The sequence below is a fragment of the Oryctolagus cuniculus genome, chromosome 11 (assembly GCF_051225735.1).
Source record: "Oryctolagus cuniculus isolate XC-2025 breed Fujian yellow rabbit chromosome 11, ASM5122573v1, whole genome shotgun sequence".
In the NCBI taxonomy this organism is placed as follows: domain Eukaryota; kingdom Metazoa; phylum Chordata; class Mammalia; order Lagomorpha; family Leporidae; genus Oryctolagus; species Oryctolagus cuniculus.
In genome coordinates this window covers 55,855,025-55,921,226 of record NC_142877.1, presented here as the reverse complement: position 1 = coordinate 55,921,226, position 66,202 = coordinate 55,855,025, and the positions used below count along the sequence as shown (strand labels likewise).

At 57.3% G+C, this 66,202-nt stretch overlaps 4 protein-coding genes across 4 annotated transcripts; all 4 read left to right on the top strand.

Moving 5' to 3' along the window:
- Window positions 1–5,177: 5,177 nt before the first annotated feature.
- Window positions 5,178–12,659, top strand: KRT79 (keratin 79). Its single transcript, XM_051845523.3, has 9 exons — window positions 5,178–5,695; window positions 6,893–7,113; window positions 8,422–8,482; window positions 8,603–8,698; window positions 10,105–10,269; window positions 10,472–10,597; window positions 11,213–11,433; window positions 11,866–11,900; window positions 12,072–12,659. Exons 1-9 carry the CDS (start codon window positions 5,225–5,227, stop codon window positions 12,275–12,277), a joined length of 1,602 nt encoding a protein of 533 aa, XP_051701483.3. The 5' UTR covers window positions 5,178–5,224; the 3' UTR covers window positions 12,278–12,659.
- A 6,330-nt stretch (window positions 12,660–18,989) lies between these two features.
- Window positions 18,990–25,293, top strand: KRT4 (keratin 4). Its single transcript, XM_008256495.5, has 9 exons — window positions 18,990–19,561; window positions 21,431–21,645; window positions 22,511–22,571; window positions 22,819–22,914; window positions 23,417–23,581; window positions 23,776–23,901; window positions 24,167–24,387; window positions 24,541–24,575; window positions 24,689–25,293. The coding sequence occupies exons 1-9, from the start codon at window positions 19,067–19,069 to the stop codon at window positions 24,865–24,867; spliced, it is 1,593 nt and encodes a 530-aa protein (XP_008254717.1). The 5' UTR covers window positions 18,990–19,066; the 3' UTR covers window positions 24,868–25,293.
- Window positions 25,294–31,163: 5,870 nt separating this feature from the next.
- KRT3 (keratin, type II cytoskeletal 3) lies at window positions 31,164–37,190 on the top strand. Its single transcript, XM_002711005.5, has 9 exons — window positions 31,164–31,843; window positions 32,762–32,982; window positions 33,787–33,847; window positions 34,181–34,276; window positions 34,548–34,712; window positions 35,125–35,250; window positions 35,549–35,769; window positions 36,044–36,078; window positions 36,485–37,190. The coding sequence occupies exons 1-9, from the start codon at window positions 31,244–31,246 to the stop codon at window positions 36,847–36,849; spliced, it is 1,890 nt and encodes a 629-aa protein (XP_002711051.3). The 5' UTR covers window positions 31,164–31,243; the 3' UTR covers window positions 36,850–37,190.
- Window positions 37,191–48,652: 11,462 nt separating this feature from the next.
- On the top strand, window positions 48,653–57,889 carry LOC100348136 (keratin, type II cytoskeletal 3-like). The gene is made up of 9 exons (XM_008256697.4): window positions 48,653–49,282; window positions 50,754–50,974; window positions 52,117–52,177; window positions 52,498–52,593; window positions 53,301–53,465; window positions 53,576–53,701; window positions 54,260–54,480; window positions 56,423–56,457; window positions 56,866–57,889. The coding sequence occupies exons 1-9, from the start codon at window positions 48,734–48,736 to the stop codon at window positions 57,402–57,404; spliced, it is 2,013 nt and encodes a 670-aa protein (XP_008254919.4). The 5' UTR covers window positions 48,653–48,733; the 3' UTR covers window positions 57,405–57,889.
- Window positions 57,890–66,202: the final 8,313 nt, after the last annotated feature.

The following is a 66,202-nucleotide window of genomic DNA, read 5'->3' as shown; positions in this document are numbered from 1 at the left end:
CTACGTGGGTGCAGGGGTCCAAGGACTTGGGGCATCTTCTACTGCTTTCCCAGGCCATAGCAGAGAGCTGCATCAGAAGTGGAACAGCCAAGACTTGAACCGGTGCCCATATGGGATGCTGGCACTGAAGGTGGTGGCTTTACCCACTATGCCACAGCGCCGGCCTTTCCTTGGTTCTTGCTTGGGTCCCAGCTCATCATGAACCCGAGACCTCTGGAAAAGTGCTTCTCCCACACCCAGACCGGGATCTGCCCCTCAGCTTGGGCTGGGGACGCTGATGGGGACTGGGGGCTCTGATGGGGACCCGGGGCTGAAACTATGCCCTCACCCTCCTGTTTCACAGCTCCCAGTCCTGGGCCTGTCTGAACGTGGTGAGGAAGACTTCCTCGGAAGCCAGGAATGTGGGAGTGGGAGCTGGTGCCAGGAGAGACGGGAGGGCTGCCTTCCCCTGATGCTGTGGGGTCTCTGCAGGGGCTCCTTCCCCTGTGCCCTTGCCAGGCTCAGGGGGACCCGGCCCAGCGTCCATCCCTGTTGCCTGGGCTGCAGGAGACCACTCTGCTGCTCTCCTTGCTTCTAGGGAGGGGGGGCTGGTAAAGGCAGGGGGGAGGGTAACCCTTTGCTCATCTCCACCTGTCTGCATTTCAAAATCACCCAGGAAGCAGCCTGTGCAGGGAGACATGGGAGGGTGAGACTGGGCAGGGAGCTGTCCAGCCACCTGAGGTGTGTGGCTTGGACCAGGTGACAGCCTCTCCCAGGCTTCAGTCTCCGGTCTGTGGACAAGGACCCATGACAACACCTGCCTCCCAGGGCCGGGTGGGACTGTGCCTCTAGGACTGCAGAAAGAAGCCAGCAGTTTAATTAAACTGGCTTCAAAAGTGTGGGATTTCCAGTTTTGTTGTTGTTTTTCCTAGAGGATAGTCTTTTTCAGGGGCTTTAGGACTTGGCTCCTTCTGTGGGCTTCCGTGGGGGCTGGGGGGAGGGGCAGCCTCGCAGGTTGCAATTGGGCTGGGGCTGGGTTCCCAACCACTCTGCTGTGAATGCACAGCTCATTGGAGAGCTTGGGAAACTCAGAGCCAATGGGGACATGAGCCTCAGAAAGGTCCCTGACATGTTCTGAATGATGGACTTTTTTTTTTTTTTTTTGACAGGCAGAGTGGACAGTGAGAGAGACAGAGACAGAGAGAAAGGTCTTCCTTTGCCGTTGGTTCACCCTCCAATGGCCGCCGCGGCTGGCGCGCTGTGGCTGGCGCGCCGCGCTGATCTGATGGCAGGAGCCAGGTACTTATCCTGGTCTCCCATGGGGTGCAGGGCCCAAGGACTTGGGCCATCCTCCACTGCACTCCCTGGCCACAGCAGAGAGCTGGCTTGGAAGAGGAGCAACCGGGACAGAATCCGGCGCCCCGACCGGGACTAGAACCCGGGGTGCCGGCACCGCAAGGCGGAGGATTAGCTTAGTGAGCCGCGGCGCTGGCATGAATGATGGACTTTTAAACAAGTCTGAGAGGCACACCCGCGCACACACACATACACACACACGCGCGTGCGCCGGGACTCTGATGGGGGCTCAATCTGGATCTGCCACGTGTCATGTGAGGGCCAAGACCCAGGTACTTGAGCCACGTCTGCTGCTTCCCAGGGCAACATTATCAGGAAGCTGGATTGAGAAATCAGAGCTGGGACGCAAACCCAGACACTCTGATTGGAGAAGTGGGTGTCTTAGCTGCTAGGCTGTGTCAGGTCCCTGGATGCTGGACTTCTCAATGGCTTTGACCTTGAGCACATATCCGGAGCAGTTTGTGCAAGACTGCCTGTAGTCATACCCGATGGTTCCCTCTTTTCTCTGTCACCTTGGCAGTGAGAATAGAACAGGGCTGGGTTGACTTTAATGAAAGGGTTTTTATGAGGGGTTGCGGGGTGCAGGTGGTGGGGATGGGGGTGGTTGGCATGGGCCAAGGGGTTGAATAAAGGCCAGAGACTAGAAGCTAAGCAAAGCCCTTACCATGTCCAGAGCTAGGGCTGATGCCTGACTCATATATTTTTTTAATATTTATTTATTTATTTGAAAGGCAGAGTTTCAGAAAGGCAGAGGGAGAGAGGGAGAGAGGGAGAGAGGGAGAGAGGGAGAGAGGGAGAGAGAGAGAGAGGGAGAGAGGGAGAGAGAGAGAGAGAGAGAGAGAGAGAGAGAGAGAAAGGTCTTCCATCCCCTGATTCACTCCCCAATTGGCCACAATAGCTGGAGCTGCACTAATCCGAAGCCAGGAGCCAGGAGCTTCCTCTGGGTCTCCCACAGGGGTGCAGGGGCCCAAGGACTTGGGCCATCTTCTGCTTTCCCAGGCCACAGCAGAGAGAGCTGGATTAGAAGTGGAGCAGCTGGGACTCGAACCTGTGCCCATATGGAATGCTGGCACTGCAGGCGGCGGCTTTACCTGCTGTGCCACAGCACCAACCCCTCATAAATATTTTTTTAAATCTTCTTAAAAGGGCCATGACAGGTTAAGCTGCTGCCTGTGGTACCAGCATCCCATATGAGCAATAGATCACTTCGGACCCAGCTTCCTCTAACATGCCTGGGAAAGCAGCAGAAGATGAACCAAGTGCTTGGGCCCCTGCCACCCACGTGGGAGACCTGGAAGAAGCTCCTGGCTCCTGGCTTCAGCTTGGTTACAACCCTTCCTATTTGTGGCCATTTGGGGAGTGAACCAGTGGGTGGAAGATCTCTCTCTTTCTATCTCTGTAACTTTCAAATAAATAGATAAATCTTTTAAAATTTTTTTTAGAAAAAGCATTAGCTGGGGCTGGTGCTGTGGCATAGCAGGTAAAGCCTCTGCCTGCAGTGCCCTCATTCCACATGGGTGCCAGTTCTAGTCCTGGCTGCTTCACTTCCAATCCAGCTCTCTGCTATGGCCTGGGAAAGCAGTAGAGGATGGCCCGAGTCCTTGGGCCCCTGCACCCACGTGGGAGACCTGGGCGAAGCTCCTGGCTCCTGGCTTCGGATGGGTGCAGCTCTGGCCGTTGTGGCCAATTGGGGAGTGAACCAGCAGATGGAAGACCTCTCTCTCTCTCTCTCTCTCTCTCTCTCTCTCTCTGCCTCTCTGTAACTCTGATTTTCAAATAAATAATTTTTAAAAAAGAAAAACTGTTGGCTATCCTTTAAAAATATTAAATTTTCATTTAATTTGGAAGGCAGTGGCGGTGGGGTTGGGGGGAGACAAACACCTCCCGCCCACCGATTCACTCTGCAAATGCCCGCAAGAGCCCGAGCCAGGACTAGGCCAGGCTGATGCTGGGAGCCAGAATCGCAGCCTAAGGCTCGCATGTGAGTGGCAAGGACCCTACTACCTGAGCCGTCTCTGCTGCCTTCCAGGGTGTGCAGTAACCAGAAGCTGGGATTAGAAGTGTAGCTGGGACTGGGACTTAGACACTCCAATACGAGATGTGGGCGTCCCAGGCGGGGTCTCCACCACTTCCCCAGATGCCCGCCCCCGGGCTGCCCTGTGCACCTGCCACCAGCTTCTCGCGCCAAGGCTGGCAGGAGAGTGCCCTTGACAAATACGCGAATGAGCAGCGTGCGTGCGTGGTGTCAGCCTCCTGGCTGTGTTTGCAGCTGGTCCCGCCCGATCCCACCTCCCCTGCCTGCAGTGACTCATGGCTGATCTCACTCCCCTGCTCACGACTGTGTCCCCTCCCACGTGCCCTGGAGAGATAAGGGACACTGAGAAAGTGATCCCAGCCTGGGGCAAGATGGCAAAGTTTGGGGACGCTTGGCGGCTCAGTCCAAGGCCCCCCTAAGGTGGGCTCAGAGAGGTTGAGGGCTGCCTGAGGACAGCCCGGTGGGGATCCAGCCCCCAGCCTCATGTCCTGACCCTGACCAAGGAGGAAGCCTTTCTCCTGGGCCACAAGGGACCAGGAGAGCTCCCGGGGGAGCTGGGTCCACCTTTCCCAGGCAGTGCAGGGCCACGGTCAGCCTCCTGCAGCCCAGGGAAAAGACCTGTGGCTGCCTCTGGGCCTGCAGGGGCTGTGGAGAGGGCACAGTGGTCACAGGGTCAGGTCCTCTGCTCGGGGTCCTTGGGACGCCTCAGCTCCATCCCTTGGGTGTCCCCCGGCCCCTTTCTGGCTGGGTTGCGAAGAGGGAAGCAATGTGTGTGTATGGGGTCTCTCAAAGCGCCTTGTCCGTCCTGCTGTCACTTAACTGTCAAAGTCCCCATGTCTGCTCCGGCTCCTGTGGGCTCCCAGCAGTCCGAGGTGGGTAAGGAGAGGGCGTCTCTGCGAAGGGACTCAAGGTGCTCCCAGCCCCCTTGGAACCGAGTGTTTGGCATTCTGTGGGCGGCCGAGCCGGGACTGAGGGGGTGTGCCAGGAGGGGTTCTCGGGGCTGTTCCTCAGCCCGCACATCTTGGACCTATTCCTGACTCCAGCCAGGATGGGGGTCCTCTCCACCCACCTTCAGCTTCCTCCAAGGTAGCTGCACCTAGCGGGGACGGCTGTATCATGGCTGAGAGTCCAGGGTCTCAGGTGACAGCAGAAACCCCCTGCTGCCTCCTTCAGCCCCCAGGGTGGGCCCCGCCATCTTCAAGTGCCCAGGGCCGCTGTGTCTGTCCTTGCAGCCCCTCCCGCAGGGTATGACCAAGGACCAGGCTGCCTCCACCCCTGGCCTTCACCTGTGTCCCCCAGCCTGGCTGTCAGGAGGGGGTGAGGCCGTGAGCTGCAAGGCTGGCCCGGCAGCAGGCCTGGGCACCCTCTCCAGCAGCCCGTTGCCCAACACTGCCGCCCTTACACCTGCACAGCCCCGGGCCTGGGGCCTTGGCTTACAGCAGGGGCCTGGGATAACCCCAACAGAACAGACACCCATTGACTGCGACCATCGGGGTGGGTGGGATGAGACCGAGCCGGCCTCCCTGGGTGAGGGCGGCCGTGGGAGCCGGTGTCATCCTGTTCCAAGTGAGCGGAGCCCGAGGGGGCAGAAGGTGGCATCCTGCCCCCGCCAGTCTCTGCTGTGAGCACAGGTGATGGGGGAGAGGCCCCTCCCTCCTGCTGGGGGTGAAGGGACGCCCCCCGCCCCCCCCCGCCCACGGGGCCCCTCCCTCTCATGCTGGGGCAATGGGGGCAGGAGCTGTGTGGAACCCAGGAGCCAGCCCCGTTCGAGGAGGATAAAAAGCCCATTCGTGGCAGGCAGCGGATCAGTGCACTGCCTCCCAGCTCTCAGCCTGCTCTGTGCCCCTCCCAGCCATGCGGTCCTCGGTGTCTCGGCACGCGTACTCCACCAAGGGGGGCTTCAGCTCCACCTCCGCCAGCGGAGGGGCCGGGGCCCGTACCCACACCAGCTTCAGCTCGGTGACTCTGTCCCGGAGCAGTGGCGGGGGTGCCCGCTGTAGCCCCAGCAAGGGTGGCTTTGGCAGCCGGAGCCTCCATGACCTGGGTGGCAGCAGAAGCCTCTGGGTCAGCGCAGCCCGGGGAACCTCCTCGGGCCGGGCTCTGGGAAGCCTTGGCCTTGGCAGCGGGATCTACGCTGGCCTGGGGGCTGGCAGGCAGATGTTCGGGCCTGCCTGTCCCCCTGGTGGGATCCAGGAGGTCACCGTGAACCAGAGCCTGCTGACCCCTCTGCACGTGGAGATTGACCCTGAGATCCAGAGAGTGCGCACGCAGGAGAAGGAGCAGATCAAGACCCTCAACAACAAGTTCGCCTCCTTCATCGACAAGGTGGGGCCTGTGGGGAGGGAGGGAGGAGGGGCCAGCCCTGGGGAGGAAGCCGGGCCCCCAGGGGAGGGTGCGCTGGGCAGTGGCCGTTCCTGGGGTACACGGGGCGGGGCACTTTGGAGCTCTGCTGGCCTGAGCTGGGACACTGCTGGGGGGGTGGGGACGGCCGCCGTCTCCAGGTCGTCTCCAGTCCCTGCCGTGAGACCTGTTGGCCAAGCCCCACCTTGGCCTGTTGGAGTCCCTGCTGTGGCCGTCAGTGACACAATTACACAGCAGCCTTGGCTCACAACTCAAAAGTGGTCCGTCCTCCTTGTTCCTGTTGGTGAGGTGGCCTTTGCAGCCTTTTGTCTTTTTCCAGTTCAAGCCAAGAAGCTCGGCATGGGGTGGACAGCAGGGAGGGTGGTCACCAGCTCAGCAGGTCGCCACGACCTGGGGATGTGGAGTTCGACCTGTTGCAGATCGGCAGTGTTCTGAGTCCATCTCCGGCCTCCAGGACGTCTGGGGTGGTCCGGTACTGCCCTCTGGCCTGCCTCGTAGTCCACCTCAGCCCCCAGAGGGGGCAGCAGGGTCACCAGGGGCAAGATGCAGTGGGCAGCCACACCTTGGTTCGTCCAACGAGCACTCGCGCCCGCTTTCTCAAGAGACACCCACGGTGCTTCCACAAGGAGTCAGGATAAGTGTTAATGTGCCATTTAGAGATGGAGGCCAGGTGATTTGTCTAGGTTCTTGGAGGCAGAGGTGGGACTGGCACTCAGGTTCCTGGGTCCCAGTGGATCCTGGTCCCAGAGGCGTTGCCCATCTCGTCTCTTTACGGTGGGCGCACCTGCTGTGTGGCGCTCCCTGGTTGTGTGCCTGGCGCCCTGGGTGAAGTGGAGGTGGGACCGGGGAGACTGGGTGGTGTGGTGAAACGAGCCGTTCCCCCGCCTCCTCACTCTCTCCCCTGGTGACCTGTGCCTCTTCTGTGGGATGGGCCCAGAGGCCAAATGGGCAAAGCGTTAGCAAGGAAACTTTGAGGTTTATCAGCTCTTTTGGGTCCTTTCCATCAGAGGGAGTGATGTGCCCAGCTCAGCGAGGTGTTGGCACAGCTGCACCGCCCCCAAGATGCCCTGGCTGGGGACAGGTGGTGACCATGGGCTCGCGTCCCCGGCCCTTCCCATGGCTGGCCCGTGATGCCAGCCTGCCCGTCTCACTCTGGCTCAGGTGCGCTTCTTGGAGCAGCAGAATAAGGTACTGGAGACCAAGTGGGCGCTGCTGCAGGAGCAGGGCCACGGCTCGGGTGTCAGCAGGAACAGCCTGGAGCCCGTCTTTGAGGCCTACGTGGGCAACCTGCGGAGGCAGCTGGACACCCTCCAGGGGGAGCGCGGGAGGCTGGACTCGGAGCTGAGGAACGTGCAGGACCACGTCGAGGACTTCAAGAACAAGTGAGAGCGCCTGGGTGGGCTGGGGCACGTGGGGGAGGGGCAGGGGCGGCATGGGACACCTCCCCAGGGAGGGCCGCCCCTCTGGGGGGAAGCAGAAGGCAGACGCAGAGCTGGTCCTCGGGGGGGGGGGGAGGGGGAGGCTTGGGGGTGGGCCTGCTGCGACCTGGAGCGTTGGCAGGTGCATTGCTGTTTGCAGTTGAAGCAAGTTGTTCTCAGGTGGGGAGGGCAGCGAGTGCAATGAGGCCCTGTGAGAATAATCCCTGTCCACTCCCCGCCAAGCTCCCCTCCTCTCCTCCCTCCCTCCTTCCTTCCCCTCCTCCCTTCCTGATGTCCAGAAAATCCCAGCCTCTAGGCCACTTCATTCACACCTCCCTGGACTAAGTCAAGTAGCGCCTCTCTGGACCTGACTTCATACAATGCCACAATCATGCCCAAAACATTCAAACCGAAATCCCTCAATATCACCAAATACCCAGCTCGATTCCTGACGGCATGCAGGCTGTTTGATTTGAGCTCCAAGCCAGGATTGGTGGATGTGCACATTTATTACTTGCAGGCGCAATTTTTTTTTTTTTTTTTTTGGTAACTTTCCCACGATTCGGTCGCCGGCAATTGCAAAACCTGAACGTCTCAGCCAGAGCGCGCAGGGAGGAGGTGGTTGTTGCGGCCCCGTCCTGTTGTTGAAAGTGCAGGCAAAGGTTGGCTATTATTGACACATCGACACCTGTCCCTAAGGGCTCTGCTCCAAAGAGGTGGCTGCTCTTGATTGCCGTGGTGTTGCACAAATTCTGTGCCCCCTCCTGAACATTCCTTAGCTCTGTGTCAGGTCACCCCAGCTCTTCTCTGCGGAGAGAGGATGTTGTTGTTGATTTTCTAAAGATGTGTTTATTTATTTGAAAGGCAGAGTTACATTACAGAAGGAGAGAGAGAGAGAGAGAGAGAGAGAGCGAGCTTCCATCTGCTAGTTCACTCCCCAAATGGCCACAAGAACCCTCTTCCGGGTCTCCCACATGGATGCAGGGGCCCAAGCACTTGGGCCATTTTCCGCTGCCTTCCCAGCTGGATCGGAGTGGAGCAGCCGGGACTAGAACCGGCGCCTGTATGGGATGCTGGCACCACAGACGGCAGCCAAACCTGCTATGCCGCAGCACTGGCCCTAAGGATGTTTAAATTAAGGCAGTCCCCCCCAGGTCTCTTCAGCGGCACAGCTCCCCACCGGGAGATGCTTAGGGCTTCCTTAAGCTGAGTGGGTCCAAGTGCTAAAGGCAGCACTCGGCCGAGTGTGGCCTGACCTTCCCTGCGTGACAGGTATGAGGAGGAAATCAACAGACGCACGGCTGCAGAGAACGAGTTCGTGGTGCTCAAGAAGGTAAGGAGGGGACAGACAGGGGTGGAGGTGGTCCTGGGGCTGCCAGGGTGCGGGCGGGCTCAGAGGGAGGTGAGACCCTTGGGGGCTGAGCCACCACCTTGCCGGCTCCCTCTCATACAGGATGTGGATGCCGCTTACGTGGGGCGAACAGATCTGCAGGGCAGAGCCAGCACCCTGACCCAGGAGATGGACTTCCTGCGGCATGTCTACGACATGGTGAGATGGCAGATGGGTGGGGACAATCTGCATATATTTACATATAGCATCACATTGCCTAATCATTGGACAATGGGCGGGGCTGATCTGCATACGTTTACATAGAGCACTGGGCTCTCCTCACCATGGCCAATGGGCAGGACAATCTGCATATATTAACATATAGCACTGAATTGCCTCATCATTGGCTGATGGGCAGGGCTAATCTGTATACATTTACATAAAGTACTGGGATCACAGTCACCTGATTGGTAGGAGATGGGCCTTTGGCTGCACTATTTGTACTACCTTCCATGTATTAACATTTAAAAAATTATTTGTTATTTATTTGATGGGCAGATTTCCCATCCAGTGCCTCCTGGCCTAGCAGGGCCTCCTGGAGGCAAGACAGAACAGTGGTTCTGTCTTTCCAACACCATAGTCAGGGGCCCATTTCACGGTCTGGTTTGGCCAATGCAAGTCTCCAGGAAATCAGAGTGTGAATCTCCGTGGGAATCTCTCAGGGCAGGGACGTGGGCTCCGTGGCCTCCAGTGGCCTGGGGCGTGTGTGGGACCCAGCCGATCCTCCTCTCTGACCCCATTGCTGCCTGCCTGGCTGGGACCCCGTAGGGGGCCCCCAGGTGTCTGAGCAGACATGGCTCTTCCTGCCCCACTTTGCCTGGCCCCTGGCACTGGCCTGTCCTCCATCTCACCCCATCCCGGGGCTGTCTGGGATGCCGTTTTCAACCCAGTTTTAACAAGTGGGTTGATTGTCCTCAGGGCTCGAGGAAGGTGTCCCCCAGGGCCCCAGCACACGGGAGGGGACGGAGGTGGCACTAGGGTTAGTGACAACCTCAGTGCACATCCGTCGGGGACTCACTTCCTGTCTCAAAGCCACAAACATGGCAGAGACTGGGAATCCCCCACCCTCAAAGAGGCCCTCTGCACTCACAAGTCCACCTGTGCTGGTGTGGCCGTCAGTTTTGGCTGTGGGGTTTCTGTCTGTCTCTGCTCTAGTCTGTGCCATGTCAGGTTCCAGGAGCCCAGTTGAACGCCGGGCTCCCTACTTCCTGGGGGAAGTTCTCCAGTTCAGCTCCACCCCTGGACCTGGAGCCCTCGAACCTGCCGCTTGTCTTCTCCAAGCGCCTGCCCTCACCTGGCCGGGGTCAGGACCGCCGAGGATGGGACAGCGGGTGGCTGACTGGCTGCCCCTGGGGATGCACTGCCCTGGCCTGGTGCTGACCTTTTCCAAAAGCAGCCTGTGGGCCAGTCTACAAACAAGAGCCCATTTGACAGCTGGGAAGCCTGAGGCCTCCCCTTGCAATTGTGGCTTCCTTCCAGGGTGCAGCCCGGCCCTCCCCCCGCCCCGACCCCGCCCAGGGGACCTTGTTGGGGGGCACTGGTGGCAGCCAGTGGTATGTTTGCAGGAGCTGAGCCAAGTGCAGACTCATGTGTCTGAGACCAACGTGGTGCTGTCCATGGACAACAACCGCTCCCTGGACCTGGACAGCATCATCGCCGAGGTCAAGGCCCAGTATGAGCTGATCGCCCAGAGGAGCCGCGCTGAGGCTGAGGCCTGGTACCAGACCAAGGTGGGTGGAGCGATGCTGGTGCAGGTGGACAGGCTGGAGTTGCACACAGATCTCCCCCAACCCACCCACGGAGGGAGGTCTGGGTCCCTGGGAACTTGAAGCCCCGGGGGACCAGACAGACTCTGGGGCCTCCCGGCTGGGAGGGAGACATGGGGCACACTGGGGCCGGGTCACAGCTCACGGCACCTTCTCTGGGCTGCAGTACGAGGAGCTGCAGGTGACGGCTGGGAAACACGGTGACAGCCTGCGGGACACCAAGAACGAGATTACGGAGCTCACGCGCGTTGTCCAGAGGCTACAGAGTGAGGCGGACGCAGCCAAGAAGCAGGTGTCCCCTATAATCCCCCAACTCCACCCCGGGGGGCCTGGGTGTGGGCGGGGCTGGAGGGCCTCCTCTTGGTCATCCGAGGTGCGACACCTGCTCTTCTTGTGATGGGCCAGATGCGCTCAAATGCTGGACCACATGCTCCTCTCATAGGGAAACAGTGAGGCCCAGAGAGGGCAAGGGACTAGACTGAGGTCACACAGCATGTAGGTGGTGGCACAGGTGGGACGAGCTCCTCCTGGATCTAAGAGGTTCAGGGCAGGAGGCTGAAGACCCAAGGGCCCCAGGCTATACACGCTGACCTCCTCCAGGCTGTGGTTCAAAAGTGTGGCTTTTTCTCCAGCTCCACACAAAGCATCTGGCTAACGGTGAGCTTGGGTGGTTTGCCGTAGCTCTTTCAAACACTAGGCTGAGCAGGAGGGACTGGGGTTAGACTTCAGTAAGGACTTTCCCACCCAAGGAGCCTGCTTGTGTAGTAGCAGCAGCCTCTCTTCTCTCAGATGAAAATTCCCCCACCCAGTTGGTTGGGGTGGGGCGTGGGGACAGAGAAGCTGGAGGGCAGAGCGGTGGGAGGGGGGACTGTGGGGGCTGCTCCCAACACCTCCCCCTCCCCCGCAGTGCCAGCAGCTGCAGGCGGCCATCGCCGAGGCCGAGCAGCGCGGGGAGGTGGCCCTCAAGGACGCCCAGAAGAAGCTTGGGGATCTGGACGTGGCCCTGCACCAGGCCAAGGAGGACCTGGCCCGGCTCCTGCGTGACTATCAGGCCCTTCTGAGCGTGAAGCTGGCGCTGGACGTGGAGATCGCCACCTACCGCAAGCTGCTGGAGAGCGAGGAGAGCAGGTGCGGTCCCCTGGGACAGCCCCGAGCAATCCTGGCGCCTGCAGCGGGGTGGGGAGGGGGCTGGGCTCCTCGCTCAGCCCCAGGGGGCATTCCCCTGTTGCTTTCACCCTGGTGGGTACAGCCATGGGTGACCCTTATGGCGGCTGGCAGCCCAGGTCCCCCCCCCCCCCCCCACCAGGGAGCTTTGAAAAAGAAAAGCCCTGGTCAGAAACGGGGTGACCGTTATCCAGGGGGACCCGGGATACTGCTCGCGGGCTCAGGGAGGCAGCGGGGATTGGCTCCACCTGCTCTCACTGCCTTGAGGACCTGGGGGAGGGGCTGGGAGTCGGGCCCAGCCACGTGCGCTCAGTCTATGGGTCGGGGGCGGAGGGCGGGAGAGGGTTTCGTCTGGGCTCCCGGGAGCCCCCTGACCCCGCTGCCCGCTTCCCCCAGGATGTCCGGAGAATGCCCCAGCGCGGTCAGCATCTGTGAGTACTGGATGCCCGGTCCCGCCCCGCCCCGCCTTGCCCCGCCCCTGGCCTGCCCGGCCCAACTCCCCAGTTTTCCTTACAACCCCTCCCGGGCCTGAACCACGCCCCCGTCCCCGGAGCCAGTCCAGAGGGTCCCCCACCGGCCTGATCCAGCCTCTTGCCTTGCAGCGGTGACCGGCAGCTCGACCACCACGTGCGGCGGCGGCAGCAGCGGCGGCGGCTTCTCCCTGGGTGGGGGCGGGGGCGCCAGCAAGGGCGGGGCCAGCACGAGCCTGGGCTACGGCACCGTCAAGGGAGGGGCCGTCTCTGGGGGCTCCTCCATCCTGCGCAAGACCACCACGGTGAAGACGAAGACGGGCAGCTGGAGGTACTAGCCCAGCGCAGGCTGCGACCCAGCTCCTCCCATCTCGGCTGCACCGCCACCTCCACCCCACTTCCCCTGACCTCTTAGGAGCAGGAGCAGCGCCCCCCCGGGGGTGGGTGGGGGCGACGAATCGGCCCAGGCTTGCTGCTGGGGTCCGCGATAGGATGGGACATCTCCAGCACCAGCTGGATCTGTGGGGGTTGTCTCTCTAGGGGCTGAATTTCCCAGGCCATGGCGCAGCCCCCAGCTCCTGTGTCTGCTTTGAGGTCAGGGTGGGTGGGGGAGGAGGGCGTGGTCCCCAAAGAACCCCCCCCCCCCACCGCCCCATCTGCCCACACCCCTGTGCCCTCTCTTTGCCTGCCAGCCGCCTAATAAAGAGCGTGGACACTGGGCTGGCTGTGGCTCCCTTCTATCCGGCCCGGGCAAGTGAACTTGTGTCGTCTGATGAACGCAGGATGAGGGAGACAATGACAGCTGCACACTCATGGTGTCCCAGGCACCGTGCCATGCAGGAGTGCACAGAGGGAGGCCAGGGTGCATTGCTCTAGGCAGGGCCGGCCGCTGTGGGGCTGTGTGCAGCTGCCTGTTGCCCAGCCCAGCCTTGGGGCCTCATCGGCTCAGTGGAGACATCTTGGGCTCAGAACCAGGCTGGCCTGGGTTTCAATCCCATTTTGGCCCCTTGCTGGCTGTGTGACCTTGGGAAAGTTGCTTAACTTCCCTGAGCACCAGGTTCCTCCTTTGCAAATGCAGGGTTGTGAGAAGAACGTGTGTGTAAAGCATCGGGCTCGTGGGGGCTCTCACAAGGAGTGGCTCGCTTTGCTTCCCTTCCCGCTGCCTCATGGGTTCCCAGCTCATCATGTTCACGTTGGCTATTGATACAAACCCACACGTGGCTGGATTTTGTGGTTGAAAACACATTACTATAATTTTAAATTATCTTATTTGAGAGGCAGAATTACAGAGTTAGAGGCACAGAGAGGTCTTCCATCCGCTGGTTCACTCCCCAAATGGCCACAATGGCCGGAGCTGCGCCGATCCAAAGCCAGGAGCCAGGAGCTTCTTCTGGGTCTCCCACGCAGGTGCAGGGGCCCAAGGACTTGGGCCATCTTCTACTGCTTTCCCAGGCCATAGCAGAGAGGTAGATGGGAAGTGGAGCAGCCGGGAATTGAACCGGCTCCCATATGGGATGCCGGCGCTGCAGGTGGCAGCTTTACCTGCTACACCACAGCACTGGCCCCACAACACATTGTTTTGCCGGTGACCTTTGCAGCAGCTGCAGAGTGTAGTCGAGGGCAGCGATAGCCCATTTCACAGGCAAGGCCATTGAGGCTCAAAGAAACTGGTTAACTCCGTGCGCAGATTTGCATAGCTGAGGAGGCCGGGATGGTAGGGTTCCGAGCCCCCAGCCTTTCTCCGTGGAAGCTCCCTGCACCCTCTCCTGCACCCACCACTCCAAACCTCCCTGTGACGCCCAGAATCACCTCCTTTGCTATCCGCCCCACGGTTCTCTGAACCTGGAGCCCACTGCTCTACCCACGCCCGTGCATCCGCAGCCCGGCCGCCAGCTCCGTCCGCCCAGTGCGGGCTGCCCGTACCTCTCCTGAGGACTCCTGGCCCGGCTGGAACCCAGCCTGCTGCCTCTCCGCCTTGTCACTCAATCCTGGAGCAACCCAGAAAAGCCCAGGGAAGCTCCTCCCAGGGCTCCGGGAAGCCAGCAGAGCCAAACCCTGAACCACAGCTTAGAGAAACAAAGGCCTAGCCCTCAGCAAAACCCGCTCCGCCCTGCCTGGGTGGCCGCCGTGGCCCTGGGGAGGTTTGTCACTGTGCCAGAGCGAGACTGCTCCTCCCGGGAGTGAGCGCGCCCCTCCCCACTCTCACCCCCCAGCCCTGCACGGCTCAGGAATGACAGTTTCCTGAGGGCCCACTGGGCCGGCACTGCTCTCGTGCATTCAATCTTTTCAGCAGCGGATGATCGGGGGCTTTCACCACCCTCATTTTGCAGATGGGGACAATGACGCACAGAGTGGTTAAGGAACCGGCTGAAGGTCACACAGCTAGCGACAGGAGAGCTGGATGTGGAACCCAAGTCATCTCACACCCACAGGACTGTGTTGTTTATGTAGAAAAGAAATGGCAGTGGGGCGGCGCAGGGGCATAGTGGGTAAAGCTGCCTCCTGTCACACCAGTGTCTCACAGGGGCGCCGGTTGAGTCCTGGCTGCTCCTCTTCCGATCCAGCTCTCTGCTATGGCCTGGGAAAACAGTGGAGGATGACCCAAGTCCTTGGGCCCCTGCGCCTGTGTGGGAGGCCCAGAAGAAGCTCCTGGCTCCTGGCTTTGGATTGGTGCAGCTCCGGCTGATGCAGGCATTTGGGGGAATGAACCAGTGGATAGAAGATCATATTCTCTCTGCCTTATGAATGAATGAATGAATTTAAAAAAGTGTCCCTTATCAGAGCGCCTGGGTTTGATGCTGTTCCACTCCTGACTCCAGCTTCCAACTGACATGAACCCTGGGAGCCAGCAGGGATGGCTCAAGTGCTTGGGTTCACGACACTCCCCTGGGAGCCCTGGGTGGCGTCCCGGCTCCCAGCCGCAGGCCTGGTGGCGGGCACTTAGAGAGTGAACCAACAGATGGGAGGTCTTGGTGTGTGCTCTCTCTGAAATAAATACATTAAAAAAGAAAGAAAGAAAGAAAGAAAGAAAGAAAGAAAGAAAGAAAGAAAGAAAGAAAGAAAGAAAGAAAGAAAGAAACAGAGGGACGGGAGCTAGAAGGGACGTTGGAGCTTTGCCACTGACCAGCACGCTGAGTTCTAATTACCATGAAGCAAACTCGGAGCTCACAGCCCTGGGGCAGCAGCAACCTGTGATGTTGAAGGCTGGGAATGGGCTGGGGGGGGCGGGGGGGGAGAACCTGCAGCCCAAGGGCCCCCCGGGGGCTGTGTCCAAGGGTGCACGGGTCCAGCGGGGAGGCCAGCAGGTGTGAAGGAGCGTGGTCCCCTCCTCTTCACCACTTGGGGAATCTCTGCTCCACTTTCCGCGTGGGGCGGTGCACCTGCTTTTGTTCGCTGTGGGGACGCGTGGCCCCCGTTTGCCTGTGCCCAGTGGCCCAGGGGAGCAGGAGGGGCTCTGGGAGACAGGAGCCCCGGGCATGGATCTCCCTCCACCCCCAAGCCCAGGTTCTCGGGAGCCCTCCCTGGCCCTTTCCTGAACCTGCTTGGCCCCGGGCTCCCCGAGAGTGACTCAGGCCCACTGGGGCGGTCAGGGTTGGGTGACCGAAGGCCATGGGGCTAGGGAGGGCAGGAGCGCTTTCCCACACCGCACGCTGGATTTCTGACAGTGACAGAAGTCCTCAGGATGCTAATCCCGGGGCTGAACTGAGGCTTGCCTCCCTCACCCAGAAAGCCCCGAGCAAACACACCCTCCCAGCCGCACCACGCCCCTTCCGCTGCTCATCTCTCTGGGGGCAGGCTGCCAGTTGGAGGTCACGGAGGGCAGGGGCGGGAGTCAGTGGGGGCTGGAGGGGGTTGGGGGGAGGGGCCAGCCTTGCGCTCTCACTGCCGGGTAGGGGCACCTTGTCCACTTGCTGCCTCTGCCCCCGCTTCTCCTCTCTGCCTGGGTCTCACTCACAGGAGGAGCAAGTCTGTCGCCCAGGAAGTTCTTCCCTGCGTCTGCCTTCAGTCGGGCGTGCTTCACTTGCAGCATTTTGTGAACCCCTGGCAATTCCGATTTAATAGCAAGGCCACAGGATATGGCTGTCGACTAGAACTTTCTTCCTGTTTGGCTTGGGTTTATTGTAGGATTTCCAGTTAAATTAATTAGGATTTAGTTAATTGGAGGACACAGAAGTGGCCCCTTAGGACGGGGTCATACCTTCCCAGTGCTTTTGAGGACAAGCAATTATGACGTGGCCAGAGGACAGACCAGAGGCTGCTGACCCACCAGAGCCTGCTGGCCAATGCTGAGGCCATTTGGAGGCCCTCAACTACTGGGCAGAGAAGGGGCTCTGGGTTTCTTTCTCGCCTACAGGTTCTTTTTAAAGATTTATTTACTTATTTGAAGGGTGAAGTTACAGAGGCAGAGAGACAGAGAGAGAGGTCTTCCATCCACTGGTTTACTCCCCAGATGGCTGTAATGGCCAGAGCTGCACTGATCCAAAGCCAGGAGCTTCTTCTGGGTCTACCATGCAGGTGCAGGGGCCCAAAGACTTGGGCCATCTTCTACTGCTTTCCCAGGCCATAGCAGAGAGCTGAATCGGGAGTGGAGCAGCCAGGACTCGAACTGGTGCCCATATGGGATGCGGGCACTGCAGGCGATGGCTTTACCTGCTACACCACAGCGCCAGCCCCTTTGCTATGGAAGGGTTGCCCACGGGGAACCTTGTGGTGTAGAGGTTAGGGTCATGAGCTTTGGTGCTGGACAGACAGGACCAGCTCCCCACCTCCATGTCCTGGCTTTGTGATCTCAGACAAGATACTTAACCTCTCCGAACCCCGGTGTCTGAAGCTCTGGACTGGGCATGGCAGGGAATGGCACTGTCTTCAGAAATACATGAGATTCTCAGCGCAGAGCACCAGTTCCAAGTGAGAGCCCCTTCCCGTGAGAAGCACCTGTCCCCGTCTGCCTTTGAACCCTGAGGGCTGGCAAATGAGAAACATCTTTATGGGGGCTCCATAGTGTGGGTGAGGCACAGGCAGAGAGCAAGGTGGATTGCACGGTAGAGACCGACTTTCCTGCATGCCCTGCACCGCTCACCCCAGCCCGCTCTGTGATTTAGGCACTGCACACAACTCTAGATGCAACGCGCTTGCCCTGTGGGCTGCAGCCCTGCTGACCCGAACCCTCCATCCCACCCTGTGGGGTCCCCATCAACCCTTCCCTCCCCCACAAGCTGAGGCAGCCGGAGAACAGTGTTGGGCGTGGCAGGTGCACAGGTGCAGCTGAGGCAGCCAGGGCTCTGGGCCCCGGACCCCCAGCCACGCCGAGATCCGGCCACCCTCGCACGTCCGCTCGGGGCAGGAAACCAGACCAGGGAACCTCAGCTCCCCAAGACTCGGGTCTCCTCTGCTGCTGCTCCTGCAGCCCCCAGAGCCCGAGAGTAGCCCCCACCTGCCTCCCCAGGGTCCACCCCTAGGGGTCAGGGTGGAAGCTGGCAGCCAGTGGGATGCCAGTGCCCTCACAGCCCCTTTGTCCTGAGCGGTGTGTTCAGTGGGGTTTGTTCAGGCACCCTGTTCTAGCCCAGCTTTCTCCGGGCATTGGCAAACTGACTGCGTACCAGGTACAAGGGTACAGGACGGAGACCATGAGCGTGGAGCCCCTGGGAACCGACCAGCATGGGTGTGCGTCCCAGTTTCCATTACGTCTGGGGCCTGTGGGGTTATCCAGGCCCTGGGCACGGCTCCTCCTGGGATTTGGGACCATTCCTTCCCTGGGGACTGAACAGAGCGGGGGCACGCAGATTCATGGACTTTCTCCTTGTCGGTGGCAATGACACAGCCCAGGCAGGAAGAGCATGACTGCCTGAAGCCTCTTGTGTGCCAGACACCAGCCAGAGTTCCGTTTCCTTGATGGGAAGAGGGGTTGGGTGGGTTCAGAGAGGTTAGGTGACCCGCTCCAGGCAGCACAGCTAGATAGTGGCAATTGGTGGCACTCAAACACAGATCTGTTGGACTCGCTGGGGAAGACTTCTAACTAAGTTTCACCAAAAGGGATCCCTGGCACCAAACACATCAGGAGTCCTGGCCTGAGTGCTGGGGCCATTCCGGAACAGCAGAAGGGGCTCTGTTTAGGGGGAGCCATGCAAACAGCTGGGGCAGCAGGTGCAGAATTGTGATGATGTGGATCTGAATGGAGGCCTCGGCAGCAACGAGGTCGCAAGGGCCTGAGGCAGAGGGTCAGGTTGAACCAACACCAGTGCGGCAGGGGTCTGCATTAGCAGGAAGCTGGAGTTGTGTGCTGGAGCTGGGAATCAAAGCCAGGCTCTGCGACATGGGGCACGGGCGCCTTAACCTTCAGGCCAAATGCCCACCCCTGGGTGTTTTGCTTCCCCCTCACCTCCATCTATTCAACACCTCGCTCCACACCTGGCGGGTTCTCAGGAGCTGCTGGTTAAGTTGAAGTGAGGCTGAATTTGGGTCTGGAAGGCGGCCAGGTTGGGATAGGGGAGATTTCCCTGTGCATGTGTACCTGGGGCCAAGTCCCTGGGCAGGAATAAGAATCAGAATCACAGAGGGGGTATGCACGGGCTCTGAGGGGATCCATAGCACCCATTCCTCGGTGCCTCCTTGTCCCCCAGGGGTGGGAAAGGGACCCCTTTGCATGGTTTCCAATTTACAGGTGAAACTGCTGAGCCCCGGAGGGTGACTTGCTCCAGGTCTGCAGAGCTATGCACTTGAACCTGGCTCAAGAATGGGATGTCTTGTGTGGGGGTGGGAGCCACGGCTGTGCGGCTGTTGGAAAGGAGGTGCCGAGGGTGGGAGCTCGGGTCTCTGATCCGAGAAGCCCCGAGGTGCTGGCTCAGCTTCTTCTGGAGGGGAGTGGGACGGGATCCAGTCACCTGTGCCCTCCCAGTGACTTCTGTAGGTGTGTTTAGTGACATGTTCAGCAGGTGCGAGCGGGATGGGCTTGTGCCAAAGGCCAAGCCCAGAGATGTTTCGGATTTTTCCCTTTATGCCCCTGCAACCAAGCCCTGCAGCTCCGGCACATATAAGAGACCCAGGCTCCCAGCTGCAGCATTCACCGGCCAGGAGCCCCTCTCGCCTCTCTCTCACAGCTCCAAGCTCGCTCTCCTCTCTCTCCAGCCATGATCGCCAGACAGCAGTGTGTCCGAGGCGGGTCTCGGGGCTTCAGCGGCAGCTCGGCCGTCATAGGCGGAGGCAAGAGGGCCACCTTCAGCTCGGTCTCCGTGTCTGGGGGTGCAGGCCGCTGCTCCTCGGGGGGCTTCGGCAGCAGGAGCCTCTACAACCTTGGGGGCAATAAGAGCATCTCCATGAGTGTTGCCGGGTCCCGCCAGGGCGCCGGCTTTGGAGGTGCTGGCGGCTTCGGTGCCGGTTTCGGCGGTGCTGGTGGTTTTGGCGTTGCTGGTGGCTTCGGAGGTGGATTTGGGGGCTCCTTCGCTGGCCGAGGTGGTTCTAGCTTCCCGGTGTGCCCCGCCGGGGGGATCCAGGAGGTCACCATCAACCAGAGCCTGCTGACCCCCCTGCAAGTGGAGATCGACCCCGAGATCCAGAAAGTCCGGACTGAGGAGCGGGAGCAGATCAAGACCCTCAACAACAAGTTCGCCTCCTTCATCGACAAGGTGAGAGGGGTCCTGGGCCAGCCAGCAGGTTCCGAGCCTGCCTGCAAGCCTCCGGAAAAGCAGTTATGTGGGCCTCTGTTTCCAGCCCTTGCAGGTGCATCACTGCTCCGAGTCCTTTTCTTTGTGCCGTGGTTGGTAGGAAGGGCCGACGCTCCAAACAGTGGGCGTCTGCAGCTCCCTGGAGGAGCTGTGTGGCACTGGGCCCATCACTCGGCTTTCCTGGTCCCCCAGGAAAAACTGTAAACCCAGCCGTAAAATGGGTTCTCTGCTCACTTTGCTCTCAGATTTCGGTTTTGGCCATTGCACAGTTCGCTTCGTGGGTAAATTTGGGGCTGGGCACTTGTGTTCTTGGTGCACAAGAAAACCAGACTGGCTTTGCACATGAACAGGGGGCTGACCCTGATGGCAGATCGGATCCTATGTCTCCACAGGACCTGGGGAGGTTACCTCTTCTCGTCCCCCGGGCTCTGGGCAAAACTGCTCAAGTCTGGGTCTGTTGGAGAGGAGTGGAGCCCTCTTTTTTATTTTTTGTGGCCCAGCTTCCTGCTGGGTCTAGAGCTGAGATACAGGTCTAAGCTCAGACACAGCCAAGAGTGATGGACAGGAGGAGCGAGCAGGACCGGCCCCAGAGGGCTGAGTCAGCCAAAGATTGATGCCCGGGTGGACAGGTACTGCACTACGGTCCAGGCTGGCCTGGGTCACCAAGCCTCAACGTCTTAGCTCTCTTGAGGCCAGAGGAGCGTGCCTGGGCGGATCTGCTCCACTTGCTGGTTGCCTAAGTCCCTAGGAGCTCAGGGAGGCTTGAGAGTGAGTGTGGGACACACGGGGATGACAGGAGGACCTCAAGGGGTTCTTCTCGTCTCGTCTCACTGTGTGGGTACAAAATGTGCTCAGTCTCCCTTCGTGGCATTCCTTTCGGCTCTGTGCATACGAGACGGGGACACCACGTGAAGCCTCTACCTCCGTTCATCTTGCTAGGTTTCTTTTTCACGGAGGCAGGGCAAGCTCAGGAACCATCCAGGGCAGAGAGAAGATTCAGTGTGGATGGGCCTTGCTCCCAGCAGCTACACCCAGAGGTGCCCAGCTGTTAAGTCAGCTTGTTTAAAAAATCCTTAGTGGGGGAGGGGGCCGGAGTTGGGCATAGCTTTTAGGACACTGCTTAGGACACCTGCTCCCCGTGCTGAGGACCTGGGTTCCCAGCTCTGCTTCTGACCCAGCTTCCGGCAAATGTGCACTCTGGGAGGCAGTGATGACTCAAGGACTTGAGTCCCCTGTCACCCATGTAGGAGACCCCGATGGCATTCCTACACCCCCTGGCTTTGGCCTGGCCCAGTCCTGGTTATTGCAGGCATTTGTGGGGGGTGGGGGTAGGGGAGAAAAATCAGTGGATGGGAACTCTCTCTCTCTCTCTCTCTCTCTCTCTCTCTCTGTGTCTCTTTGCTTTTCAAATAAAATTTAGGAAATGTTTAGTGACTTCAGCTTTCCTTTGCCTTGGGTCAGGGTTGCTTTGAATGCCAGAGCCTCCAGACGGCAGTTGAATGTCTTTATTCTATTCTATTCTGTTACTCCAAGGAAATCCAAAGTGATTCTCTAATAACTCAGCTCAGGATCTTTGGACCGCTTGGTTACATTGTTTCTTGCTGCACTGGGAGGCCCCCTGGGTCTGTAAGTGCTCTGTGCTCCTCCACCCACGTGGCCCATTTGCTGCTGATGTTAGTAGTGTGGTAGGGAGTAGCAACCTGGTGGCCCTACGTGGGTGTCCCTGGGGCTTCTTGGCTGCTCTGAGTTGATGGGGGTTGGTGCTGGCTGGGGCGACCCGTCTGCCAAAGCCTCGACCACTCAGCAGGCGGCTGTGTCTTTGGAACGCAGGTGCGGTTCCTGGAGCAACAGAACAAGGTGCTGGAGACCAAATGGAACCTCCTGCAACAGCAAACGACCAGCACGTCCCCCAAGAACCTCGAGCCCTACTTTGAGGCCTACCTCAGCGCCCTGAGGAAGCAGCTGGACACCTTGGGCAGTGACAAAGGCCGCCTGCAGTCTGAGCTGAAGACCATGCAAGACAGCGTGGAGGACTTCAAGACCAAGTACGTGGGAGGAAGGATGAGCAGCCGCCATGCTCCCCACAGTCTCTGGCTATCGGGCTCTGGAGAGATTCCAGGGGCCCGGAGGCAGGGGAGGGAGGGTGTCCCTGCCTCTTTCCTGACATTGGCAGAGAGGGAGGACTGCAAATGGTGACAAGTTGCCCCCAAGTGAAAACTCCGTCTCAGAGCAGGGGGCTGGGTTTGCCACCTGCAGCAAGATCAGAGGCCAAAGTCATCCGAAACAGGGCAGTGTGGTCTGGGGAAGGCAGGCTGAGAGACCGATGGAGCTGGTTTGCAAGGGGCTTCCTAGTTTCCCAGCTGAGTGACCTTGAGTCAGATGCCCCGCCTCTCCGAGCTGCAGCTGAACGCTTCTTTAAGCATGGGGTGGTAGTCTACCCTGTTTATAGGTTGAGAGTGAAGTTGAATGAGGTAGGGAAAGCAGGTAGCCAAGGGCCAGACAGGGAACACACAGAGGCTGTTAGGCTCCTGCTGGGACGGCCCTGAGAAAATGAACATCAACTGTGCCCTCAAATGCATTCACCACCAAACAAAGGGACCTGGAGTGTGGCAGCTTCCCAGAGCATTCCACTTGCCACACGGGCTGACAGGAACTAGCACCAGCCGAGCCGTGGCTGCAGCCGCCTCTCATACCTCCCCTGCCTCTTGCAAATGGGTGGCTGGGGGCCTCTAGCAGCTGGGGTCTAGGCTGTGACCTCACACACAGGGTCACTCGGAAACACAGGACAGGTAGCTACTTTTCGGGATATTTCCAAAGCGTGGGGTGTTTGCAAGCAAGCAGTGATGATCTGGGGTATACTCACTCACTGTGTACCTGCCCCCCGCTTTTCCTCCCTGTCCCCTCCCCCAGGTATGAGGATGAGATCAACAAACGCACAGCTGCTGAGAACGACTTCGTGGTCCTCAAGAAGGTGAGAGGTGGAGGGCGGGAGGGTGGTGCTCGCGGGGCCCCCGCCCAGCGCCTCGGGTCACAGTGTGGTCCAGCTCAGCCGAATTTTCACCTTACCTGCTGCTGTCTAAGCTCAAGGACTCAGGTGGCAGGAAAGCCTGTCTGGGTGGCTCATCCTGCACCCCCTGCCCTGGTGCTGTGTGGTCTTCCTCTAAACATTGCAGAGTGCCTTTAACTCTTGCCTCCTGTCTTTCCTCCCTGCTCCCCAGGACGTGGACGCTGCCTACATGAACAAGGTGGAGCTGGAGGCCAAGGTGGACGCCTTGAACGACGAGATCAACTTCCTGAGGGTCCTGTACGATGCGGTGAGGACCCCGGGCCCCCCGCACCCCTGGACGGCGAGACCTCCATCCACGAGGCAGCTGCTTGGGGCTCCAAGTTCTTGCAAAAAGGAGCCACACTCCCTTGCTTCCGGGCAGAGGGAGCTGAGCGAGCCCCTGGGGACAGAGCGGGTTGGGGTGAAGGGAGAGGGTCAGCCCCCACAGAGCTGCAGAGCCAGGTGTTGTCTGAGCAGAGCTGGCGGGGATTCCCCGCAGCCTAGCATTTCCTGATGAAATGGGTGCCTTCTGTCCAACATACGGCATTATCTCCTTTGGTAGATGTGGAGGTGCTCATGGCTTTTGGGGTGCAGCACTGTTTCTCTGTCCTGAGATTCTAAGGAGGAATTTACCCTGTCCCCCTCCCTCTGGGCTGGGAATGCTGACCCTGCTTCCATCTGAGCCTGTAGCGTGGCTGTTTCCATGACAACAGCAGTCAGGGAAGACTCTCTTATATGGAGGGGGGCTGATGTGCGAGGTCTCCCCACAGGAGCTGTCCCAGATGCAGACCCACGTCTCCGACACGTCCGTGGTGCTGTCCATGGACAACAACCGTAACCTGGACCTGGACAGCATCATCGCCGAGGTGCGCGCCCAGTATGAGGAGATCGCCCAGAAGAGCAAGGCCGAGGCTGAGGCGCTGTACCAGATCAAGGTGGGTGCTGCTGGGGGTGGCTCTGGGGCTCTGGTGGATGGCGATGGTCAGCTCAGGGCTGAAAACAGGCGGAGGTGAGTGCTGTTGGCCCTGCTCTGATTTGGGATGCCTTGGTTGTTTCATGCCAGTGGAGCTGCCAGCAGCCCTACCCAAATGCCCCTGACCCCCGGTTCCCTGTGGCTCCTGGGTATTAGGTCCAGCAGCTCCAGACCTCAGTCGACCAGTACGGTGACAACCTGAAGACCACCAAGAGCGAGATCGCAGAGCTCAACCGGATGATCCAGAGGTTGCGTGCCGAGATCGAGAATGTGAAAAAGCAGGTGTGTGTCACCCCTCCCAGGGGCATAGGGAGCTTCCGGCTGGGACAGCCTGTGCCTGTCTCCGGAGCAGGGGGCCAGCTCTGCAGCGTCCCAGCCACATCCTAGGCAGCCAGCACAACACAGCGCCCCAGGAGGCAGGCTTCTTGCCTCTTCTTCCCTGGTGCTCATCTTCATCAGCTCAGTCTGGGGGCGGGGGCGGGGCATTGGTGGGCGGGGAAAAGGACAGACGGAATCCCGACATCCTGCCCATCGCCCTTGTCCACAGTGCCAGACTCTGCAGGCGTCTGTGGCCGACGCCGAGCAGCGAGGGGAGCTGGCCCTCAAAGATGCCTACAGCAAGCGCACAGAGCTGGAGGCCGCCCTGCAGCAGGCCAAGGAGGAGCTGGCCCGGATGCTGCGCGAGTACCAGGAGCTCATGAGTGTGAAGCTGGCGCTGGACATCGAGATCGCCACCTACCGCAAGCTGCTGGAGGGCGAGGAGAGCAGGTGCGGAGGGGAAGGCAGCCGGGGAAGCAGGAGCCGGAGCCTCTGCAGCCCTGGGGGAATGAGGGACCTGGCCGGGCTCCCATGGGATGGATGGCTGTGAGGAAGCTGGCTCCAGCCTCGCTGGCTCACTTCTTGTTCTTTCCTCCCCCACAGAATGTCCGGAGAATATCAGAATGCCGTGAGCATCTGTAAGTACCCCCAGCCCCTGCCATGGCCCCTCCTTCATGCGGGTCTGGGCTGGGATTCTGGGTTGCCGGCATGGTAGGAAGTACCGACTGTGTCCCCTGCCTCTCTCTTGCAGCCGTGGTTGGTGGTGGCGCCAGTGTGGGAGCCATCGGCGGAGGAGGATTCAGCCTGGGTGGTGGGTTTGGCTCCGGCTCCGGAAGTGGCTTTGGGTTTGGCGTCGGCTGTGGTGTCGGCGGTGGTTCCAGTGGCAAGATTATCTCCACCACCACCCTGACCAAGAGATCCCAGCGGTAGGGGAGGCGAGGCCCCCGTAGCCTCCTGAGCCCGGTCCGGCCGCGGGTCTCCATGCTTCCCTCACCTGGCTTCCACCTGCCCCTCGGGGCTCCCTCTCCTCTTGGCTCTGTCATCTCTGCTGGCCGCGGACCCTGCCTTCTTGGAGCTCCGTGGCCTCTTCTCCACTGGGACCCACCTGGAATGGGAAGGGTGTCGGCTGACCTTTCAGCTCCCATGGACAGAGGAGACAATGGCTGTGACCTTCATCTCCTGAACTAGCAGGGTCCTGCATGGCCCTTCCCAGTTCAACACCATCCGCCAGCTGCATCAGAACCACAGGTGTTCTCCATCACAAGGCTGGGACAAGAACCACTCGGTGTCCCTCTTCCCTGCCCCTCCACCCCCCTTCAGGCAAATCCGCAATAAAATGCTTTTGTCATTCATTCACTCAGAGCCATTGTCTTTGTTCCCTGGGGAGAAGGCTGGTGGATCTGAAGCACCTGTCTGTACAGGTCAAGGTCAAGGTCACCTACCAGTTCTCAGGTCTCCTTGCTTGAAGTGCAGTGCAGGAGCCCCAGGCCTGCCTCCAGGGCAGGTGTGGGGACCCAGCAGACCCCCGCCACTCACTCACAGCCCCACTCCAGGAGTGGGCTCCAAGGGAAAGACCTTCATAGCCACAGAGAGGTCAGGAGGCCTCTTGGCTGACTCCAGGGGAGAGGCCATGGAGGGTGCTCAGTCCCATGGGGCCAGCCAGGCTTACAGGAACTTGTTCCTGGAGTCAGTACGGTCTGGCTGGTGGGTGGAGCAGGGCATTCTTGAACTTCACGCTCAGCTCCCTTCCCCACCTCCTTGGGGTGCCTGCGGGGTGCCTGAATGGGGAGAATGGTAGGGGTGAGGCAGGCCTTCGAGGGGCTGGTGGCAGTGGGGACGTTGGCCAGATCGGGACCAGCTCTGGGGATGGTGGCTGGTGCCATGCAGAAGGGGAGGAGGCTGGAGAGAGGCAGGGTCTGCTGCGACCATGACCGTGGAGGGTGCCTTGTTTCTAACCTGAGCCAATTCCAAGATGCCCAGAGCTGCCCAGTCTCTTGTTCACCAGAGAGACACTGCATAGCTGCCTAATGCTCACCCTCAAAGACAAAGAAGCCCCCACAAGCCTGCAGCCACCCCTTGTCTGCGGGAGCTCGCGAAGACTCCAGTGTCTTCAGCACAGAGCCGGCAAGGGCCTCCTGGGGTGCGTGTCCTGTCTGTTGGAGGCTGGTCTCTGCCCCCGGGGGACCTTGGGGCCAGCTCAGGGCTGCCCTGCCCCTGAGGGAGGCAGGGCAGAGCAGCCAAGGGTTAATCTTCAGGGCAGGGACCTCCTGCAGGGCCTCTGTGGGCCTGGTGGCTTGTCCTTGTGCTGGGCAAGCCCAGCGCTAATCTCCCCATTGTCTCGATGGCCTGGGCTCGATGCCCTGCCCTCAGGGTGACAGAACAGGAAGTCTTCGGGCAGGCAGCTGTGACTTCTCCCCACAGCGGCACCCCTCCCCTGGGAAAATGCTGACCTGGTTGCTTCTGTGAGTTTCTGGGGTGGGGGGGTGAGGGTTGGAGGCAGAGGGGGTTGCAGACTGTGGGGAGAGCCCCTGAGCAAGGGGAACCTAGGAGTGGCACCGCCAGGTCTGGTGCATGTCGTGGGCCTCACGGCCAGGTCAGGCAGCAGGTGCCATAGGGGACAGCTAATGTCCTAGCGCTACGTCATTCAAGTCTCCCCAGAGTTCCGGAGGAATAATCTAGGACAAGTTCTATTTTACAGTGTGGGTAGCTTAGTCTTGGAGAGTTTTATTCACGTGCCCATTGCAGAGGCACAAGCAGGATTCGAACTTAGGACTGCCTGGTATGCAAGCTGGACGGATGTGATCCAGCAGTGATGGAAGGGACAGAATCTTAACCTGCATTGAAAGGAGTACCGTGTATTCACGAACGGGCCAGCTTCTGGCTTTTTTTATTTGTTTGTTTGTTTTTAATGTATTCGTTTATTTGAAAGAGAGAGAGAGAGAAAGAGAGAGAATCTCCATCCACTAGCTCACTCTCCAAATGTTTGCAACAGTAGGGGCTGCACCAGACTGAAGCCAGGATCCCAGAAGTGACAGGGACTCAGCCACTGGAGCCACGGCCTGCTGCCTCCCAAGGGGGGAGGGACTAGAACCAGGCCCTGTGGTACGGGATGCAGGCTTCTGAGCTGATGTCTCCTCCTCTGTGCCAAACACCTGTCCTCAGTAGCAGTTTTTAGTATTGGGAGGGTTGCCATGGAGAAGCTGGGGCACTTTGTGCACGTTCCTCTGGGAGGCCAGGCAAGAGCAGGTTTGTTTTGGTTCAGTCCATCCCCACACAGGGCCACAGGCTGGTGCAGGGCAGGGGGGTGGCACTGTGGTGTAGCGGGTAAAGCCACTGCCTGCAGTGCCAGCATCCCATATGGGTGTCGGTTCGAGTCCTGGCTGTTCCACTTCCGATCCAGCTCTCTGCTATGGCCTGGGAAAGCAGCAGAAGATGGCCCAAGTGCTTGGGCCCTTGCACCTGCATGGGAGACCCAGAACAAGCTCTTGGTTCCTGACTTCGGATCTGCTCAGCCCCGGCTGTTGAAACCATCTGGGGAGTGAACCAGTGGATAGGAGACCTCTCTCTTTGCAACTCTGCCTTTCAAATAAATAAATCTTAAAAAAAAGCTATGAATTCCAACACAGTGCAGTTTTGTGTGCGTGATAAAAGGGGCTTTGGACACAGAGAGGTGTGGGGGCCGTGGGGGTGGTGGGTGGGCCAGCGGGGCCCCTGGCACCCCAATTGCACTGATCTCAGGAAGAGAAGTCAGGTGCTCACTGCACAGAGTGGAAGGCACTGAAGGCAGATCTACGAACCCTTTCTGGGGTCAGGGTGGTGCCTGGCTGGCCCGGGCACGCCAGGAGATTTGATGAATCGCCTCCCACGGGGAACCTGGGAGGTGGGGGGAGGAGAGGCCAGGCGAGTGTGTGCCTCCGGGTCGGGGGCGGGCTGCCCAGCCTCCTGGCTCCTGCACCGTGTGCATCTCTGATTCGAGGCCAGTGCGAGCCAATGACTCACTGTTTTCTCCAAAAGGAAAGTAGAGGCCTCGGTTAATACCTTCAGCTAATCCAGGCTCTGGGCTGAGATCAATAAGCTGATTCTGTTTTCTCAAAGTATCTGTCGGGCCGGGCCCTCACCCTGGCAGTTCGCTGCACAGCCTGCCTCCACCCTGCCTCACGGCCGAGTCCTGCTAAGGGGCGTCTTTCTGCCACCTGTCCCTCTCCCTCTCGAGAAACGTGTCAGTGGCCTTCCACTCCTTCCTCGTCTGCTGGGGAGGTCCCAGACCTGGGACCGGCCAGCAACCGTGTGGGCTACTGCTTTGTTTCTCAAATATTCTTCTCCAGGATCATTCCCACCCCTCCCACCCCCCAAGGAACAACACAGCGGGCATTTGGTGCTGTGGTTAAGGTGCTGCTTCGGATGCCTGTGCCCCACCTTAGAGGGCCTGGGTTCGAGTCCCAGCTGTACTCATGAGTCCACTTCCTGCTAATGTGCACCCTGGGAGGCGGCAGGTGACGGCTGAACTCTTGGGGGCTCCTGCCACCCACGTGTCCTGGGCTTCCAGCTTTGGCCTGGCAGAGGTCTGGAGTCAACTAGTAGACAAAAACCTCCTTCTCTGCTTTTCAAAGAAAAAAAAAAATGGAAGCAATGCAAAGCCTGGCTCAGAAGCCATGAGCTCTGGCAATGGTTGGGGTCTCCTAGGTGGGGGCACGAGGGTGCCCTGATTCACTGAGTTTTTTAAAAATAAAGATTTATTTATTTATATGAAAGGCCAAGTTACAGAGAGGCAGAGGGAAAGACAGAGAGAGGAGAGAGAGAGGGACAAAAAGAGAGAGAGAGAGAGAGAGAGAGAGGTCTTCCATCTGCTGGTTCACTCCCCAAATGGCTGTAATGGCTGGAGCTGTGCTGATCCGAAGCCAGGAGCCAGGAGCTTACTCCAGGTCTCCCATGTGGCTGCAGAGGCCTAAGGACTTGGGCTATCCTTCACTGCTCTCCCAGGAACAGTAGCAGGGAGCTGGATCGGAAGTGGAGCAGCCAGGACTTGAACTGGAGCCCACATGGGATGTCAGCACTGCAGGCCCTGGCTTTATCCACTATGCCACAGCGCCAGCCCCTTCACTGCGGTTTAATGCGTCTTACAGACATGTCACCCTGGATGCAGGCATCACCTGCTCTCTCCCAGGGTGTGCATTAGCAAAAGCTGGAATCAGGAGCAGAGCCAAGACTTGAACCCCGGCACTCTAATCTGGGAGGCAGGTGCCAGTCAGCTCGGTTACTGCTAGGCCAGACGACTGGTCCTGATCGATCTTCTAAACACGTCTTTTTTATTTGAATGGCAGCAATGCCAGAGATAGGAGAGGTGGGGGGGGGGGAGAGAGAGAGAGAGAGAGAGATTATTTCATGTGCTCATTCAATCCACAAATGACTGCAACAGCTTGGGCTGGGCCAGACTGGAGCTAGGAGCCAGAAACTGCACCCGCGTCACCCATCTGGGTGTGTGAATCCAAGTGTTTGAGCCGTCATGTGCTGCCGCCAAAGATGCATTAGCTGGAAGCTGGATTGGAAGTGGAGGCAGGCACTTGGATCTGGGGTGCTGGTGCCCCAGCGGCAGTGTAGCCCCACGTGCCACGGTGCCCACCTCTCCTCATGGTTGCTTGCCTCCCGGAGTCACGTGCTCAGTGGCGAGGAGAGGGCACTTCTTTCGCATGTACATTTTCCTCAAATCTGAACACGAAATTTATGAAGCTTGGCTTCTTTAAGTTACGATGATCTCAATTCACTTGGTAGTTGAACCAGTCCTGGACCAGTTTTAGCTGCTTGTCATCCATCCAGTATAAGGGCTTAATTAATCCATCGATTCCTTAATAATTGATTGATTGCCTCGTTAATTCACTCATGAGCCTCTGGCAAAGCACTGAGCTAAGAACTTAGCGACCCGTACCAGTACCAACAAGGGTTACGGTTCTGGGGTGCGGGGGGAAGGGGCGGTGTACGGGGACACAAGGACAAAACGGGACACTCAGACTGGGCTTGCACGGGGGCCCCTCTGTCCTGGCTCTCCCCAGTGTAGCCAGAAGCCCTTGTCCTGTCCCTTTCCCCCTGATTTGGAGTGTGCAGCAGATGGAACAAATGGAGACCTGTGCTGGGGAGAGAGGCGGCTCGTCTGGCAGTCTCTAGAGCTGCTGCCCATGGCGCCTTCCCTCCCAAAAACAGATGTGCCCAGTGGTGCTGCCAACTTTGCAGGATCTGGCCTCCCAGGGCTGGGGGGGGGGTGCCAGGAACAGAGCCCTCAACAAGAGAATGGTCTCCTGGGTGGGGAGGGACCCTGGGGGCCTCCCTTGTGACTGGGGCGTCAGTGCCCTGCACGATGCCACCGCATTTGTCACCAAGCTGAGGCTGGATCTTCCTGTCCCCTGGGACCTTGGCTGACATCAGGGGAATGCCAGAATATGGGGCGCCAGAAAGCCCGGGAGAAGCCCTGGATGTGTGAGGCTGCTTTGTTCCTGTGGGGAGCTGTCACTGCACCCACCCGTTTACGGATTCTGCCAAGGGCTGAGCCATTCTGAGGGGGCAAGTCTGCCTTATTCTTGGACAATAGGCAGAAACCAAAAAGCTGCTACCTTTTGAAGCTGGAGAGACAGCAAGGGCTTAGGATGCTGCTTTTGGGGTTGTTCTGGGCCCCGTTTGCAGGAGAGGAGGAAACGAAGTCCTTGCTTTGTCCTGAAGCCCAGCCCAGAGCCTGGCCCAGTAACCAGGTGCTGACGTGGGGAAACAGCATCACCCTCTTTCTACTGGGACACCTTCCTTCAGCCCTGGCTGGGCTGCCCTGGCCCGCTCACAGCTCAGTGGAAGGGGCGGTGCCCTGCATGTAGAGACCCCCACCCCCACCCTTCCCTCCATCCTTTCCAGAGCTGAGCCCCGCTCTGTGGGCAGCTCATAGGCAGACAGACCTAAGCGAGCCCCTGATGCAGGCCAGCGTTCCTTCCGGGGCTTTCCAGACAAAGCTGGGAGGTGGCTGTGCCCGAGCATGGGGCGCCGCCAGGCCCCGCCCCCTGCAGGGTAAGCCTGCCACCTTAGCACTTTTACCATTTCAGAGTATTTTCAAGGTGTGTTTGGTAGCCTGGAACAAACGTACTGCCTTGCAGGCAAACCCAACCCATGAATTCTTGGGGTTAATTACATCTCCTTCGTTTGAGCTCAGCAACCTTCCCACAGGGATATAAAGGGCTGTGTTCCACTAAGACATTCAGTTGCTTCCTTCAACCCCTGACGCTCCGTGGCCCCTGCTTGTCTCTCAGCTTCTCCTCTGGCCAAGCTCCTCACCATGAACAGACAAGTGTGCAAGACATCCGGCGGCGGCAGCCTCAGCTTTTCCGGCCGCTCCGCCGTGGTCTCTGGAAGTGGCGGCGGCGGCAGCAGCAGCAGGATGAGCTGCGTGGCCCGCTCAGTGGCAGCTGGCGGAGGGGCCTCTGGGTTCCGGGGTGGAGCAGGTGGCTTTGGCAGCCGCAGCCTGTACAACCTGGGGGGCCACAAGAGCATCTCCATGAGCGTGGCAGCTGGTGGCTCCCGGGCTGGTGGCTTTGGGGGAGGGCGAAGCATCTGTGGCAGTGGCTTTGGAGGTGGCCTTGGAGGTGGCCTTGGAGGTGGCCTTGGAAGTGGCTTTGGGGGTGGCTTTGGGGGTGGCTTTGGGGGCGCAGGTGCATTTGGAGGAGCAGGTGGCTTTGGGGGAGCAGGTGGCTTTGGTGGCCCTGGTGGCTTTGGTGGCCCTGGTGGCTTCCCTGGAGGCATCCAGGAAGTGACTGTCAATCAAAGCCTGCTGCAGCCCCTCAATGTGGAGATCGACCCCCAGATTGGGCAAGTGAGGGCCCAGGAGCGGGAGCAGATCAAGACCCTCAACAACAAGTTCGCCTCCTTCATCGACAAGGTAACCAAGCTCCTATTCCTAGACCGGGACTTGGAATTGGACATTTAGATACAGTGTTTAAATGTGTTTCTAGCTCAGCTGGGCTGGAGAGGGAGAGTTAGGCAGAACTCTAGGGTCTGGGCTGATGGATTTGCCCACATGGTCGGGGAGATCAGGGAGATGTAGAGAGACTACTGGGCCCTAGTTGGACCCCAACACCACCAGGTCTGGCTGGTCTGAGCCGCTCCCAAATCTCCCACCTGCTGCTGTCTGTAGGCCTGGGCTGGCAGAGCTGGGTCACGGCCACTGGCAGCGCGGGGGCTCACCTGGAGCTGGGGCTCATCACACGGGAAACTGTCCTTTGCGGTTGTTCGGGGCTCTTTCTCCACCTGACCTGTGCCAGGGAAGGGGGCTGATGTCCCCTGGGGAACAGATTAAGAGGCTTTGGTGGAGACCCAGGCCCAGGGGTCTGCCAAGAAGTTGGCGAGCTTCGGTAGTCTGGGACGGCCCCCCGTGGGCTGTATCCACTCCAGCCTCCAGGAAGGGGCAGCCAGCGTCAGCTCCCAGCACTTCCCAGCCTTTGTGGACCGGAGCATCAGCTTTGCTGACCCTGCTTAGGTTTTGTGTATTTCTTGAAGCTGGGACAGAGTCACAGTGTCCCCAGGAGCCTCATGGCGTTGTCTTTACAATCCTTCCTGCTCCAAGCAGGACTGGCCTCCCAGGTCTTCTCCAAACACACCACACCTGCTGCACCCTGACCCATCACCCGTCTCATCATCCGCTCCCCAGCTGCAGCAGAAGCCACAGTCTCATCCTTCCCTGGCCTTGGTGCTTGGGGGGGGGGCAGGAGCTACAGACACAGGCTCCCGCCTGAGCCAAGCCCCCACTGCTCTGCCACTCTCACTGCTGCCTGACGGTGCTGTATTCCGTGTGCTGCAGGTGCGCTTCCTGGAGCAGCAGAACAAGGTCCTGGAGACCAAGTGGGAGCTGCTGCAGAGACAGGGCCCCAACTCCGTCACAGGCACCAACAACCTCGAGCCGCTTTTTGAGAACCGCATCAATTACCTGCGGAGCTACCTGGACAGCATCGTCGGGGAGAGAGGCCGCCTGGACTCGGAGCTGAGAAGCATGCAGGACCTGGTGGAGGACTTCAAGAAGAAGTGAGTGCAGGGAAGGGAGGGAGGGGAAGACGCCCCCCGGCCACCCTGTGCTGAGTCCTGGCACTGTCTGTTCCCCACTCCTTGACTTCCTGGGGGACAGCGTGGGTTGAGGAGGCACGCCCTCAGGAGCCGGCTCAGAGGAGGAGATCCTGGTTCTGCTTAGGGACTGGCCCATTCTGGGGCCACTCCTGGTCCAGGGACCAGCTGTCCCCCCCCTCCTCCAAGGTTTCCTGGAACCAAGGGATTTCCCGGGATGTAGGACTTTCAGTGCTAAGGCCAGGGCACTTGGCTTGGGCAAATCGGCCTGGTTGGTCCTCCCTGAGCAGTGAGGCTGAGCCTAGCACAGGGGTGGGACTGGGGTCGCCAGATGCAAGACTTGAGCTTGTTGGGGTTCTCAGAGCAGCGCGGCAAGGAGGGCAAAGGTGAAACCCAGCTTGGCTGCTTCTGTTTTTCTTTCTTTCCTTTTTTTTTTTTTTTTAAAAAAGATTTATTTATTTGAAAGTCAGAGTTACACAGAGAGAGAAGGAAAGGCAGAGAGAGAGAGGTCTTTCATCTGCTGGTTCACTCCCCAGTTGGCCACAATGGCCAGAGATGTGCTGATCCGAAGCCAGGAGCCAGGAGCTTCCTTTGGTTTCCCACATGGGTGCAGGGGCCCAAGGACTTGGGCCATCCTCCACTGCTTTCCCAGGCCATAGCAGAGAGCTGGATCAGAAGTGGAGCAGCCGGGACTTGAACCGGCGCCCATTTGGGATGCCGGCACTGCAGGCGGTGGTTTTACCCGCTACGTCTGCTTTTCAATTGCAGGTATGAAGACGAAATCAACAAACGCACAGCTGCTGAGAACGAATTTGTGACCCTGAAAAAGGCAAGGACTGTGGCGTGAGGAGCTGGCGCGTGTTGGCGGGGGTGGGGGGCTTGCTGCAGGATTCCAGATGGTTGAGGGGGTTGGGAGGGGGGAATCTTCCCACTCCACAGGCACAGAGCTGCCGAAGTCAGGCAGCATCCAGGTGCATCTTGGTCTGGACAGCTCATGGGTCTGACGTATTAGGGTAGAACGGGACCAATGCTGACATTGAGAAGGGGTCTGCTCCCTCAGATGGAGGTCAGCCTTGGCCAGGGGGCCACCAGCATGGGTCCCCCTGGCGTGCGGCACCTGCAGGTTACTGTCCTTAGGCTCTTAGGCTCTTGTCTCTCCCAGGACGTGGACGCCGCCTACATGAACAAGGTGGAGCTCCAGGCCAAGGTGGACTCCCTGATGGACGAGATCAACTTCCTGAGGACCCTGTACGATGCGGTGAGGATGTCACCTGCCCGGGGGGTGAGGGGGAGGGGCAGACGTCCTCAGCTCTTAGCTGGGCCTTTTAGGATCTGACAGAGACGAGGTCCCGGGGTAGGGGTTCTGCTGGGTGGATTTCAGACCTGGGCTTCTCCGAGCAGCAGGGGCAGGGTGGGGCTGACACACACTTGGAGTCCACGAATAGGACCGACCATCACGGGTCGCCCTGGGTCTCGGTGTGCTTGCAACGGAGACTCTGGCAGTGAAGAGGTCCTCCCTGTGTCGGCAGGAGCTGTCCCAGATGCAGAGCCACGTCTCCGACATGTCCGTGGTGCTGTCCATGGACAACAACCGCTCCCTGGACCTGGACAGCATCATCGCCGAGGTGCGCGCCCAGTACGAGGACATCGCCCAGAGGAGCCGCGCCGAGGCCGAGGCCTGGTACCAGACCAAGGTGGGCACCTGGGATCTCTCAGAGGATCCACCGAGGGGTCTCCAGGAAGCTGTGGCCTGCTGGGTGCTGAGCTCCTGGTGGTCGCTGGGTGGACCCCTCCAGGTTCTACCCTCTGGAGACGTCTCTGTGATGCCTGCTCAGTTGCAGAGCCTCCTGTCTCCGGGGGCTGTGCTGTGCCCCACCAGGCTCTGTGGGGTCAGCTCCAGCTTGCTCAGGGACCGTAGGGTGGGTCGAACCTTCCATCACTGCGCCCAGATGTCCTCTCCCCGGCGATGCACACTCGGGTCACTTTAAGCAATGCTTGCCCAGCATCTCAAGGTTCGGGCTGGTGCGGGTGGGTTGGTGACTCAGGGGTCCAGAAACAAGGCAGGCCAAGCCGCACGAATGCCCTGTCTTCCCTGTGGTCCTCTAGCTGGGAGAGTTGCAGACCACGGCCGGCAGGCATGGGGACGACCTGAGAAGCACCAAGAATGAGATCGCGGAGATCAACAGGATGATCCAGAGACTGCGAAATGAGATCGAGAATGTTAAGAAGCAGGTGGGGTGAGGGAGCCCCGGATGTGGGTGCCTGGGCTCCCTGGTGACGGGGTGGCAAGGAGCTCAGGACTCCTAGCCTGGAATGGACTCCCAAGGTCAGCTCTGGCTGCGCCGAGCTCCAGAGAGTTAAAAGACTAGGCCAGTCTAGAAGGTTGGCTGATTGGGAGGCGGGGGAAGGGAAATAGCTCCATGGATGGGGTGCCAGCGGAGGGGCAATGTTCGCCAAGTTTCACACGGGATAATCCGTTGTAAGTTGCTGAGGGCCTGAGACCTCCCCCCCCCCCGCCCGAATGCCCCAGAACGCCAGCCTGCAGACGGCTATTGCGGAAGCGGAGCAGCGCGGGGAGCTGGCCCTCAAGGACGCCAACGCCAAGCTCCAAGAGCTGCAGGCCGCCTTGCAGCAGGCCAAGGACGACCTGGCCCGGCTGCTGCGGGATTACCAGGAGCTCATGAACGTGAAGCTGGCACTGGACGTGGAGATCGCCACCTACCGCAAGCTGCTGGAGGGCGAGGAGAGCAGGTGAGCCCGCAGGCGTGCCACCTCCCTGACCCCGGGGAAGGGGACCAGAGGCTTGGTGCATGCACACACAGCCCCGCCCTCCATGGGCTTTGCAGAGGTGCACCTTCCTTTCTCAGCCCAACAGGTAACAATGGGTGCAATGGTCCTTGCCTGTAGGAGGGTGGGGGGAACTTTCTGCTGAGTTCCGTCCTGGCTCTGTTAGTGGCTTTGAACCCTGGACTTGTTGGGGATGTGCTTTGTGATGGAGCTGTCTTACTCTTGCTCTCTCAAACAGGATGTCCGGAGAGTGCCAGAGTGCTGTCAGCATCTGTAAGTGGCCTTGACAGTGAGAGGCGAGCCTCAAACATGCGGGTTCAACCAGAACCACATGAGGGCGGAGGGGCTTTCTGGGGGGGCGGGGGCTGCAGGTCAGCACCTGTGATTGTCCTGGGCGCAGGGCCCTTTTATTTAGTGTGGATGGCTGATGGTGGGGGTGGTAGAGGGAGCCCCTGAGCCGAGAAGATGAACTCCTTGGAGGTCACTCAGGGTTGGCCTTGTGCAGAGGGGAGTGGTGGCGGGCTCATGATGACACCACAGGAGCAGGGAGTGTGACATTATGAAGGTCTTTGGTGACCACGGGGCGAAGCTGCCCCCAACCCCTCCCGGCCACCCTGCGCCACGTGGATCATTAATTCTCACCCATCACCCACCGCTGTCCTCTCCTCTCCCCCTTCAGCTGTGGTCAACAGCAGCAGCACCACCTCAGCCGCCGCAGGTGGTTACGGCGGCGGTTACGGCGGCGGTTACGGCGGCGGCTTCGGCGTGGGAGGCGGTGCAGGCAGCGGCTTTGGCCGGGGAGGAGGCAGCGGATTCGGCGGCGGCAGCGGATTGGGCGGCGGCAGTGGATTCGGCGGTGGCAGCGGATTGGGTGGCGGCAGCGGGTTGGGCGGCGGCAGCATTGGTTTCAGCGTTGGCAGCAGCGGGTTTGGCTCTGGCTCTGGGGGTCGCATAGGAGTCAGCGGCGGAGGCTTCAGCTCCGGCAGCAGCAGCCGGGGCAGCAGCGTGAAATTCTCCCAGTCTTCCCAGCGCTACTCCAGATAAAGACCACGCAGCCGCGCGGCCACCCCCGCACGCCCCTGTCCTCAACTGGCTCCTCCTTCTCCAGCATCCGGCGACCCCTCCACCACCATCCTCCCTGCTCCCCCAGTGAGCTGCGCTTTGCGGCTGGGGGGCGCCTCCAGACCCTGCCCTGGGCAGTCCCACCTGTGGAAATTTCAGGCCCTTCTCTCTCGGGCTGCAGTCTGTGCACCTGCAGTCGTCCAGGTGTGGCCTCGGCGGCCAGCTTCTGCTGCCCTGGGGTGAGGTGCACCCCAGTCCTGATGTATGTAAGACACAGTCCCCCTGCTCACCCATCCTGTCGCTAATAAAGTGCATTGTGGTTCCCACCGTGCCTGCGAGTGTTCTATGTCTGTCTCTGCACCGGACTGGCCTCTCCCACATGGCTCTCGGGTCCACAGAACAGCTGGCGGGTTCCTCCCCTCTCCCACTCTCTGATGGCTGGCATTGAAATGGACAAGGTCTGGGTCATTTCTGCCTTGAGCACTCCGGGAAGGTGAGGGCCATCCCAGGGACTGTGTGGCCTTATGGTTCTTGGTGGGGCTGGGTAAGATCTGGGCCATGCAGGCACCCCTGTCCTCTTGCTTTCTCTTGGGATGGAGGTGCTGGTCCCCACGGCAGCCTGTAGGCTTGCAGCCATCAAGGGCCCCCTGGGCCGTGTGAGCGGCTGCGACTGAAGGTGGCAGGGATCTCCCAGGGCAGCCTGTCTCAGAGAGACTCAGCCACAAGGGGCTGACTTGCCTTGGAGCCCATGTCAGGTGCTCTGAGGACCCTACAGCCAACTGATCCTATAAACCAGCATTTCCCAAGGAGGCCTCCTCCCTAGGAAGCACTGATGAACAGTCTTCAAAAAACACCTTGTGGGACTGGCGCTCTGGCTTAGTAGGCTCAGTCTCTGCCTGCAGTGGCAGCATCCCTTACGGGCGCCGGTTCTAGTCCCGGCTGCTCCACTTCCGATCCAGCTCTCTGTTATGGCCTGGGAAAACAGTAGAAGATGGCTCAAGTCCTTGGGCCCCTGTACCCATGTGGGAAACCCAGAAGAAGCTCCTGGCTCCTGGCTTCAGATTGGCCCAGCTCCAGCCGTCGCGGCCATTTGGGGAGTGAACCAGCGGATGGAAGCCCCCTCTCTCTCTCTTTGTCTCCCCTACCTCTCTGTAACTCTGGCTCTCAAATAAATAAATATGTCTTAGAAAAAAACCCAAACACCTTGCACCTGAGCACTGGGCACGTGGATTGGGGCCCCCAGGAGCGTGCACACCAGCCCCCAAAGCTCTGCTATCCTGGCCTCACCCTTCACCAGGAGCCTCACCCGGGCTGGGTGTGAGACACCATCAGGTGCTGTCCAGAGGTCGTGGCGGGAGTCCAAGTCTTTTCTTTGCAAATGAGGGCACCGAGCCTCTAAGAGCTGGGGAGCCTGGCCGAGGGCCTCCCAGCTTGTGAGGGCCTGAGCTCAACAGGTGGACCCGAGTCTTGGGGATCCCGAGCTGCCTCTGCTTCCAGTTCTCCATCTTCCAGTCCTGCCCACTGCCTGGGCACCTGCACAACACACAGGCTGCAGAATAGCAAATGTGTACCCAGGCCTGCGATGTAGGATTTCCATCCCAGGCCCCCAGCTCCAGGTCAGAGACAGAGAACGGAGCCAGCTTGTAGCTGGGCAGGAGTCTGCCTGCCACTCGCCCTCTGATGACCCAGGGCAGACTTTGATGGAGGTGGGTGTTGGTGGCAACTGCCTCACTTGTGTCTTTTCCAGCTGGTCTTCCTTGGCAGAAAGGGGGTGGGAGACCCAGGGCCTGAGCCAGTTCAGGGCTATTATGGGCTCCACAGCGTCAGGATGGTTTGAAAGCCTTGGAATGCAAGAGTTGGTCCAGAGACGGTGGGGAGGAGCCTGGTGTCCAGAGTCAGCGAGGGGGAGGGGGGGAGTGGCGGGCAGTCAGCCAGCCCAGGAGAAGTCTTCCGGAAGGTTTGTAGCAGAGAAGTCAAGGATATCTTTTTTTTTTAATTTTTAAAATTTATTTTTTTTTTGACAGGCAGAGTTAGTGAGAGAGAGAGAGAGAGAGAGAGAGGTCTTCCTTCCCTTGGTTCACCCCCAAATGGCCGCTACGGCTGGCGCGCTGCGCTGATCTGAAGCCAGGAGCCAGGTGCTTTCTCCTGGTCTCCCATGGGGTGCAGGGCCCAAGAACTTGGGCCATCCTCCACTGCCTTCCCGGGCTACAGCAGAGAGCTGGCCTGGAAGAGGAGCAACCGGGACAGAATCCCGTGCCCCAACCGGGACTAGAACCTGGTGTGCTGGCGCCGCAGGTGGAGGATTAGCCAAGTGATCCACGGCGCTGGCCAAGGATATCTTGTCCCATGTCTGCTGGCCTCGGGTCCCTTTCAGACAGTGGCCCCTGCCCTTTGCTGCTGATCCCTGGACGCCAACCTGCACCCACGGCCTTTGTACATCCTGGGTGGGCGGGAGACCCCACTACCTCAGTAGCCCCCTAGTGGCGGATGGGACCCAGGCAGCTTCTTAAAGCAGAGCTTGGCTCAGAAGTGGTGGGGGGCTATTTCTGGCGGGTGCCATTGTCCCAGAGGAGTGACCACAGCAGGTGGCCTGAGTACCAGGACCTGAGACCGAAAGCACTTACACTATGGTTGGCTGGCAGCCTCAGCCCAGCCCTGATCATGTCTTTTTTTTTTTTTTTTTTTAATATTTATTTATTTGAAAGGCAGCTTTACAGAGAGGGAGAGAGAGAGAGAGAGACAGAGAGAGGCATCTTCCATCTACTGGTTCACTCCCCAGATGGCCGCAATGGCTGGAGCTGTGCCCATCCAAAGCCAGGAGCCAGGAGCTTCTTCTGGGTCTCCCACATGGGTGCAGGGGCCCAAGCACTTGGACCATCTTCTACTGCTTTCCCAGGCCATAGCAGAGAGCTGGATCAGAAGTGGAGCAGCCGGGACTTGAACCGGCGCCCATATGGGATGCCAGCACTGCAGGCGGTGGCTTTACCCACTATGCCACAGCGCCAACCCCTGTCTTTCATTCTTTCCCTGTAACTCCGCCTTTCAAATAAATAAACCAAATCTTAAAACAAACAAACAAACAAAAAAAGACAAAAAAAAAACCATTTCTTTTGCTTGCTCTGCTTCATCCTGCAGCTCTCTTCCTTGGGCGTGGAGTGGCACATCCTCTTGCATGGGCACAGAGGACCCAAATTCTGCCCTGTCCCACCCTGTCTGCCTGCACCCCTCCTCTCCGCCCCCCCCAGTCCCGCCCCGCCCCGGAAGGAATGCTCTGAAGAGCACAGTCCCTGTTTCAAGAGCCTGCTGACTCACCGGATCACACTGCCCTGGACACGAAGGAGAACCAGATGTGCTTTTCGATTTCCTGCTGCGGCACAGGCTGCGGGCCAGAGCAAGTATCAACAAGGCGGTGACACGTGCGCGGAAGACTCAATTAAGGAGACTGGTGTGGTTTCCTTGCAAGAATCTGAAAGCAGCCCAACGACCTGCCAGCGGAAGTGCCGGACCTGTCTGCTGCAGGGGAAGCTTGCGTGTCAAGCTTTGGGCGGGCTGCGGGTAGATCTCTCACACGACTCTGGTCTTTGTGCCGAGAGCGTGTTAGCCCATCGCTAGGGATCTCAGACTCTGGGATCTGCACTCTGCCCAAGAATGCACATTAGCACCGGTGCATTCCACTGTGGACAACAACCAGGAAAACGGACGCCAGCAGGAATCTCGGGGTGGCTGAGAACAACTCCCGTAGGTTCTGCAAACGCTGCTTTACCCACCCAAGCCCTCTGGCTTGCAAACTGCACAATGCACATCTCTGTTCTGCTGGTCACCCCAACACTGCCAGCCCAGGTGGAGCGGTGAAGGGGAGTTGGTTCTTCTGGGAAACCCAGGGAGGCGTTGGGGGGGGGAGCAGGCTGGCACCCTTGGCATCCGTGGTGACCTTACCACGTGGTGCCGGCTCCATCAGCCCCTGGAGACGATGGGAGCAGGAAAGAAGGCTGTGGTGACAGAGCTGCAGTTCTTAGCAGGGGGTTTTGCCCTCTAGGAAACAGACGGACAAATCTGGTGACACTCGTGGTTGTCACAATTGGAGGAGGGTTACTGACGTCTGGATGCTACCAACCAACCAGCAATGTACACAGGAAAGGCCAGTGTCATGGGCTGGCATTTGGTCCAGCAGTGAAGAGAACTGCACCCCATAGTGAGGTACTGGGTTTGATTCCTGGATCCAGTTTGCTGCTAATGCACCTGGTAAGTCAGCGGAAGAGGGCCCAGGGGCTTGGGTCCCTCCCTCTCACATAGGAGATTCAGATGGAGCTCGGCCTTTGGCCCGGCCCAGTCTTGGCTGCTGTGGGCATTTGAGGAGTGAACCAGCAGATGGAAGACTTCTGACTCTCTGTCTCTCTCCCTTGCTCTGTCATTTCACAGAACAACTATTTTTTTTAAAGATTTAAAGATTTATTCATTTATTTATTTATTTGAAAGTCAGAGTTACACAGAGAGAGGAGAGGCAGAGAGAGAGAGGTCTTCCATCTGCTGGTTCACTCCCCAGATGGCTACAGCGGGCAGAGCTGTGCCCATCTGAAGCCAGGAGCCAGGAGCTTCTTCCAGGTCTCCCACATGGGTGCAGGGGCCCAAGCACTTAGACCATCTTCTACTGCTTTCCCAGGCCACAACAGAGAGCTGGATCAGAAGTGGAGCAGCCGGGACTCAAACTGGTGCCCATATGGGATGCTGGCACTGCAGGTGGCGGCTTTACTCACTATGCCACAGTGCCATCCCCTTAACTATATTTTCAAAACGATGCATTGCAGGGTCTGCTCTCCAGGCTAGAGAGGAAGGCCCTGGTGGAAGGGCCGGACGTGCCTTGTTCACCTCTGTACCCCTCCATGGCCAGCCCAACACCTGGCACAGAGCAGGTGCTGGGAGCCTCCCCGAGTGAATGAGCAATGTGACTTTGAAGAGGGCAGCGCGGGCTCTAAGTCGCTGTCCTGAATCCCCAGCAAAAGCAGCGGGATTACACAGAGCCCCTGCTCCTGGTGCCAGGCACGCCCCGGCATTCTGCACCTGTCACTCACTTAATCCTCACGCTGCCGCAGCAGGCAGGCAGTAATTATCCTGGCTCCCGGGAAGAGGGCGTGGGTGCCAGGGGAGGCAAAGGCTGTGCCTGCTGGGGAGGGGCAGAGCCAGTGCGCTAACCACTGTGCTATGCTGCCCGGCGGGGCTGGCTGACCTCTTTATGGCCTCAGGACAGCCCCTCAGAGGTGTTCTTTGGCCTTAGCAGGTGGTGCTAATAACTCGGGAGCCTTGAGGAGCCAGAAACCAACCCACCAGTTCCTACATCAGTGGAAGAGGTGTTCCCCCACGGAGGCCCACGCTGGGGAGCCCACCTGCCCCTCTGGAGGGTCTGCTCTCCCGCTGGAGAAGCCGGAGAGGCTGGTGGTGGGACTACCTTGGTAACGGTGGGCATTTCTCTTGGAAGTCAAGGGGAATTCAGAAGGTGTGAATCTGCTCTCATTCACACACATTGATGTTTCTAGGCAGATGGACCCATCGCATTCTTTGGGTGGGGTGGGGTCTTGGTTAATTTATGGGCTTTCGTTTTATTATTTTTAAAGATTTATTTATTTATTTGAAAGTCAGAGTTATACACAGAGAGAAGGAGAGGCAGAGGCAGAGGGAGAGAGAGAGAGAGGTCTTCCATCTGCTGGTTCACTCCCCAATTGGCTGCAATGGCCGGAACTGTGCCTATCTGAAGCCAGGAGCCAGGTGCTTCCTCCAGGTCCCCCATGTGAGTGCAGGGGCCCAAGGACTTGGACCATCTTCCACTGCTTTCCCAGGCCACAGCAGAGAGCTGGATTGGAAGTGGAGCAGCTGAGACTAGAACCGGCAACCATATGGGATGCCGGCACTGCAGGTGGGGGCTTAACTGGCTATGCCACAGCACCAGCCCCAATTTATGGGCTTTGTAATAATTTGTTTATTTTAGAGGCAGAGAGACAGAGAGAGAGAGAGAGAGAGAGAGATGCATAAAGGGGGGGAGAGAGAGAGAGAGAGAGAGAGAATCTCCCACCTACTGGTTCACTCTCCAAATGCCTGCAACACCCAGGACTGGGCCAGGCTGAGATTGGGAGATAGGAACTCCACCTGTTTCTCCCACCTGGGTGGCAGGGACTCAACTCCTTGAGCCATCGCCACTGCCTCCCGAGGTGTGCACGAGCAGGTAGCTGGGGTCGGGAGCCAGAGCTGGGTGTGGACGCGGGGCTCTCTGAAGTTGGATTTTCTGACTCGGATCCCTGCGTGGCGACTGAGCTGATCTGGACTTCTAGAACATGAGTGAAAATTCTGTATTTGCAGAGTGTCACTGACACGTGAGAACGATGCTTGCACACAGCCTAAGTCAGTGCCCTGCGTGCCAGCGGTTTCCAGATTCTCACAGATGGGGGGATAGGAAGGTGTGTTTGAATGAACATTTGCCAGCTGCCTGCTTTCGAAGCTGACAAGCGCTGTGGTGGGAAACACTGGCTGGGCCAGGCAGGTGCAGGGGTGTCTGTTAACTCCCAATGCAGGTGTTATGGCGCCTTGTAAATTTTGCACAAATGATCACAGATCTCAAGGTGACATCAGCCCTGCAACCAAGCTCCTCCTCCTTCTTCAGCCTCCAAACTAACACCTTCTAGGAGGGCTTCCTGCACCGACATTGGCATCACAAGGGCTGCCACGTGCTTGGCACCCACCCTGGGCCTTACCATGACCATTACCGCCCACGGCACCTGCTGCAACTCCACGAGGAGGTTGTTTCAGCTCCAATTTGCAGCACAGAAAAACTGAGGTCCCGACAGTGAAGCAATACACTCCAATGTTGCGCAGCTGGAGAGTGGGGTTTGAACTTGAACTTGAATGCAGCCCCAACTCTAGTGCCTTCCTGCTTTCCATTCCTTCCAACTGCAAGGGAGGAGAGGCTGTTGTTGGAATTCCAGAAAAATCCAGCATACCAGTGAGGAATGGCTGGCATCCAGAAAGTCCCAGCAAGAGCCGTGTTTGGTGGGAGATGTGTGCGGACAGGACGGATGGTCCTCAGAGCTCCTGCCCATTTGCCAGTGTCCTAGTGCTCATCTTTCTGCCTCCTCAAGGCCAGGCCTCGGTCTGCTCCCAGCTTCCTGCGTTCCTGCTTAGAGCAGATGCCTTCTCTCTGGGGATGGGACAGCACTCTGGACCTCACTGTGGTGGTCTGCCTGTCCCCTCTTGTCCAGGCCGGCACTAATGTGTCCCCACTAATGTGTGAATGGGGCTTCAGATGGAAAGATTTTATTGTTAAGTGTGTTGGGGAGGTTTGATTAAATAAAAGTAAAAAGGTGATTTCTATGGGGCTTTGTGGGGCTTTTAATATGCTACTGAAATTTGTTAAAATCCTGAGAGGGAGGGGCTGGTGCTGCAAGGATGATGACATAGTGGGCTAAGCCGCTGCCTGCAGTGCGGGCATATCATATGGGCACCGGTTTGAGTCCTGCTGCTCCACTTCCAATCCAGCTCTCTGCTATGGCCTGGGAAAGCAGTAGAAGATGGCCCAAGTGCTTGAGCCCCTTCAACCATGTGGGAGACCCGGAGGAAGCTCCTGGCTCCTGGCTTTGAATCAGTGCAGCTCTGGCCATTGCAGCCAACTGGGGAGTGAACCAGCGGATGGAAGATGTCTCTCTCTCTCTCTCTCTGTGTCTCTCCCTTTCTCTGTCTGTAACCCTACCTCTCAAATAAATAAATAAATCTTTAAAAAAAATCCTGAGAAAGAGCTGTGGAATTTTTGTTCTCCATAAGTACTTGACTTAGAACCATTTAATCAAAACTTTCTTAAGGGATAGGATTCTGTCCTTAGACTAGCCTGGAGACAGATCCAAATGCCAGATAAAGATTTTTCCAGAGAGTTACTTATTTAATTTATTTGCAGGGCAGAGAGAGAGAGAGAGAGAGAGAGAGAGAGAATCTCCTTTCTGCTGGTTTACTCTTCCAACACCTGGGCTGGGCCAGGCTGAAACCGGGAGCTAGGAACTCAATCCAGGTCTTCCACATGGATGGCAGGGACTCAAATATTTGAACCATCGCCTGTTGCCTCCCGAAGTCTGCTTTCGCAGGAAGCTGGAATTGGGAACTGACCCAAGACTTGAACCCAGGCACTATGATATGGAATGCAGGTGTCCCGAGAGCTGTCTGTTTATTTACTTATTTTCATTTTATTTTGAGAGAGAGAGAGAGAGAGAGAGAGAGAGAGAGATAGCTCCCATTTGCTGTTTCCTCAAATGCCCACAATAGCCGAGGCCAGGAGCCCCAAACTCCATCTACCCCTCCCATGTGGGCGGCAGGGACCCAACCCCTGCCTCCCGGGGTGTGCATTAGCAGAAAGCCAGAGTGACGAGCAGAGAGTAGCAATAAGGGCAGGACTAGAATACACGGTGATTGCTAACAGTTAAGACTCAGTCATGGAAAGATCTAGTTGTGGCTAGATGTTGGTTTTTGAGAACAAATCAGCGGTGATTTCAAAGTGGGGGCTGTGAGCCTGCAGGTCTCAGGAGGGAGGGGCTGTCACCTCTGAGACCCAGCAGATTCCTGGGGAGAGGGAAGTGGCTCCCTTTGACCCGGAGGTCATGATTCACTCCTGCACCCACAATTATCCTCGAGCAACCCCTAATCCCTCTGGCTGCAGCTGACTGGCAGAGGGCAATTTGGTTAGAGGAAGCAATTCCATCTGGCGACAGGTGCACCTGTCTATGGGCGGGGAAGTGTGCGCTTGGAGCGCTCAGCCCCCAGCCAGGGGGTTAGAGCCCAACAGCTGGCAGCCGGTGCTCCTCAGCAAGACCCAAAGAGGTTGAGGGGATGCTCCGAGGACGGCCCTTCCTTGGGTGTTTCCAGCAGCTTCCCTCAACTGCTGAGAAAGCTGACATGTGGGCAGGCTCCGGTGACAGGGAGCAAGGGAGCCCCGTGCAGCGTGTGAAGCTGTGATCCGTCACCTCTCACTCTCCCGCTCTGGGGTGGCAGAGAGGATCCGTGCTTAGGGGGCTGCCCCTTTGCGGTCCTGGTACAGCCCAGAGCGGGGGCAATCAGACACCAGTGGCTGCCCTGGCTTGCTTTGGGCTCTCACCTGGGCTGCAGGTGCACCTGGCTCAACTTTCTTCCCAGGGAGGGCATTTGATCTTTTTCTTTAACGGCATTCCAAAGAACACGGCCCGGGGCTCACAGGGAGGGCCTGGAGTCTGCTTTATGACTGGAGCAAATGTCTCGAAGAAGACCCTGAAGCTGACACCCCTTCCTGATGATAATGTTGATTTAAACACCCAAACATCTGTGTCAGCAAGTGGGTTGGATGCCTCCTTTTACGAATAAGGAGAGAAAAGCTGCATATCTTGTCTAGGGTCATCACATGGGGTGGCATTTGAACACAGGTCTTCAGAATTCCACAGCTACCTGGCTCTTGTGTGGTGCTTTGCAGTTTTAATAAGACAGCTACTGGAGCCAGCGCTGTGGTGTAGTAGGTTAAGCCATCATCTGCAGTGCCTGCATCCCACATGGGTGATGGTTCCAGTCCCGGCTGCTCCATTTCTGATCCAGCCCCCTGCTAATGCACCTGGGAAAGCAGTGGAGGATGGCTCAAGTGCCTGGGCTCTTGTATCCATGTAGGAGACCCGGAAGAAGCTCCTGGTTCCTGGCTTCAGCCTGGCCCAGCCCCAACTGTTGCAGTCATTTGGGGAATGAACCAGCAGATGGAAGATGTCTCTCTCTCTCTCTCTCTCTCTTTCTCTCTGTAACTCTGCCTTTCAAATAAATCAATACATCTTAAAAAAAAGACATTTACTGACATTACATCCTCCAAAGTTCACTGCCAATCCAACAGACAGATGAGATGTTAAATCGTGGCCCAAGGTCACCCCCTCCAACTCCATCCTAGGGTGGGTCTCGCTCCCTACCACCCCTGCTTGGTTTCTCACCCCCTCCTCTTCCTCCTCCTCTTCCTGCTCTTTCTTCTCCTTCTCCCCCAGCTTCCTTTCCTACCCATCACCTGGGGAGTTTCCTCTGGGTGCAAAGTCATTTGAGAATGGTTAGAGACCAACACACAAGATATTCTCCCCTGCCCCCAAACAGTCCTCGCTTAGCTGCACATAGAGTGCTTATAGTGTGTCATGCACTGTACAAAGCATTCTGTATTTATTTAGTTATCTGATGCTCATGACAACCGATGAAGTATCTACTGTGATTAGCCCCATTGGATAAAGCGGTTAAAGTCAGACACGCCGAAGAGCAGTCGCTTTTGCAAGGTCAGAGAGCCAGTGAGTGAGTGGTGGCAGGGCTGGGACCCAAGCAGGTGCGCTGGCTCGAGGCCAGCCGCAGAGCAGAAGGTTGAAAATGCACAGCAGAACCCTTGCAATCGCTCACCTCAAGGGACTTCCTAGCATTCTAGAGCCATTGTCTGCTTGTCTAGAGCCATCAGAGAGGGGGAGAGGGAGAGAGAGAGAGAGAGAGAGAGAGAGAGAGAAACTCACTGCCAGTGAGCGTGGGGTTCCAGAGATAGACCAACCACCCACTTCCTGCTGAGTGGAACAGTTGTCCTCCCTGCTCCTGCTGTACCGAGTGGATCTCATATGCAGCCCACAGCCTGGGCGTCTGCTCTCCCATGCGTGTGAGGTGGGCTGGTGTGGGGCTAGAGACGGTTGAGTGCTTAGAGGTTAGAGCAGTAACTCATTGGCCGCCAAGGGGCCTTCCCTCACCCCCCCGGCCCTGCTGGCCAGGATGGAGCGCTCAAGGTCTACACTTCCCACACTCCCTAGATCCCAAGGATTGCCTGGAGGGCTTTGCTAATGCACAGCCCCTCAAACCCTTCCCCTGAAGGTTTTCCTTCATAGGACTGGGGTCTGGGTCGGGTCTGGATATTTCTGTTCTCAGATTCTTCTCCTCAGTGCAGACTGCGTCGGGGCAGTGCTTGTCCGGTGCTGGGAGCTAACATCGAGGGTGGGGGTGGGTGAGGGGCTCTTGACCTTTCTGGAGAGTCCTGAGAAGGCAAGAGGGAAGAACGTGCTAGGGCAAGGCTGTCACAGAAGCACGGAGCGTGGCGCTGACACGGGCGGGAGGCAGGGCAGGGTAGGGAAGGGCCAGGTCGCGGGAGCCAGCAGGGGTCTGAGCACAGCACAGTCTTATCCTGAGAGGAGTGGGGTCCTCCTGCTGACTCTGCCAGCCAGCGGGAGGCTCACCCTCATTCTGCTCCTCTTGCTTCTGCATCCAGGCCAAGGGTGGTAGGTGCAGGCACTATTTCTCAGCCCAGGAGCCAGGCCCACAGAGGTGGAGGCTTTGGGCTGGCTGGGGTGCGGGCTGAGTGAGCCCGTGGAACCTCTCATCCCTGCCCCCAAGCTGGGGCCTCTCTGAGGAGTCAGGTGCAAGTGATCGGAGGACCCTGCCCCACACTGGGGGAGATAGGTCTGGTGCTGCCCCAGCCCACCTGCTGGGGGCCAATGGAGCTCGGAGGTTTGTGACCCTGGTGTCTGGAGCCTCCGGGGGTCCACCTCGGTTCCCTGAGACTCTTAGGGAAGCCATGCGGAGGGAGGGGGCAGAGCGTCGTCTTTTGTCAAGAGAGGCAAGTTTGGGTGATTAAGTTAAGAAAGCAAAAACCATTTTGGCCGAGAGGATTAGCTTTGAGGCGTGTTGGGAACCAAGAAGTAACTTAGCGCCTGCGAGGCGAACCCAACCCAGGGCGACACCCAGCTAATTGCCTGCCTCTCGTGTGCCAAGCCAGACTCCTGGAATATAAAGGCCAGTGACCTCCGGCATCCCCAGCCTCTGCCTTCACCTCACTCAGCTCCTGCTAAGGGATTGTAGCTCATCTCTGGGCTCCCCGGCCATGGCCAGTCAAGTCTGCAAGAAGACCATCAGCGGCAGGAGCCTCGGCTTCTCCGGCCGCTCTGCCGTGGTCTCTGGCAGCAGCGGCGGCGGCAGCAGCAGCAGGATGAGCTGCGTGGCCCGCTCAGCGGCAGTTGGCGGAGGGGCCTCTGGGTTCCGGGGTGGAGCAGGTGGCTTTGGCAGCCGCAGCCTGTACAACCTGGGGGGCCACAAGAGCATCTCCATGAGCGTGGCAGCTGGTGGCTCCCGGGCTGGTGGCTTTGGAGGAGGACGAAGCATCTGTGGCAGTGGCTTTGGAGGAGCAGGTGCCCTTGGGGGAGCAGGTGGCTTTGGGGGAGCAGGTGCATTTGGAGGAGCTGGTGGCTTTGGTGGCCCTGGTGGCTTTGGTGGCCCTGGTGGCTTCCCTGGAGGCATCCAGGAAGTGACTATCAATCAAAGCCTGCTGCAGCCCCTCAATGTGGAGATCGACCCCCAGATTGGGCAAGTGAGGGCTCAGGAGCGGGAGCAGATCAAGACCCTCAACAACAAGTTCGCCTCCTTCATTGACAAGGTGAGGGCGGAGCACAGGGGAGCTGGGCAGGGTTTGGGCTGCCCAGCGGTTGGTGCAGGAGGACGCCGGTGGAGCCTGCCAGGCTCGGAGGCAGGGTGCCTGGCTCTTGGTCCCTGCAGGACAAGATCATGTTTCTCTTGTTCTTTGGGCTCTGTTTTTCCAGCTGTGAAATGGGGGCAAGATTCCTGGTCTTAATTTCCTTCTAGGGGTGAGACGAAGGCCAGTGGGGTAGGGACTCAAGCACACTGGCAGCTTGTGGGAGAATGGGCACGAGGCTCTGTGCTCTGAGCCAGCTTGTGGTGGTGTGTGCGCTGGAGCTGCCTGTAGGGCCAGGTGTCGGCAGTGCCAGAGCCTTCAAAGGGGCCTGGCTGGGCGGGGAGGGACACCTGGGGCTGAGGGGCTGAGCCCAGGATTTGAAGGGAAGCCCGGGCAGCTGCAAGCAGCGTACCCCACGGAGATCTTCAAGGGGGAGAGATGTGAGGAGGGGGAGTCCTTGCTGACTTTTCCCCGCCTCCCTGAAAGTGGATCAAGCTCACAACTGAAGAACGGTAAGGGAGCGGGCACGCAGCCACGTGGTTGAGACGTCTGCGTCTCGTGCTGCAGGGTCTGGGGCTGAGTTCGGGCTCCACTCCCAACCCCAGCTTCCTGCCAAAGCACACCCTGGGAGGCAGTGGTGATGGCTCAAGTGACTGGGTTCCTGTCACCACGTGGGAGACCCGGGTCATGTTCCTGGAGCCCGGCTCGAACCCCAGTGCAGCCCTGGCAGTTGCAGGCATTTGGGGGGCCGGTGAACAAGCTGATGGATATTCTTTGTCCCTTTCTCTGTCTTCCGAAGGATGCCAGCACACCCAGGGCAGCCCTGCGTTCGACTCTTAGCTTTGCAATTTAGCAGGGATGTCACTTTGGGTGACTCAAGCTCTTTAAGGCTCGGTTTTCCTACCTGCAAAATGGAGATCACCGCATCGCCATTCTAGGTGGTCACAGATTACATGAGATACAGTACTTGAACATGGCAGGTGCAGCATAAGCGCCCAACAAACCCCAGCTCTTCCTTTTCTGTTTTTAAAAGATTTTTATTTATTTGAAAGGCAGAGAGAGTGGGGGGGGGGGGAGAGAGAGAGAGAGAGAGGTCTTCTGTCTGCTGGTTCACTCCCCAGATGGCTGAAGCCAGGAGCTCTAGCCTCTTCTGCCTTCCCAGGTGCATTATCAGGGAGCTAGATTGGAAGCAGAGCAGCTGGGACTTGAACCAGGGCTCTGATAGGAGATGCCAGCATTGCAATGGAAGCTTGACCCACTGCACCACAAGGCTGGCCCTGCTCTCCCTTTGCTGAATCCCCATCCTCCCCAAGTTACAACACCCAGAGATGGAGGTTGGAGAGTGGGGCTCATTCTCTGCGCATCCACCTTCAGGAGGGGTGGCACCACCTGCCCCACCAGGCGTCCAACCCCTTTTCTTCCTCTTCTGGCTCAGGTGCGCTTCCTGGAGCAGCAGAACAAGGTCCTGGAGACCAAGTGGGAGCTGCTGCAGCGACAGAGCCCGGGCTCCGGCGCGGAGCCTGCCAACCTCAAGCCCCTCTTTGAATCCTACATCAGCTTCCTGCGCAAGCAGCTGGATTCTCTTGTCGGGGAGAAGGGCGGCCTGGACTCGGAGCTGAGGAGTGTGCAGGGCCTGGTGGAGGACTTCAAGAAGAAGTGAGAGCCTCCTGGGGGTGGGGAGTCGCCCCTTTTGCGGCATTCCTAGTGGGGGCGTGGTTCTCATCTGGGTGCTCTTGGGGGATTTAGTGAGTGAAGCAAGACCAAGCAGAAGGGCTCAGAGGTGGGACTGGGGCTACTCTGTCTGGGTATTTTGTGTTTGGGGGTGTGAGCAGGTCCCAGGGACCCCAGTGCTCCCCAGCCCTGGGGGCAGGGTTCCAGGCAGGCGATGCAGGGTTGCCCTTTGCAAAGCACTCTCTCGATGTGTCCCTTCCAATCTCCTTCACATCTTCAGCCTGCTCCTCCTGAGTGTTCCCAGCTGTCCATCATGGCCTCTGGTGGGAGGGATCCCCAGGTACCCCCAGGGCTCAGGACCACAGGGAAGAATGCACTTGCTCCTGGGAGGCCCCATTCCAATTCAGCTGCCTGGGCCCAGTGGGCACCCACTCGGGCCGGCTCCACGCTCGGCTTTGGGAGTCCAGTGGCAATGGAGGCTCACATAGATTGGAAACCTCTTTGCTCTGAAATCATTCATTCTTCAATTTTCTTTGAAATCCAAAGTCTTGGTAGGAGAGCTTAGTCCCTCACGGGGCTGGGAATCCCACAGCCTTGCTGTGGTCCTTCCTTATTCCAAATTCCTGCCAGTAATTAAGCAAAAATAGAAACCCCTGATAAGAGCAGGTATCTTTTGGGGAGGTGTCCACAATGTGTGTGCCTTGTGCTTTGTGAAGTGGACCCGAGACTCCAGCAGTGAGGAGCTGGGCTCCTCGATGTCTCCCCTAACCCCAATTGTCAGCATCCCTGCCTGTTACTGAACTCAGAGGGAAGAGGGGAGTCAGCGCCCCGAGCTTGGAGAGGTCTCTGGGTGCAGTAGGCTCCATAATTTTCAGAGCTCAAGGCAAAAGATGACAGTGCAGGACCCTTTTAGGGATGCGTCAGGAATTTCCAGCTGGCCCCTGTAGAGCGGTAGGCTGAGTCTGAAGCCCTTCTGGGCCCAGGCTTCTTGGAGCAGCACCTGTCACACAGCCAGGCGGCTTGGCTGGTCTCTGGGTAGGAGATGCTGCACCTGCACTTGGGGGCCTCGTGCCGTTCTTTCCCTCCTGCATCGTCCTTGTCCCTACGTGTGTCCCTCTGTGTCCCAGGTACGAGGAAGAGATCAACAAACGCACCACAGCAGAGAATGATTTCGTGGGGCTCAAGAAGGTGGGTGAGCGGATCGGGACTCCCTTTGTGGAGGGGGGCGGAGAGACCCAGAGTCACACGAGTATCAATTAGACGGCTACTCTGTGCCTGGTTAATGTGGTTTGCATTTTACTAAAGCACTGGGGTTAGATTGGTTGAAACAGTGGAAAGAACAGAACTACCTAGAATATTATTATTATTATTTTTTCTCATGGAAGGGAAGGGGAGAAGTCCCCATGAGAAGGAAGGCTGGGGAGGGAGGGAGGAAGAGGAGCACTGAGGGCTGGGAAAGGGGGAGGGGAGCCAAGGGTGACTCTACGGCTTCTGCCCGGCCCCTGCAGGATGTGGACGCGGCTTACACGAGCAAGGTAGAGCTGCAGGCCAAGGCGGACGGCCTCACTGACGAGATCAACTTCCTGAGGGCCCTCTTTGAGATGGTAAGGCCCTGGTCCCCGCCGCCTCCCGGGTTCCCTGCCTGCTTCTTCCCAAGCCTTGCTTCCTCGGTTCACTTTAGGGTGCAATCAAGCTGCAAGACCCCGAGAGCCGGGGACCAGGCTCAGAACCCGGCTCTTCCCCTTCCAGCAAATGTTGACTCAGCCTCCCCAGCCTGCGGGGACCCCGCCCACAGCCAGGCCCCTGCCATCCCTCTGGTTCCTGCTCCAGCGGCATTTCCGGCCGACATTGTGATTTTGTTTGCCGATGTCCTTTTTATTTTTTTTAAAGATTTATTTGTTTATTTGAAAGGCAGAGTTAGAGAGAGAGAGAGAGAGAGAGAGAGAGGTTTTCCATCTGCTGGTTCACTCCCCAGTTGACTACAACAGCCGGAGCTGAGCTGAGCCGAAGCCAGGAGCCAGGAGCTTCTTCTGGGTCTCCCACATGGCTGCAGGGGCCTAAGGACTTGGGCCATCTTGTGCTGCTTTCCCAGGCCATCAGCAAGGAGCTGGATCGGAAGTGGAGCAGCTGGGACTTGAACCGGCTCTCATAGGGAATGCCGGCACTGCGGGTGGCAGCTTTATTTGTTATGCCACAACACTGGCACTGCAAGCTTATTGTTGTAACTGTCTCAGCCCCATCTTCTGGTAGAAGAGTCCCAGCATCCCCTGGGGTCAAGGGATGGTGACAGTCACATCCATGTTCCCCGCAGGAGCTGTCCCAGATGCAGAGCCACGTCTCCGACACGTCCGTGGTGCTGTCCATGGACAACAACCGCTCCCTGGACCTGGACAGCATCATCGCCGAGGTGCGCGCCCAGTACGAGGACATCGCCCAGAGGAGCCGCGCCGAGGCCGAGGCCTGGTACCAGACCAAGGTGGGTGCCCTCCCCTCGCCTCTCCAACTGCAGCACTGGGACCTGACGGCCTTTCTCAGGCTGCCACACCTGCTTTGCAAAGCCCTGTAGGTTGGTTTCTCCCTTGCCAGCTCGGGGAGCTGCAGACCACGGCCGGCAGGCACGGGGATGACCTGAGGAGCACCAAGAGCGAGATCGCAGAGCTCAGCCGGGTGATCCAGAGGCTGCGGGCGGAGATCGAGAGCGTGAAGAAGCAGGTGCGTCTGCAGGAGTGGAAGCGCCGGCTGTGCTGCTCTGCCCCAAGCTCGCTCTGCCCCTTCGTGGTGTCCCGTGCTGGATGGCACCATCTGTTCTCCCGGATGCTGCTCCTCAGGGCTGGGACTCTCCGAGAGAGCCCTAGAGGAAGAGGCTGCCCAGTCTGGTTTGCTCAGCAAAGCTTCCAGCTGAGGGCGCTGGTCTTTGGTGCTTAGCTCTTGGCAGGCTCCGCCCCAGCGGGGGTATTCATCACACTCTTCTCAGAGTGGTCTGGCTGCTTTGAAAGGCTTAGGTGAGGCCTTGCAACAAATGTCAGAAAAGGGCCAAACCACTACTACCTGTACCCGCCTGGGAGAGCAGGTGGCTAAATCGACCTAAATCGAAGCCTAAATCGACCACTTGCAAAACTGACCTCTGTATCTGGAGCAACCACAGGTTTCTAAGGAAGAAGAAGGGGAGGGGGGTGCTGGGTGGGATGAGGAGATGTCTCAGGGGCACCCTGAGTGTCTGTTTCCTGTTCTCCCTGCTAACTGACTTCCTACTGCCCCCAAACGCCCCAGAATGCCAGCCTGCAGACAGCCATTGCGGAAGCCGAGCAGCGCGGGGAGCTGGCCCTCAAGGACGCCAACGCCAAGCTCCAAGAGCTGCAGGCTGCCCTGCAGCAGGCCAAGGAGGAGCTGGCCCGGCTGCTGCGGGATTACCAGGAGCTCATGAACGTGAAGCTGGCGCTGGACGTCGAGATTGCCACCTACTGCAAGCTGCTGGAGGGCGAGGAGAGCAGGTGCGGGGCCATGGGCTGACCACCAGACAGGATTTTACAGTAGTCTTTGGCCAGGAAGCAAAGGGTCAAGATGTAAGGACTGTGCCCCCCCCCCGCCCCCCCAGACAAAGGGCCAGGTGTCTTCTGAGGTTTTAACTCCTACTAGGGTTTGTCAGTCAAGAGCATTCAACCCAGTCTGATTTCTCAGGGGCGTGGCTGTTGGATTGCATATGTCTATTATCCCTACAATGAGTACTGCATTGAGAAAAGTCCCTTGGGGCTAAGACAGTTATAGCCCAGTGCTATGCTCTGGGATTCTCTGGGATGACTTTGTGGAAAGGGGGGAGAGAGTGCAGACGGCGTTAAGTGTATTGAGAGCCGTGTGGTGAGGTCAGGGTGGGCAGCTGCCTGGGGCACCCAGATGGGAGACACCCCTTCACAGACAGGAGCAGGGAAGGCAGACCGTGTGCGCAGGGCGTCTTCAAGCTCCTCACTTACCCTCTTGTGCTTGTAAGCCTGAGGGCTTGCTGGGGCAGGCTGCTTGGAAGAGGACGACTGGAACGAAACCTCCAGGACTGGTGGAGGAGAAGGGAAAGGGCTGCCCGAGCGGGATGAGTGGGGAGGTGGGGCTGAGCAGTGGAGGCTGGTGGTTTGCCTGGAGCAGATAATCTCTGGGATGATGGGAAAGAGAGTGGGAGGTGGAGGTATGGAGTATGCTGGGTGGAGACCCCCAATGTTTCAGCTCCAAAGCAGCCCCCTTTTCTGGAGAGATATGGTCATCTGTCCCAGGAGCTAGACTTCTCGTAGTACAAATGGGAGAGTACAGCTCCCAGGGTTCCAAACCCTTAGCTCTTTTTTACATGAATCTTTAAAAAGATTTATTTATTTATTTGAGGGGCAGAGTTAGAGAGAGAAAAAGAGAGAGAGAGACAGAGAGAGAGAGAGAGAGACAGAGAGAGAGAGAGAGAGGTCTTCCATCCGCTTGTTCACTCCCTAAATGGCTGCAATGGCCAGAACTAGAATGATCCAAAGCCAGGAGCCAGGAGCCTATTCCAGGCCTCCCATGTGGATGCAGGAGCCCAAGGACTTGGGCTATCTTCTACTGCTTTCCCAGGCCATGGCAGAGAGCTGGATTGGAAGCGGAGCAGCCAGGACATGAACCGGCACCCATATGGGATGTGGGCACTGCGGGTGGTGGCTTTACCCGCTACACCTCAGCACCAACCCTAAATAAAAAATTTTATTTGAAAGCCAGAGAGGGGCCGGTGCCATGGCTCACTAGGCTAATCCTCCGCCTGCGGCGCCGGCACCCCGGGTTCTAGTCCCGGTTGGGGCACCGGATTCTGACCCGGTTGTTCCTCTTCTAGTCCAGCTCTCTGCTGTGGCCCGGGAGTGCAGTGGAGGATGGCCCAAGTGTTTGGGCCCTGCACCCGCATAGGAGACCAGGAGGAAGCACCTGGCTCCTGGCTTCGGATTGGCGCAGCACGCTGGCCATAGCAGCCATTTCGGGGGTGAACCAACGGAAAAAGGAAAACCTTTTTCTCTGTCTGTCTCTCTCTCTAACTCTGCCTGTAAAAAAAAAGAGAGAGAGAGAGAGAGAGAGAGAGACAGACAGAGAAAGGGAGACACCAATAGAGAGGGGTAAGGGAAGGGATATTTAATCAACTGGTTCACTCCCCAAATGCCCGCAACAACTGGGGCTGGGTCAGGATGAAGCCAAGAGCCTGGAACTCCATCTGGGTCTCCTAAGTGGGTGGCAAAGACTCAAGTACCTGAACCATCACTGCTGCCCCCCAGGGTGCGCATTAGCAGGGAGCTGGAATCCCAAGCAGAGCCGGGACTTGAACCCAGGTGCTCTGATGTGGAACAGGGACATCCCAGTGGAGTCTTAAATACCCTTCTTCCTTAGCTCCTTGGCTATCGACTCGTCAGAGAAATAGTCCCCTCTCCTCTTCCTTTTCAGGATGTCTGGGGAGTGTCGGGATGCAGTGAGCATTTGTAAGTAGCACAAGGGACTCCTTCTCTCTCTGGGTTGTCCAAAAGCTAGCCCGATCTTCAGGCAGGAGGGTCTGACCCAGCCAAGGAAACCAGAGGACGGCATCTAGTGTGGCCTCGGGCCACGGCTGTACACCCCGCCTCGGTGCAAGCTGCCAACCTCTCGGGCCAAAGCCAGGCCCCCCTGTGGTCTTGGGGAATGCCCTGGGTGGGAGAGCCAGAACTTTCTGGGGTCACTTTTGGTTCCTGTTCTTGGGACTCACCCTTACTGTTTGCAAGCTGAAGTCTCAGAGCAGTTGAGCATCTTTCTCTAAGGCACGCAGCTGGCAGGGTGGGGTTGTCACACAGACGGGGGTGGGGGCTCTGGCCTTCCAGGTCTTTCACTCAAATCGAGCCTCTGGTCTCCTGCAGCAGTGGTCAACAATGTCACCAGCATAAGCAGTGGCTCTGGCGGTGGCCGTGGAGGTTTCAGGGGGGTCGGTGACAGCAGCAGTGTTGGCTACAGAGGCGGCAGCAGCAGCGTCTACAGGGGCAGCAGTGGTACCAGCAGAGGCGACAGCAGCAGCAGTGTCTACAAGGGCAGCAGTGGTACCAGCAGAGGCGACAGCAGCAGCAGCAGCAGCAGCGTCTATAGGGACAGCAGTGGCACCAGCAGAGGTGACAGCAGCAGCAGCAGCGTCTACAGGGACAGCAGTGGCACCAGCAGAGGTGACAGCAGCAGCAGCAGCTACAGAGGAGTCGTGAGCAGTGGCAGCAGCAGCGGCGGCGGCGGCCGGGGCAGCAGCAGGGGCTATCCGAGTGGCCCCAGCTTTGAGAGCCAGAGTGGGATGGGCTCGGGCTCTGGCAGCTTGCAGAGGTCTGGAAGCAGTGGCTATGAGCTTGGCAGTGAAGACAGCACCCGCGTCCGCTTCTCTGAGACCTCCAGGTCAAGGCAGCAATGCTCCAAGTGATGTTCAGGGCCAAAGCCTCCGCATGCACCTGTTTCCTTCCCAGCCTGAAGCACGCACTTCTCTCTCTGCCCTGCATCGACGGATGTGACAGCCTTGCTTTCCCATCTGAGCCCCGCCCCACCCCCAGTCCTCTCCATCCCCAAGTCCCCTGCTTGGCCAGGGAGGTCCAGCTGTGGTCTGGGATGATGCTGCCCAGCTCTGGATGGCAGCACCTGAGCCCACGTCTGTTCCTACCCTGGCTGGTCTTCCTCTCTCTCCCTGGGTTTCTACAGCCTGGCATGGGCACATCTCAACACAGCCCAAGGAAGGCAATGCCATGGGTTTGGGGGCAGAGGGTAGATGTGGATGGCCATCTCTCCAGACCCTAAGTTCCCAGGGAGCCCTCTGTACACTGGGGGACCTTAGCCTGGCTTGCTTCCTGTCCCTTTAATTCCCTGAGTTGTGGTTCCTCACACTTTACTCTCAATAAATTGCATTGTATTTCAGATCCTGGTGTTTGGCTTTCCTTTATGGGGTCACAAAATAGACCAAGGCCGAAGGGTGGAGAGGAATCGGGTGTGGAGGGAATTGGCCTCCCAGGAGCTCAGTAGTGGGTATAAAGGCCACGTGTAGATCCTCCGTTATCCACCTGGCTGGGTCCTGGTGACAGGTCTATCTGACGGTTTTGATGTTGTTTTGGGGACGGGGGTGGACCTCTCAGGAAACAGTGGGACAACATCAGGGCCAGGATAAGACAGTGATAAAGCAGCTGAAAAGCTGAAACTAGGGGTTGATTTTCACATAGGGTTAGTGGCTGGGGCCCTCTTTTTCAGCTGATTCCCACAGCCAAGACTACCTTGAATTTTCCCATGGTAGCAGGCAGACAATAGGAGCTTTAAAAGTCTCAAGCCAGGCGCCGACACTGTGGCATAGTGGATAAAGCGCCACCTGCAGTGCCGGCATCCCATATGGGCGCAGCTCTCCGCTATGGCCTGGGAAAGCAGTAAAAGATGGCCCAAGTGCTTGAGCCCCTGCACCCACAAGGGAGACCTGGAAGAAGCTCCTGGCTCCTGGTTTCAGATCAGTGCAGCTCCAGCCATTGTGGCCATCTTGGGAGTGAACCAGCGGATGGAAGATCTCTCTCTCTCTCTCTCTCTCTCTCTGCCTCTCCTCTCTCTGTGTAACTCTGCCTTTCAAATAAAATGAATAAATCTTAAAAATAAGTCTTAAGCCAGGCGAGCTGATTTGAGTGACACTCTAAATACGTCCAAATATTCACAGCCCCCACAACAATGGGCTCTGGGGTCATGGGGACCAAGACTCTTACTGAGGCTACACTGTTGTGAGCACATGGAAGACATGCACAAGGCTGCCTGTGCTGGGGGGACAGGGAAGGGTTTGTGGTGGTGTTGCTCTCTGTGCCGTTGGCTCAGGAGCATGTATACCAAGGAAAGGGCTTTTCCAGGTAAATGCTTGCTGAGGTCTTGCCCCAGAGCTGTCTGACTAACAGAGGTCCCGGGAGGGTTATCTGATGATCTTTGCAGCCCCTCAGCATTTAACTAACGAAGAGCTGTGGGATGGTCTGGGTGAAGCCCCTGCTGGAGTGTGGGCTGCAAGTTTGCTTTCTTCTACACCTTGGCCTGGGAATCCTCCTCAGCATGACATAACTTGTGTAGCTGTCATGGTAGCCCATGTTTGTGTTTGTGCTTTGTGTGAGTTTGTCACTGTCCTGAAGAGATCTGGATGGCAGAGAAACCATCCTTAATCCATCGCTGAATTGTCTCCGTCCTCAGGCTCTGCAACTATTTTGCTTCCATCTTGCTCATTATAGACTTGGCTATGACCTTCTAGAAGAAGATGGCCCAAGGTACCATAGAACTCATAGCTTTAGGGTCATTCCATTCTGCAAGGAACAGGCATATGCTCTGATTAGCAAGAAGTGCTGCATCAATATTCCTGATAAATTGGATTGTCAATGGCTTATTCACCACATCCAGAAGAAAGTTACCAAGTTACACCAGAAAGAAGACTAGGAAGCTACTGGTGTGGACTTGAGGCCCATAAAGATGTTTAAAAACATAAGTTACTGTGGTGATACAGAAGAACGGCTTCTCTATGATGGTGAAGTGTATACAGCAGAGAGCAGGTGCACTGAGAACCGAAGGGTGTCCACTGGGTTTGGTTTTTAGGAAGCTGGTGAAAAATTCACTCCCGGGGGGTGTGGCATCACTCCCATGAGGCCAGGCTTATATACAGAGCCTGATTCTATGGGTTTAGGAGTTGATTGGAAATGGGTATGTAGTCAAGATGAGCGTGGATTCCCCTTTCAAACATTTAGTTGAGAAGGGGATGAGGCATAGGGTGATAGAGAGGAGAGTGAGGTGGTGGAGCAAAGAGCTAGACTAGATGGACAGGGGCTGTCCTGCAGCCTTGTCAGGAAGAAGGAATTGCAGGTAGGGGTGGCAGCAGGTAAAATTGGAGGTGTGGAAGGGATACCGTGGGGAGACTTCTCCTGACAACTTCGACGTTCCTGGTGAAGTAGGGAACCAGGGCCTCTTCTGGGGTGAAGGGTAAGGTCTGAGCAGGGGCCGGAGGAGAGTGGTAGAAGTTTGGGACGTGAATGAGAAGTTGGCAGGATAAGGGAGAGGGTGGGCACCCACCTGAGGGTGATGCTCATAGCTGCTATACCTCAGGGGACTGGCCATGTGATAGCCCCACAAAGTACTCAGCCTCTGTGCTGGGACCTTCACCTTGAAATATGCCAACTGGAATACTGCAGTGCCCAGCCTGGGGCATCCCAGGACTGTCCTCACCTCTCTGTCTGTGTGGTGCCTTTGGGCCAGGGTAGTGGGGGAGTGTGGGCAAAGTTGTGCCTGTGCCTTCATGCCTTATGACTCAACAGCAGCCAGCTCTCTCCAGCAAGACTTCTGCTACAACATTCCACATTCTCTTCCTCCTTTCCCCATGTCCCGAGATCTCAAGGTTATAGGAAACCAACAAATGAAGCAAAGATGCGTTCAGTAATTCCTACCTGTCCAGAAGTTGTTCTGAGAACTTTAAGTGCGGCTCGTTTGACAGTGGTCTTATGGCGTCATTGTTAAATGTAAATGATTTAAAATGCGATTGTTCTCATTTTGCAGGTGGGGAAAAGGAAGAACAGAGAGATCAAGGCCACACTGTGGCATAGATAGAGCCAGGGCTTGGACAAGAGTAGTAGGGCAGCAGAAATCACGCCTGGTACTTCCATGCTAAACTACCACATGTGTGTGGTTTTCTTTCTTTTTCTTTTTTCTTTTCTTTTTAAAAATGATTTATTTATTTATTTGAAAGGCAGGGTTACAGAGAGGCAGAGGCAGAGGCAGAGAGAGAGAGAGAGAGAGAGAGAGAGAGAGAGAGAAAGTCTTCCATCTGCTGGTTCACTCCCCAGATGACTGCAATGGCTGAAGATGCACCACTCTGAAACCAGGAGCCAGGAGCTTCTTCCGGTCCCCAGCATGGGTGCAGGGGTCCAAGGATTTGGGCCATCTTCTACTGCCCTCCCAGGCCATAGCAGAGAGCTGGATGGGAAATGGAGCAGTAGGGACCAGAACTGGTGCCCATTTGGGATGCTGGCACTGCAGGTGGCAGCTTTACTCACTTTGCCACAGCACAAGCCCCAGTTTTATTTCCTTATGATGGAGTGGAGGAGGGCAATCTTTGGTGTTTGAGGGCTATTGAGGCTATTGCAATCAGAGACCTCTGTCTTTAGACCCCAGAGAGTCCGGCTCTTGTCCTTGGTGCTGAAACCTGATTGGGCTGCCCAGGGACTCTGCTTTTGGGAGGCTGAGGCCACCACCACTTCCTCCCAGCTCAACTTCTCCCAGTCTCTGTCTAGCTCTCTGCTTAGTTGCATTTGGGCTCATAGCTTTCCTGTTCAAGATCAAGTAAACATTTGGTTTAAATGGACTTATACATTGATATGTTTTCTTTAGGCTTCTGTCTTGGGGAGTATTTGTCATTCATGATTATAATATTTGCTTCTTCTTTTGATGTAGATGCTTCTTCTTTTGATGTAAAAGTTAAACTTCTTTTTTAGTTTAACTTTCTTATTATTGAGATGAAACGTTAAAAGCTACTCTCTTGGTTGAGGGTAAGCTCATGTGAGCCATGTGAGAAACTGGGCAGTCCTAGAGGGAGAGAACGATTCAGAATATTTGCATTATTTATTATTCATGCTTATGATGACAAAAATAGTACCTTCCTTGCAGGGATGTTTTCAAGGGTTACCTGGGTAGTGAGTGTAAGAAAGCACTTTCTAAAATGAAAGATGCTCACGATGATATTGTTCTTTATGTGTACTAATTTTGATTAGCAACTCTATTGTGAAGCCTTTAAAGAAAGTGACTACGGGCCGGCGCCGCGGCTCACTAGGCTAATCCTCCGCCTAGCGGTGCCGGCATACTGGGTTCTAGTCCCGGTCGGGGTGCTGGATTCTGTCCCGGTTGCCCCTCTTCCAGGCCAGCCCTCTGCTGTGGCCAGGGAGTGCAGTGGAGGATGGCCCAGGTGCTTGGGCCCTGCACCCCATGGGAGACCAGGAAAAGCACCTGGCTCCTGGCTCCTGCCATCGGATCAGCGCGGTGTGCTGGCCGCAGCGCGCTGGCCGCGGCGGCCGTTGGAGGGTGAACCAACGGCAAAGGAAGACCTTTCTCTCTGTCTCTGTCTCTCTCACTGTCCACTCTGCCTGTCAAAAAAAAAAAAAAAAAAAAAAAAAAAAAAAAAAAAAAAAAAAAAAGAAAGTGACTACGACATGTAATGGTTGGATGTTGCACAATACTGGACAGGCAATGTGCACACAGTCACCACCTGTTGATAGATGGACGGGTACAGTGACATAACGCTTGCTAGAGCTTAGCACAGCTCCCTAGATATGATAAGTATGTAGTAGATGAGAGACATAACCATCACTATTTCTTGGGTCAAAACTGTTCATTCATCTCTGAGGAATGAGACTCCCGAGATCAGAGGAGACTTCAGAAGCCACTGAGAAGAGCTCCCATGTTGACACTGGTATTCTCCGAGGCAGTGGCAGGCCACCTCCTGGGCTAGGAGCTCCTCACCCTACTGAGCCCCCTACCTTGTAAATTCTACACATCAGTCTGAGTTTTCTGTCTTGTGACCACAGGGAGCAACTTCCGATTCCCTTATGCGGGAGCTTCTTCCAGGGTCTTAGAGTGTATTTCCCTTTAGCAGGTTTGTATTAGGTTAGAACACCTCCATTTCCTCTCTACTTTGGGGTGGCCCTGGCCAGTCTGGGTGCTTGCTCTCCCATACACTTCCTCCTCTGAGTCCCTAGAACCCATCTTTACACACGAGGCCTGCCTAGCCTGGGAAAGGGTGGGCACAGAGCTTTTCTCTGAGCATCCCCTGGCACTGTAAGATGATTTTGACAGCCCCTCCTTGCTGCTGACTGGCATCATTTTTCACGAGCCATAGTGAAACTAACTCTCCCCCCGTCAAGCCGTACGTATGGCTCTGTTGTTGGAGTACATGTGTAGGGTTTTCCCATTCATCTCTGTTAAATTATTCTTGTTAGCTTTGGCTCAAGCTCCAAGCTATCAAGGTATGCTTGGAATCTGATCTCTCCTTCTGGCTTACTTGTTACTAGGTTCTGACCAGTTACCCAACTGACCTCCATGGAAAGCTGCCCTTGTTTGAGTGCCCTGGGAGGAGGAACTGCATTTAAAGCAAAAGCAGCTTATTTATCATGAGGAGGGAAGCTGGCATGATTTATTGCAGGGGAGGTAGCCATTTAAAACCATTGTCAGCGTGGAAAGTGTCAGGCAAACACGAAACTAGAGAGAACAGAGTGAGCTACACCTCTGCAAGCATCTCCTTGGTCAACAACCCACGCCAAGGTCTGTCTCCCCTCTACTCTGCCCACCTTCCTGGTTATGTTGGAGCAAATCCCAAGTTTCACGTCCTTCATTCATGGGAGTTTTTGCAAGTTTTATAGAGGTGAAGGGCTCTTTAAGTAGTATAATGATGGCATTGTCTGCGGCAACAGGATAAACATTAAATCTTTAATTAATCACAAACTAAGTCGAGTTTCACATTTCCCCTGGTGTCTCTTGGATGTTTCATTCAAATTGTTTATTTTTGAGGCCAGCACCGTGGCATAGTGAGTGCAGTACTGGCATCCCATGTGGGTACTTGTTTGAGTCCCGGCTGCTCCACTTTTGATCCAGCTCCCTGCTAATGCGCCTGGTAAAGCAGCAGAGGACGGCCCAAGTGCTTGGGCCCCAGCATCCACCTGGAAGACTTGGATGAAGTTTCTGGCTTCTGGCTTCGGTCTGGCCCAGCCCTGGCCATTGTGGCTGTTTTGGAAGTGAAGCAGCAGATGGAAGACTTTTCTCTCTCCCTCTATGTAACTTTCAATTAAATAAATAAATCTTTTTAAAAAGTTGCTTGTTTGCATCAGGGTTTATAGAATGTCCACACATTGCAGTTGGTTGATATATATAGATGCCCACCCTTCTTCTTCTTCTTCTTCTTCTTCTTCTTTTTTTTTTTTAAGATTTTATTGGGGCCAGCGCCATGGCTCACTTGGTTAATCCTCCGCCTGCAGCACCAGCATCCCATATGGGCGCTGAGTTCTAGTCCCAGTTGCTCCTCTTCCAGGCCAGCTCTCTGCTATGGCCCGGGAGTGCAGTGGAGGATGGCCCAAGTGCTTGGGCCCTGCACCCCATGGGAGACCAGGAGGAAGCACCTGGCTCTTGGCTTCTGATCGTCGCAGCACGCTGGCTATAGTGGCCATTTGAGGAGTGAACCAACGGAAGGAAGACCTTTCTCTCTGTCTCTCTTGCTCACTGTCTAACTCTGCCTGTCTAATAAAAAAAAAAGATCTTACTTATTTACTTGAGAAGCAGAGTCACAGACAGAGAGAGGGAGAGAGAGAGAGAGAGAGAGAGAGAGAAAGAAAGAGTGAGCTTCTATCCACTGGTTCACTCCCCAAATGGCCACAATTGTGGAGCTAAGCTGATGCGAAGCCAGGAGCCAGGAGCTTCTTCCAGGTCTCCCACATGGGTGCAAGGGCCCAAGCACCTGGGCCATCCTTTACTGCTTTTCCAGGCCATTAGCAAGAAGCTGGATCGGAAGTGGAGCAGCCGGGACTCGAACTGGCACGTCCATACAGGATGCGGGTGTTGCAAGTGGAGGCTTAGCCTATTGCACCACAGCACTGGCCCCCACCGTTCTTCTTTATTCCTTGTAATATATTCATTGAAGAAAGTTGGTCATTTGTCTCATAGAGTTAGTACGCTGCAAAGTTAGTGTCCCTTCCTCCTTGCCATGTGATATTGTTTTTTCTTTTTTAAAGATTTATTTTCATTTATTTGAATGGCAGAGTGACAGAGAGAGAGAGAGAGAGAGAGAGAGAGAGAGAGAGGTCTTCCATCTGCTGGTTCACTCCCCAGATGGCCGCAACAGCTGGAGCTGCTCCAATTTGAAGCCAGGAGCCAGGAGCTTCTTCTGGGTCTCCCATTCAGGTGCAGGGGCTCAAGCACTTGCGTCATCCTCTACTGCTTTCCCAGGCCATAGCAGAGAGCTGGATCAGAAGTGGAGCAGCCAGGGGCTCGAACTAGTGCTTATATGGGATGCTGGCACTGCAGGTGGTGGCTTTACCTGCTATGCCACAGTGCCAGCCTTCCATTGTACTTTCATCTGCTGTCCATGGCCCTGGCCCCGACGTGTAGGGAGGGGTTATTCAGAGACCTTACACCTCCCTTAAGAAAATGGTAGGGTCCTTCAGATCACAGGCCATGCCTATCCATTGTCATGTTCTGCAGAGAAGCCTGGTGCCTGACACAAGCAGAGGCTTGGCCCACGATTACCAAGTGAATGAAGGAGGCTTTGCAGAGATGCCGGAATGGATGCTAGCCAAAGTCAGATTTGTCGGAGCGAATGAAGTTGTGGGACAATGAGGGCTGAGTACCTCCGCCTGCGTTCCTTGAGCAGGGTGTGGGCACCTCACATCTGACCCTCGCTCCCTGCTCTGTTCTTCATGCTTCTTGCCTCTTGGCTAAGTCGGGATGGCATCTGGCATGTGCTTTCTGACCGCAGCTGAGTCTTCAAAGCCCACTGCTCCTGTCATTTCCACTTGGGGTCATGGGAAGTGTGTGTGCAAGCTTTCTGTCTGTGAGTCACAGGAGGGTGTGTGTTTGTCCACCTGTCTGTCAGGTTAGATAAGAGAAAGGGTTTTTGAAAAGCTAAAGCACTCCATGAATGTCAGAGACTGTCAAGGGTTGGCGTGTGTGAGCATGCCGGTGAGGATATGGTTTTCCTGCGTGGCACAAGCCTGGCTGGGTTCTGGGGGGCTGAGGAGTACCTCCTTGGAGCCCGAGGCTTCAGTAGGTCCAACGTGAACCCCTGTTAAATCTGCATTGTGGTACAGGGGGTTAAGTGGCCGCCTGTGATGCCAGCATCCCATTTGAGTGCTGGTTTGAGTCCTGGTGACTGTCAGCTAATAGGGCATACTTAGAGTAATATTTTTGATTTGGATTTATTTTCATTTTTCTTTGAGAGACACACAGAGAGATCTTCCATCTGCAGGTTCACCCCACCCCTCACCCCACATGCCTGCAATAGCCAGGACTATTCTAAGCTGAAGCCAGGAGCCCTGAACTCAATCTGGGTCTCCCATGTGGTTGGCCAGAACCCAACTACTCAAGCCCTCATCTGCTGCCTCCCAGTACGCATTGGTAGGAAGCTGGATCAGAAATGGAGGAGCTGGGACTCAAACCAGGCACTCAGATATGGGATAAAAAGGATCCCAAGAGGTGACT

What these genes read in the sequence shown, in the direction of transcription:
- KRT79 (XM_051845523.3), top strand. Translation starts at nt 5,225, where the DNA reads ATGCGGTCCTCGGTGTCTCGGCACGCGTACTCCACCAAGGGGGGCTTC. An exon ending in TGCGGCATGTCTACGACATG is followed by an intron (nt 8,699 to 10,104) that starts GTGAGATGGCAG and finishes GTATGTTTGCAG; the next exon opens with GAGCTGAGCCAAGTGCAGAC. An exon ending in CGGACGCAGCCAAGAAGCAG is followed by an intron (nt 10,598 to 11,212) that starts GTGTCCCCTATA and finishes CCTCCCCCGCAG; the next exon opens with TGCCAGCAGCTGCAGGCGGC.
- KRT4 (XM_008256495.5), top strand. Translation starts at nt 19,067, where the DNA reads ATGATCGCCAGACAGCAGTGTGTCCGAGGCGGGTCTCGGGGCTTCAGC. An exon ending in ACTTCGTGGTCCTCAAGAAG is followed by an intron (nt 22,572 to 22,818) that starts GTGAGAGGTGGA and finishes CCTGCTCCCCAG; the next exon opens with GACGTGGACGCTGCCTACAT. An exon ending in AGGCGCTGTACCAGATCAAG is followed by an intron (nt 23,582 to 23,775) that starts GTGGGTGCTGCT and finishes CCTGGGTATTAG; the next exon opens with GTCCAGCAGCTCCAGACCTC.
- KRT3 (XM_002711005.5), top strand. Translation starts at nt 31,244, where the DNA reads ATGAACAGACAAGTGTGCAAGACATCCGGCGGCGGCAGCCTCAGCTTT. An exon ending in AATTTGTGACCCTGAAAAAG is followed by an intron (nt 33,848 to 34,180) that starts GCAAGGACTGTG and finishes TGTCTCTCCCAG; the next exon opens with GACGTGGACGCCGCCTACAT. An exon ending in CCAGAGTGCTGTCAGCATCT is followed by an intron (nt 36,079 to 36,484) that starts GTAAGTGGCCTT and finishes CTCCCCCTTCAG; the next exon opens with CTGTGGTCAACAGCAGCAGC.
- LOC100348136 (XM_008256697.4), top strand. Translation starts at nt 48,734, where the DNA reads ATGGCCAGTCAAGTCTGCAAGAAGACCATCAGCGGCAGGAGCCTCGGC. An exon ending in TCGCCTCCTTCATTGACAAG is followed by an intron (nt 49,283 to 50,753) that starts GTGAGGGCGGAG and finishes CTTCTGGCTCAG; the next exon opens with GTGCGCTTCCTGGAGCAGCA. An exon ending in TCGAGAGCGTGAAGAAGCAG is followed by an intron (nt 53,702 to 54,259) that starts GTGCGTCTGCAG and finishes CAAACGCCCCAG; the next exon opens with AATGCCAGCCTGCAGACAGC.